Source organism: Rhipicephalus sanguineus, chromosome 5 (genome assembly GCF_013339695.2).
Source record: "Rhipicephalus sanguineus isolate Rsan-2018 chromosome 5, BIME_Rsan_1.4, whole genome shotgun sequence".
In the NCBI taxonomy this organism is placed as follows: Eukaryota; Metazoa; Arthropoda; class Arachnida; order Ixodida; family Ixodidae; genus Rhipicephalus; species Rhipicephalus sanguineus.
In genome coordinates this window covers 24,975,858-25,047,946 of record NC_051180.1, presented here as the reverse complement: position 1 = coordinate 25,047,946, position 72,089 = coordinate 24,975,858, and positions in this window count along the sequence as shown.

Here is a 72,089-nt window from a genome sequence, read left to right as displayed (position 1 = left end):
TCACCTTCCTACTTCTTTCTCTCTCTCTCTGTATACTTCTTTTTCTTTCCCGGTCTTTCTTTCTTTCTTTACCTATCTTTCCCTTTCTTTTCTTGATCGCTGTATCTCTCGCTTCCTCTATCTCTTTCTCTCGCTCTCTATATCTGTCTCTCTCCGTCTTGGATTCTCTCTCTTTCTCCCCGTCTTTTTCATTCTGCGTTTCGTTATCTCTGTTTCTCTCTTTCTCTTTCTTTCTATGGTATGTTTTACTCACTCCTCTCCTCCTTTCCCTCTTCCTCACCCTCACATCTGTCCTCTTCGTCGCGCAGTTTAAACTGGTCTGCTGAATCTATGAAGCAACTAGCCCAACAACAAGCCATACTTCTGCGCTTAGTGTGTGCGCATGTTTCTATATTTCTACGTGTTGTTTTCTTCGCGCAGTTTAAACTAATCTGCCGGATAATACTTCCCCTGCTTTAGCTCCGCTGTAAAACGCTGGTGTAAGGGAATACGGCCACTGCAGGGAGAGAAGCGGTTTTCGTGGAATCTGTTGTCTCAACGCGAAGCGGTGAGGGCACAGCACGTAGAAGGGTATACGAGCCGTTTGGTGGTGTCTGCCGAGATAGCGCGCGCTCCAGCGCTCGGGACCACGTCCTTAAGGCCAAAGCTCACACTTGTTGCTCGAGCGACTCCACCGAGCGACTCGTACATTACCGGTCTTCTCCGCACGCGACTAGGTCTCGGTCACGTGATATTTGCACTTTTTGAAGCCACGTTCTGGAGGAAACGAGGTATCATAGGCCAATATGAGACGCGAAAGGGAAACTGCATTGCTGCCGAAGCAGACACTATGTGCCACGTTGCAGCTTCTCTCGCGCTCTTCTCCTCCCGCGAATACGTCATGATAACCTGATATTTGTGGGTTTTAAGGGAAGCTTCTATAACTCACAAATTTCGGTGGAAGTTATTGGCAAACGGCGCGTACAAATACGCATGCGAACGGCACACCTTCGAGGACCTCATTTTCGTACCCCCACATTTCTTTACACTTGCGGGCGCTGGGTTTTTTTGCGGTCACGCCTACAACGTTAAAGGACACGTGTGAAGCAATACAAGCTTAGCTTGAGAAGAATTCTCAATTTTAAAGACGCTGATCTTACCTAGGCTTACATTAGTGGGCACTGCGGTTAATTTAAATTCAAGACGTCTCCCCCAAGAATTCATTCTAAAAAGACAGGGCGTGCAAACAAGCACACAAGAAAGAAGTCAGGACACCACAAACGCCGACTAACAACTGAAGAGACGCACAACGGCTGAAAGGAAAGAAGGCACGAAAACTTACCTGCGCATGCCCATGCAACAGGCGAACCTATCAGTCCTGCACGCGTGGCGGTCTACGTTGAAGATAACTGTTAAGGCATTTGATTTCATCTTTATGCAAGTTAATCGACGGTTGGCTCACGCATGCGCTACCACTATTCTCGATATGCCATGCTTCAATCATCAGGCGCGTTTCTTCATTTCTATGACGGTACAACACTGCGCATTCATCGAATTTTGGCGTGCACTTACAATCTCGACAATGTAAAGATAGATTAGAAGGTGAACCTCCTGTTAGCAATCTCTTATGTTCCAACAATCTCTGGTTAATGCATCGGCCCGTTTGTCCTACGTAGAAGCGACCGCAGCTGAAAGGGACCTTATACACCACACTCGTACGGCAATCAGTGAATTTGTTGGTGTGTTTTACGAAACAAATATCGGTCCGCTTCTTGTCTTTTACTCGCTCATTCTTCCTCTGCACAGCGGTACAAATCTTACCTAGCTTATTGGCAGCCGTGAAAACAACATTAACGCCGTATCTACTTCCTACTTTCTTTAGCCTGTGAGACACGCAATGAATGTACGGTATACCTACGACACGTTTCTTCCTATCGCTTTCTGCAACCATGCTCGGATTTAACACAATAGACTTCTTTAAACGTTCAGCGACCGTGGCCACTGCATCACGAGGATACTCTACATCTAAAAGACGCGTAACCTGTGCGTTAAAGCTATCACTCATTTTGTGCTCACACGCCTTGGTGAGGGCTGATTTAAGGCAAGACATGGCGATACCGTTTTTTACAACCTTCGAGTGCTTCGACGAAAAATTTAACAGCGGTTTCGAAGATCTAGGAGAATACTGCCAGCACACGTGGTTCTTCTGGAACGTTAAGGAAATGTCTAGAAATTGTATTCCATTATTTTGAGGCACCTCTTTAGTAAAGCTCAGCCCACCTCCATTAATTTCAAATTTTTCGTTCACGGAAGTTACCACCTTTTCAAAGTCCTCACCACTACAAAAGATCAAGTAATCGTCCACATAACGAAAAACCTTAATAACCGTATTACCTAAGGCGCCTTCCAAAAGATTGTCAATCTTGGTAAGGTATAAATCACTTAGATCCGGAGCAACCTTAGAACCAATACATATCCCTGATTTCTGCACATAAACGCCTTCCTTCCCACCTAAAAGCGTCGACTTTAAATACATGGAAAGGATTTCTAGAAACGCCCCGGTAGAAACACCACATTTATCGGTGAAAACCGTCTGGTGCACTTGTTCGTTAATAGATTCATTACCACAATTTAACAACTCCTCATGCGGCAAAGAATAATACAGGTCTTCAATATCCATACTAAAAGCTTTACAACAGCCGGGGTTCTCCTCTGAGAGGAACTGAACTAGCGCCTGAGAATTACGCATACGAAAAGGGTCTGAACAACTCAAAGAGGTTAAGCAGTTCTGCAAATAACTAGATACAGCGACTTGCCAGGTGCCTTGCTCTGAAACAATTGCTCGAAATGGGATCTCGTTCTTATGTGTTTTGGCTGAAAAAAACAATTCTCAAGTAAGTGATTTAGCCTTCTCGACATTACAAGCTATTCTCTCAAGATTATGTCTTAACAAAAGGTCCACAGCACGTTGCCTGACTACCGATGGCTTAAGTTTTACCGTCCTAAAATTCTTTTCTATGGCTGTTAATGCTTTTTCTGAGAACAAACTGTCCGGCATAATTACGAAATACCCTGCCTTATCTGAAATTACTGGCCTGAGTCTTTTTAGAATGAATACTTACCAACTAACTCAGCTCTCTGTTATTCTAAAAATCCTCCAACAACATCAACGGCAACAGAAGTGGAAGAGCACAGCACTGCTTCGTACCCCGTTGCAATTCGTTATTGGCCAATCGACACACAGGTGCACTATTGTTTTGCACTTCTGAGGCGGCACTGCAGTCTCTACTGTGAACCTTACGCCACGGACCGCACGAACAGCTGGTACTCGAGAGTGCAGAGGTAACGCACCAACTACCTGTGAAAGGACATCAGGTCACTTTTCAGTTGTTACCTAGTCACTGCAGTATCATCGGCAATGAACGAGCCGGTCAAGCTGCCCGCTCAGCCCATACAGAAGATCGCAAGCTACCCCTACCGCTTTCTAAGACCGACGCTGCACGGAGGCTGCAATTGCTTGCTCACCAACGCACCACGTCGCAATGAAATTAGCCGCCCTTCAAGAATGCCCGTTTGCACTTATTTGATCTACGCGTCTTCCGAGTTCAATCGATGCTTTGCCGACTAGATGCTACCCTTTTGTGTAGACTGTGGTTGGGCGTTGCACTCACCAACGGTTCCGCATTGGATGACCGACACCGTAGCGTGGGATCACTGCGGCAATGAAGAAACAATTGGAGATGTTTTTTGCGACTGCCCACAGTACAGTGCACAGCAACTATCCATTTGCAACGCGCTTAACAAGTTGGATGACCGACCTCTGTCGGAAGAGAGAAATCTACGCCATCGACAGGACACAACGTCGCAGAAGAAAGCCCTGCAAGCGCTACTGCACTTCTTGGGATCGACCGGCCGTTTTGAACGACTGTACTCAGAACGCCCTTATTGTGTGCGTCCTTTTTTTCATCTCTCTCTCTCTCTCTCTGTGCGTGTGTATGCGTGTGTGTATGTGCGCGCGTGCATGCGTTTTTTTTTCTTTTTTGTCTGTCTCCACACCCTCTTTCCGAACCCTATTTTCCTATCTGCAGTGTAGGGTAGGAAAGCGCAAGCCGGACACTAATACTTAGTTAACATCCAGACTTTCCTCTTCATCTCTCTTTCTCGCTGTCTACTTCAGTTCTGTTTCTCAAAAATTATTATTAAATATGTTTTGTCACCAGCAAATAAAATTTTAGTCGCGTCATATTCCCTTTTTACAATATGGGACAAATCTTTAGAAATACTTGACAACCATTAAGGATACGGTGGCGAGCTATCTGCAGCGAATGTGCATGCCTAGGCCGGATGCGCGAACGCATTTTCTCACGTTAATTTCCTCGGCAACGCACCCACGTGGCACGACAGGGACATTATAATCCATTTTGTGTAACTAAATGAGCTTGGCGCTTCTAATTACCCCGTGTTTCTCTTCCAGAAAGCCTGCCCAGCTCTGCGACAACAATGAGCTGTTTCCTATAGTACAGTGGTTCTCAAGTGGGTGTCCGCGGACCCCAGGGGGTCCGCGAAGCCTATCGCCGAAGAAAAAAAAAATATTGTTTATTCGAGGCACACTATGTCCCGTGAGGACGGCCCCTTCCGATTTTTTATGTAGTTCGCCGCATAACAAAGTTGCATGGTGGCGGAGCTGACTTGTGTTTCCCGTTCTTCATGAGATGGCTGTAAAGCTTTTCTTGTAGTTTTATACGAGACATGCACGTGACAATATTTTCCCAGGCTTGTATACTTGAAGAGCCAGCGTAGCTAGAAACAGGTTGAATGTGACTGCAGACCGCACAGCTCGTTTAGAAGCTGTTGAGATCGAATTGGCGTGGCACTTTCGTTTTACTATTTTTTTGCCAGGGAGAAATAAAGGGCACCAATTTCACGCTGCATGTTGTGTTAATTTATGAGCCCCTCCCCCCCCCCCTTTTTCACGTACTGTTAAGGGTTCCTCATCACTTCCACCGGTCCACAAGGGGTCCCCGAAACATCCATAGCTGAGAGCCACTGCTAAAGTACAAGGATGACGCACACGTTATGCCGTCCACACGCATCAGCAAGGACACCGAACGCTTTAAGCCTGCCTGGCACGCCTAGGCGCATCAAGCTGAGCAGGACAATGCGATCAGTTCGAATGATTTTACTACGCTGGCCATTTACTCACCCCGTATGCAGTAGATTCAGCGTATGCAGTACATTCAGTTCAGTACTCTGCACGTACTCAGTAGATAGAGTGGCGTTTATGCTTTTCTATAAACACATTTACCATACACACTTTTCAGCTCAGTGGCTGTGGGCTTGTGTCCTCATCCACCTGGCTATGCACGTTTGTCTTGTTTACTTGTCCATACAGGAATTGCGCACGGTGACTGACGTTAAGGAAATTTGCTGAAAAGGGGTGCCATATTATGGAAATAGCCCACAGATCTCGCAAAGCTAGATAGATCTGCAGTCAACATTATGGGCCTTAATGCAGCTAGCTCCAGCTAACTGCATTAAAACGTAGTTGTGGGTTAGGACATAGTGATGCTACTCACGTTCGCGTAACCATAGAATTTAGTGGATAACACTTATGGAAACACGCAGAAGGAAGAACGAAAAGTAACCTAATTTTTTCATGGCCGTACAAATTTAGCTTCAGCGCGAGAATAGTTTATTAATCTTCTGTCCGATACACAGTCGTCGATCAGGGATACTGTAACAAGTAACATATCCAATCTGTTCAACGCTATACCGTACGAGGTAGTCTCAAAAAGACGTGTAATTCAATATTAGCCTAAATAAACTAATAATAAGTGCATAAAGTGCAACCGACCAGACCTTGCAACGCTGTTTGTGTCGTTTGTGGCTGAGTAAACTGGAAAACATTCGCCATATATACAGCGCGCCAAAAAACAGAAAACGTAATATAATAAAAACGTAGGCTGTTCTTGGTCACAAGGCCTCATGTCCTTTTTGTCTCACAATAAGTCATCGCTATCTTCATTAGGAAACATACTTTTAATAGTTATTAGCTGATGTGTACCTAACTAATTTCACGGCTGTTATCAGTGATGCTTGTTAATCTGTTGCAAGTTCTCTTTGTGAATTACACCATATTTCGTTCCGAGGAAATAAGCATTTGTAGAGGGTACTGAATACAGCGGATATTTTATCTTTCGTCAAAGCAAGGCACACACTGTCCATGGACACAAAAGCGCACACCATTCCAGAAAGTGCCCTTCCGACTGCTCGAATATAATAGAGCCCGGGAAGAAGATTGGAACGCTCCAACGCGAAAAGGGTATGCTCTGTGTTTGCGCATCTAATACCAAGCGCTAATCTTCCAGCTACGTGCATCTGCTTGCGACTGGAGGCATTCTGTTTTTCAGTTCCAAAAGAGTGTTACGCGTGGCTTCATCGGTCCTTTTTCTTTTTCAATGTTTTTTCTAACAATGCTAGGGTGAGCACTCCTTTTTCTACCTCGATCCATGTTATGCTTGCACGGTTCACGGCTATAAGATTTCCAGCGCAAGTATTTACGTGCGAGGCCCACCATGCGTATGAATAGCGTGCCCTGGAATGGAGTAGAAGACCGCTTCTGAATGTCACTCGCAAAATGCTTATACTGTTGCATTCTCGCTTTTCGTGTCCTTTCTTCATTATTCTTTCTTTTTCTGGCGAACCTCGTCTTGGGCTTGACAGTATAGAATAAATAGACACGGGCAGACCCAGAACTAACCGGCTTGAGGCGTGCCTCTGCAGATTCTTAAAAAGAGTTGTTATTATGCCCAGACAGAGGGACACAAAAAATTCGTTTAGGATATCAAACAATATACATGTGCGAGGCATTAGCCTGAAAAAGGATACAAGAAAACAGTATATGGAAAAGCTTTTTCATGAACTGCACTGTGTTGAGCCTTCTGCAGCGTCATTTTCAACAAGGTTTTTCTTGGAAAGGAATAATATTCTTTCGCGTCATATTGGCTGTTCCACTGTAGTGTTGCGCTTAAACCCGCGTTGTTATTACATGAGTAATAATAAAGCTCACGACGCCGTCCGCGCGAAGCACAAGGGTTCGACACATTCTGCCTTAATATTATGGAGCTCCTAAAACCTCGAACAGCTTTATGCTTTTACATATTAAGGTACGTGTTACCTCCTCGCCCATCCAACGTTCGGGTAAATTTCGGTGCTGGTATTAATGTACGTTTGCTTTTTGGAGTAACGTTCACAGATACTCACGTTCGTGCCACATCTGTACAAGGCCAGAAATCACTCATTTGCCAGCGACGATTTAAAGTTATTGGACGATTTTTGTAGGTAACTTGCAACCGTTCCTTAATTTTTAGATGCCTGTCAGAAGTATACCTCCTTTTGTGACGACATTATTCCGCATAGTGTTCACAACATTGTACCGAAATTATTAGATTGCGTGAGAGAATATGCCACGCTGCGGAAAAGAAAGTCTGTCCAGTCCACTTCAGCGCGACCCGCCAGTCAGCCACGCAATCGTTTATTTATTGTGCCTATGACAAATTTCAAGTCCTCGCACAGGTTTATTAGGTACAGTGTCAAAATAAAACTTCATAAAACATGTAATAGACGATCTCAAACATTAATACAGTACAGTGATTAAGCGTGAATAATAATAGGAGAAAGAAGAGGAGGAACGGAAACTAGAAAACTGGGTTCAAAGATGAAATGCAATCGCATAGACATGTAATGAGTATCATGATCAGTAGTGCTAGAAAAACGAATGATTCAGCTTAATTCAAGCTTAATGACGCTGATCTTTTTTGGACTCGTCCAGTCTTTACAACGAAACGGCTGGTGGCAATTTTCATTTGCATCAAAACCTAAGTGTCAGGGCGTACACACAAACACGGATGCAAGGAGTTCACGGCGGGTGAATTCGTAACAGAGTGGAAGACAAGTGTGATTGTGCTAAAAAGCATCGAGTTTGTAAAGCATTCGTGCTTCTTGCTTTCTATAGTGGGGGACGCTACACAATGAGTGAAAGTGAGTGGATGTGTGATGCTCGTAAAATATTCAATATTCTACGAAAGAATTGTTACTTCTTACCGCGTTGCATCTGCAAATAAAGACCGCAGGTAAACAGCAGACAGATTGTATCAAATGACGGAAATTTGGGCGCCACTGCGCTTTTTCTTATCAATTTAGGGCCTCCCTGTACCTGCAGAGAATACTCGTTGACGTATAAGCAACACGCGTAATGCCAACTCAAGCGAAGGCACAGTTATGAAGTTTGCCGGAGCAGCAGGGAGACGGCCATACATGAATAAGTAAGAAAACTACAATGCCTGAACAACAAAGTTGGCACGTAGTGAAAGAGGAAACCACTGAAACAGCCTTTGTATTTTGTTTATTTCTGTGGCGTCTACGATGGCACATAACTTTATTATAAGTCACGTAGAGAGGCACACTTGTGGTTCCCTTCTTAAACGAAGAAATCTCAGCGCTTGTTCTCTCGTCGCGCTCATCACTTATTTCTTGTAATGTCGCCTTGCTTCGGTGCGTGTTTGCAAATTGTTAAGCTTCTTATTTCTCGTGAACAACCGATATCTCGTCTCTTTTTTCCCCGGTAGATTTAGAGTTTCATATTGCTTTATCTCTAACGACATCCGTATCAGTGCTGTGATAAAAATTGTTCAACTTAAGAACATTCCACTACTCGGTGGAAACCCAACTTCCAGATGGTAAACGTAGCCGATTAAATTCAGCTTCTCAAAGGAAAAAAGGCACCGCAAGAAACATGCGACCATTTTTGATATACTGCGCCAAGCGAAACTTCTCAAAACTGCACATTATAGGAATGCAAATATGGCACAAAGTGCAATATACATAGCTATCGATCTGCCTCGCAGTGCAATATTTTAAACATCGGTTACCATAAGCTTCACTTTAAACACTTTATTTTCCTTCATTGCCGTGCCCCACGTCTCTGTGCTGGCGTGATGCCATTAGGCCTTTAACTTCCTCAGACAGAAGCTAGTCTATTATTCAAGCTTTGTTTCAACCTGTGAAGCGTCAGCTTATACTGACTTGCCCAACACTGATTAATCACTCGAAAATGACTCGCCCCGTGAGATTTCCTTTTGTGAAAGAAAACAGACAGAAATCTAATAACGAAAGGGGTTTTCGCCTGTAGGATGCTAGGCAACGCAGTAATTTAGACGCTAGTGATCTTGATGATGATGCTGCCTTAGGCAGGTTTAGCCTGGCAGACCAGGACGGCAATCGTTCCATCTGAAGATCGTTTTGTCTTTGCTGCTTTATTGGCCCCATCCGAATCAACACAGAGTTTAGTGTTGTTTAATAAGAGAAAGAACAAAGCCTTCTCTTATATTTTTGCTTGGATGTTGCGCCTGGAAAATGTCGCGCACCAAGGGACTCTTGATTGCGGCCGCATCAGGTTGCACGAAGCAGCTGTCAGAGGTAATTGATCGTGTTTCGAAGCTTGTATTTTTGGCTTGATTACACTGGCTTTCATCTAACGCAGATGAAAAATTAAGAACGTACGCACCACAATCTGAACATCTCTAGCTGCAACGCGCAAAACGGTGCGCTCGCTATGTTAAGATTCCCTCTGCACAACAGTCAGTAAAAGTTATATTTCTACGCGCACGGAATGGTAGTGCTGCAAATGCTGGGACAGTATAAAAGTATAGTACTGATTGGTCTGTCTTGTGCGATGTTTGTGAGGTAAAACATTTGCAGGCTCAGTAAAGAATGTTGTTGCTGAGGGAACATTTACATGAACCAATGACCGGCTTGAAGGGACAGGCATTCTGTGTAGCAGCCATTTTGTCTTTCTTTGGGAGGAGAAGGGAGGGAGTCGTTATCCACACATTCGCGGTAAACTTTCTCCAGCTGTGCATAGAGGGTCAGCGACAGATGCCCATCAGTGGCTCGGCCTGATTGGTTGTCCCATCTGCCGAAACAATGACCCTTCTGTGTGTACGCTCGAGGATTATAAGGCGGCTGAGAATACCACATCCACTTACAGCGGCCCGCCTCTACTTTGAAAGCCAATTCCCACTGTAAATACTTGAAGTATGCACTGCTTCTCATGTCCCGGTACAATATGTCATCGCTTTCATGTACACGAAAGCGCATCTCTCCAGAGATCAAGGCAGCTCGCATATCGGCCCTATCGAAATGTACATCCATATGCCAATAAACGGGACGTACGCGAGTGGTGCCACGCAAGCAAAAGACAAGAAAGTCAGATAGGAGAGCGAATATAGGTCACGCCATTCTGTGCAGCTAACGCTCTAGATGGAAGGTCCGTGTCCCTACGTGAAGACATGGCGTTGTATGAGAAAGGCGTATCTCTGTTCTGTTCTGTTTGCTCGTATAGAAGGACACATACATTTGTCAGAGGGCCGGCTTCCTTAGTTTGGCTTGTAAGCGATCCTTGCGGTCAGTATTCGCCGACCGGAGAGCAATGCGTGACGTCTTGGGCAGACGATGTGATTCTTTTGTTACTGCGTTTTATTTAGCACCGCCTACGCAAGTTTCCATCTTATACCCATTGTGTCGGTAACGTAATACTTTGCCTGGTTGGAGACCTTTAGTTTTCGCTGCGGGAAAAGCTAAACTTTGCCACTTTCACTAACCTTAATGCACAGCTTCAGATAATACGCTTAGAATCCACTGCAGATTCACATCAAACAAAAGTATATCAGCGAAGAAGACGCTGAGGGTTATTTGCAGCTTATTGCTGGGCGTACGACCCAGCATTTTTAGACGTGGACATCAGTTGCACCGTTATACCACAAAGCATTCCATTGAATGCAGTATCAGTCCTTCGATCAATTGGCCTACGCTGAGTTGAAAAATCCTGAGGTTTTACGTGCCAAATTCGCCAGAGGGTAGTGGAATCAAGTTCTCTACAGGTCAACGCAAACGAGCTTTTTTTTAATGTCTCTGCCATCTAAATGGAGACGTAACACTCCAGAGCAAACCGGGACATTGAGTTCAGCAGCGCGATTTCACTATCATCGGGCTACCAATGTTGTCATATAATGAAGAAACATTGGGCACTGCTTCCTTTGACAGTAGAAGAGCCCTGAGAGAGTTTTAGTTCCACAAAATTACTAGGAACAAAAGTATTAGAAAAACACTTCGTACAGAATTGGTCATCCACAGAACGTATCCTATAAATACTGTATTGTGTACTAACAAGTCAGCACTATACCATATTCTTCGTATGCTAGAAGTTTGTATACGGCATGGTTACCCTCACATTGAACAGCTCCTAAATAACAACAGCTCCAGCCAGGATAACTATGCAAAATGTGAGTTATGCCTTTCACATATATGCATGTCTCCTATGATGTGTTTTTCTTCGCGAATATCGTAGACCTTAATGTGCCTCGAAAAAAGACATGTCGGAATGCATTACCCCGAGGCCTCCATTTCATTCAAAGCGTCTAAAGATCACTTTCTTGTAAAAAATTTGAGCGAACAAAGACAGAGCACTTGCGTTCACAAGTACAACGGTAGCGTAAAAACAATTTCAAGGCGAAATGCAAGGTAAGTGTAAGAAGCGAACGTGGAAACCTATTGCGCTTCTTTTGAGCAGTACGAGTGAGCGCAAATTTGACATTGAGAGCTGCAAGAATTAAAAGGAAGGCGCATCCTATACTTCTTCAAACGAAAGAGCGGCACATCGAAACACATTTGCGCGTGCCTGTTTGTGCATGTATCTAGGACACCATTGCTCACATCAGTTTTCTTTACGCGTCTACGGCACTTTTCTTCCTCAGGCACAACTATAAGGCCAACGCTTTATCAGTCTTGCAACGCTTGCTATGGCGTTGCTCAACTTTCGCGTGATGTGCGTTATTTATACTTTTGCGTGACAGAAACAAAAAAAAAGTTCTTTACTATGCAAATAAACTATCCGTGACCAGAAATACATCTTTTTACGAAGAAGAAAGAGCGCGTTATTTGGTGTTCTATATTTTCTGTAAAGATAGAGCGAGATGGTTGAGTTAGGTTAAAGACGTACAGGATGCGAGCAGTACAAAATACCTCCCCTAGGGACGCATGGGTTAGAGTTAAACTTCGGCGCAGTAGAAGCCGTAATGAACAGCCAGCAATGCTTCGAACCTGCAACTCTTGAATTGTTCTGTTTGGTAATAATTACTTGCGATGGCTTAGTAGTAACCCAGTTTTATTTCCACCATACTTTATTGCAAGTCCGTTAGATTGCGGACACTGTTAGCCCTGGGGAACAAATTCTTCTTTTCCACAAACAACGTTATGAGGTCCCTCTTCCAGAATGTGCGTAATAAATGCGGCAGTTTCCCGGAAGCAGACAACCAAGCTTCCGGATTACATTCCGCCTGAGACAGCGGCTGTACCGTAAGTGAAAGCGACATCCAATCATGTACGAAATGGGAAAACGAGTATCTTTCTTGGATCGACCGGCGTTTTGCTGCGAAATAATAACAATAACTATGTAAAAAGAATGTAACAACGAAATCTCTTTCTGGTTGTTGTCTGTTGGGCATCTCATTCAGCGGTTATTTTGCGCTGACTCAGTCCTATTTTCGCATCTTGCCCTTACTGTCACTCAGCTAAATTGGAAAATGTTTTCCTTGCTCCTCCTGTCAATCTCCTATATGAAAGGTAGTAAAACACAGGTTGGCGTGTCGGCTTGGTTTCAGATTCGAAATGGGGAGCTTCCATAAAAATTTTTGTTTCACGTTGTTTCAATGTAATGGATGGACACTTGTTCGGTGCTCATTTGTTTATGTTCTAGTTCATCTATAGGAATAAAAACCATTTCAGCTTTGCTAGAAAACGTGAACTAGTTGTTTTATTTCTGGCCATGAAAGTCCCATTCATATAGCGAGACACAATGCTGGGAAGGTTAGGCAATGATGTGTAGGTCAGTATGGTTAGCTGGGAAATTAGCTAGAGAACATTGTTACTCCGCGCTATACCATTTCTTCTCGTTTTCGTAGGCTAAGTCGCTAGGAGTGGCGAAAGAGTTTCTACTTGCGTTAAGTAATGTCAGCCAAAGCTCTGTAGACCTTCGCGGCGGCTCTTTTTGTAACGTAAAATAAATCGTTGTTAAATTAATATTGCCACATACGCTCCTTTCTTTTTACGTTTTCTGTTACCGGCCCATTGCACGTGTAGCTGCTGCCTTGCGCAAACCACGCCAGAATGTCTGAGAACATTTTAGATTACTTTAAGATCATCTCTTAAGCTTGAGCGCGCAAACGCGAACAGCTGAGTTCATTCTCGAACTAACGCGGCCACAAGCGATAAGGCTCGAATGCTCGAATGTTGCCGCATGTATAAATGCCGACGCGTCTTGCTGCGGTTCAGATTATCGACGGCCGACGCTCTGTTCACCGCTATCAGTATACAGCTTGCATCGCTTGCTTGCAGTTTGACTTTCCGTTTCCCGGCCACAAGTTCCGCCAAATAAAGAGTTACGTACTTTCGAGTTCGGCTGGAGTCTTCTTCGCCGTCACGACCACGTGACAATACACACAATTAACGTAGCTCAACAATATACATAAATTTATCTGAACTCGCTTTCCTTGCTTGCGTGAATATGATTTTGCATGAAATGTGAAAGGCTTTGTTTGAATATTATGTTTACTATTGATAAGTACAGTCATTCCTTTTGCATGTATTGTTTGGGTACAAGTTTATTTTTCAAATCGACAAGGAGAAATAGGCAACAAGATATAGCCACAAGTGCACAAACATATGATAGCTGGTTCCTATCAGCCACCGTCCGAATATGCATTATTTGTCTCGTTCGAAATGAATTTATTGCATTGAAGAATGCTCTGCAAAAAAAAAGGAACCAGTCACTTCTTGCCTAAGGCAGTTATATCAGAGGAGAAAGCGTTTCTGTTTCCCATGTAACTGGTAATTCTACCAACGAAAAAAAAAAAACTAGTTTAGCTTTCTCATATGTTTTTTTTTTCTTGTAGAGAAAATAAAGTATGAGCTCCATATCACATTTTATTAAATTAAATGAAATTTTGAAGATTTTACAGTGCAGGTGCCTTCAGAGCTGAAAGACATAACTGTAGTTATTGTTGTCTCTTATAATTTAAGGCACCATTGTTCATTTCTTCATTTATATATGTCTCCTTGCTATGGCTAGACAAAGCCTTGAGATTTATTTCATGGGCACAGCATGCAGGGTGCCTTATTATCCGATAGGTAACTTATTATGCGAGTAAGATAGTGCTATAGTATACTAGTTTAACAAAGCAAAAGAAATAGCATTTATATTTTGCGACACTTGCGCGAAATGCGATCTCACTGACGTCGCCATGCTAATTGCAGCCACTGCTTATATTACCCCCGCTTCAAATTTCGTATGAGCCCACGGTCATGATCTTCGGGCAAATCCAATTAGACGGCGGCTGCACGAGCGAGATCCCGGGACTGTTCTTTGCCCTTAATGCGACTTCCCGTCTCACGAGATGAGGGAAATGCAAGTCGTGCTCTTCTATCTCGGTTGCGATTTCCTATTACCCACAGCAACATTGAGGTGCACGTGAAAAAAAAAGCGCATAGACGCGTGACTTTTGCAACTAGCGTCGGCGCTTTTGCTTGTTTTCACTTTGTCGCTCGAAATATCTCGAGTACTCATGTTGTGTATTGTTTCTGAAATAAACATCTATTCTAGTCTATTGTGTACCCTTGAGTAATAGTGTCTTTAGTCTTATGATCCACTGACACGGCTTATCTTCAAAAGCTGATTCGTGGCCTTACTCTGGCGCGGCGCCTTTCTCGCGTCTACTAGAGTTTTTCTATGAATTTAAGCTTGAATATCGGTAAGCTGACAAATAATGGGCTAGATATTTTCTACAAGTAGGACTCATTGCTAATTGGATACTTCAATGTTAATTTGGTGCTAGTTTGGGTGGTTATGAAGTATAAGAACGTATACATGGGCTGAACAACGGCAGTTACAGATTGGCTGCGCTTAGGTTTACCAAGTGACAACCGATAAACATGTTCGGTACAGCATGTAAGCATGGTTGAAATTTGTATTTGAGTATATGAAATGTCGCAAGGAATATCGTGTGGACGCACATCTAGAAGTGGGAAGTGTGAGTAAATTGGATTTAAGTTTACTAGAAGCAATGTCTTCTAGCAGAGGCGCACCCTGCCTGGAAACAGCCTACCCTGAAAAACAGCTGGCGAGTTTTATTGGGCAGGTCTGGAAAAAAAAAACAAAAAAACAAAGGCTGACTGGAAAAAAAATTAGGTTCACTGAAAATCAGCTTGCTAAATTTAAACTGAACTTTCCACCATACACATCCCTTCATTCCTTGAAACGTAGTTATTTGTACTCTTTTAAATATATCTTCAGAGCACTCGCCTGCTGATATAACCCAGGGTAACAAACATCATGTTTGTTAATGTTTATTTTTGTTTGTTTCAATAAACACTGATGTAATTCTCCTCTCCGAATGTTTGAAATGAGTTGGAAAAGTGGTGTCAAGTTGGCTCAGTTTGAGTATTACATAGGAGAGTGGGGAACTTGTTCAGGATTCTACACAGACTCTCCCTGTTCAGAAAGGATGCTCTCGACAGAACTCTAATCAAGGATGGACGCCTGATGCAACACTGCTTACTAGACAACAGCGTCAGGTCGTGAAACACTACCAGCGCGGCTCCGGGACTTGAGTTTGTGACATTGTGTTTCTCAACTACTTATGATCAGTCTCGCAAACACCGACGATTGGCTGCCGGACAGTACGGCAAACAGTTCATAGCTTGCACCTCATCGTGGAACTACGCAGCTTCTTCTGCAGCATCGCGCAACAGCGACGACCCAATCACTGATGCAAATTACCAGCAACGCATTCTGTAGCGTAATTGCCTTGGTCTTCTAAACGAACAACTTCAGCTGTCGAAAGTTTGTAAGCCTACACGCGAAGAAATCAGAGAAACGACACGTGTTTACGCAGTGGTAAGTGTCGTAGCTAGGTTTTACTTAGCGGCCATTGGTATGACCTTCGCTACTGTGGTTGGAGTGTTTGAAAAGGGAATCGGTTAGTTTAGAGATAAATTATCACGACCAGGCGTTTCTTCTCAAGACACCACACAATAAATGTAGGATACATACATATTTTACGCGACAGTGCTGTTCAGATGCCCTATTTTTCACACTGTCATTTGGAACCCTGCACCGAAAAGAAATGAGTAGTTCTTTCTGTCCACGAAACACTGACCCAATACCAATCTACTTCAGAGGAACTGATGCAACCAAAATTAAACCATCACAAAGAGAGGTAAGTTTTACTCCTCAGATAAGAGGGTAATAAATTTCGTTTATTAGCAGTAAGATATCAGTGTTTTAATCTTCTACAGCATTGTGCAGGAGTTACGGTACCATTCATAATACCTAGCAATATTTATCGGTTTTGTGCAAACTTTAAATCCACTGTCGGGTTTTCACTCTCACATTTCCTTATGCTCACTTACATTTCACTTGGCTGAAGGTCCTATTACCAAGCGCACAATGGCGTAGTGAGGTCGGCGGCGTTTAGCATGAGAGCTACTGTTTAAAACACTAAGGAAATTTCTATTTGCTAATACATTGTAAATTGGGTTGGGTAGGGCTTTTGTGTGTAATTGAAATATCATACGTCTTTGATTTTTTTTTCTTGTTAGCACGACGCTATAAAACAAATGAACACAAAGGAGCAAAGAAGAAACGGGTGTTAAGGACATCTCAGTTGAAATCAAGAAGAAATGGACATGGGCAGGGCATGTAGCGCGGAGGCAAGATAACCGCTGGTCATTAGGAGCAACTCACTGGATTTCAAGAGAGAAGGCAAGCGCGCGAGGGGAGACAGTAAGTTAGGTAGGCAGATGAGATCAAGAAGATTGAGGAGATAACCTGGCTGCATCAAGCGCAGGACCGGGTTGATTGGCGAAACATGGGAGAGGTCTTTGTCCTGCAGTGGGCGTCGTCAGGCTGATGATGATCATGATGAAAGAAAATGCGTACGGCACTTTTTCTTTAACAAGGAACACAGAAATGATCAATGTTTGCCACCGCAAGGGACGCGCATGACATAAACGAACAACATATACACTCAGAGCTGTGTGTGTTGTATATGTCGTGCGTATGTTGCTTGCGCTGAAAAGCATCGAATTACGCCCAACGCTCAACCTTAGTGAACAGAAAAATTTCAGTTGACTTCTGTAATTTCTTCTATCAACTTTCAGGACAATTGAAGGAACTTACTTTCATAAACCAGTATCCCTCATTCTATCCTTTCGGATTTCTGGAGAACCGATTTGCCGGATACATCGATCCTGTGTGTCAAGTATTCAGTTAATTTGGTGTTGATCTGCGACCGGCTAGCTTAGTTGAAATGAATGAGACCCAGGAGAAGAGAGCCCCAAAGAAGGCTTGATTAATGGTCACGTTACGGCGGATCTCATCACCCCCCCCCCCCCCCCCCAAGACTAGATTTTACTCTGGCGCTTCACTTGTACAAATACAGGCACGCGATCCCCGACTGTTTGCCTGTGACCTGTTCGGTAACGCTGCCCCCAGACGGGAAGAAAAAAAGTCTTAATTGCGCGCAATAGTGAATGCATGGCCAGGAATACGGGACATTGACGTAGTTGAGGAATTTGCCACCAGATGCCACCACGGAGGCTAAAATAGTAAACCTGCACGCGCGATGTGTTGCCCGCGCCAATGGCGAGGGGGACTCATTGGGGCATTGTATTCCCCTTCGCTCTCGCTCTCCCGCACAAGCTCCCGACCATTGTATCCCCCTTGGCTCTCGCACACGCTCCCCAGCCTTGTATCCCCCTTTGCTCGACACACGGCACGGAAGGCGTCGTGGGTTGCAGAAATATGTGCCTTTTTCTTCTTCCTTCGCAACTACTAAAAACAACAAGGCGTCGTCTTTCCCCGTCAGTAGTTAGGGGGGCAGCCACGCTCCCCAAGAGCCTGTTTTTACAGACCACGCTGCAGCGCACTCGTACTGCGATTGAAGGTAATTCAGGGGCACTTATGAAACTTAGTAGCCTCTGAATTTCGTCATTTGTTGATGTACTGCTGCTATTTATCAAAATATTAAGGCACAGTTACAGTGCAAAACTGCTGAAAAGTTATTTGGTTCTACCGCACTGGTTGTCAAACCGCCAATTTACACGCTTGACCCCATGTTTTCATACGATCGCCTCTATAAGCTTTGGTGCCTCATAGTGAAGAAATGAAGAAAAAGTATGTCTCTGATGCCAGACCACGGGAACGCCAGACACCTGAGAAATTAAGAAACACAGCTTCGTTCACGCGGGAGTGAGTTGCTGCCACTGCATTCATTTTCTTGATACCGGCACGCCGCCTCATTACGGGCATTGTCAGGCTGAGTTAATGTTCACAGTCAGTCAGTCACCGCTTTCTGTGCAAGAAAGGTTAAGCCGCTTTTTACAGCGGGAATGTTATGCATTTCGATAGGCCACTAAGCTTTTCGTTAGGCCGTTACGCGTTTGCATGAACTATCACCATCATGAATGACCTCTACCTTTCAAGCGCGTGCAACGCGATAGCACGCCAGGCGCGCGCTTTCTTTATCCTTGTCTTCATCTTCTGCCTCGCTCCCCGAACATGTGCTCCCGGTCGGTGCGCGCTCTCCCGCTGCACCGGTTTGTGCGGTGCGGGACGCAATAACACGGATGGGCGGGAGAACGTGTTCAGAGAAAGAGAAAGAGGCAGAAAGAACAAGAAAGAACAAAGGAAGAAAAATAATCCTGGCGAAAAAAAATTTCTTGATGAAGCTGGATTCGAACCCGCGTGTCCACTATCCGCTGGCGATCATCGTAACCAGTCGGTTATCCAGGCACGCTAGCAGAACAAAACGTAGCCTTGTATATCGTATAGTATAGCAAGGGGGTGGGAAGGGAAAGCGATTAGGAGAGATGTGAGGGTGAGCAGGATAGAAAGGAGGAGGGGAGAGAGTAAAGCATAGCACAGAAAGAAAGAGAAAGCGAGAAATGGGGGAAGAAAGGAAAAAAAGAGAAAGAAAGATGGAAAGAGCGAGAAAGAGAAATATATAGAGAGAGAAATAAAGAAACAGCAATTGACACAGACAAAAAAGACAGGAAATAGCGAGGAGAGAGAAAAGGAAAGAAAGAGGCCAAGAAAGAAAAAAATAAAGAGGAACAAAGCAGGCCACCCAGCTCCGCACTTTCTTCAGGCTTGTCACTGGTTCGAAGCTGCCTTCGTATTTTCTTAATGCAACGGTATTTTTTAAATTTAATTCTGACCTTAGTTAGCAAAAATAATGCCTTCTTGTAATCCAGTTTTCTCTCGCTTACCAAGTCCACGCGTAAATAACTGTTATAGTAATTACGACGCCGTTGCACATTTTATAACACCGAATCTACAGCCATCTTTGCTTAAGACATGCAGATGCCTTATCGTAGTTTCGTTACAGCATTCCTTATCTCCTATTGTTGGTCTGTGCATATACGTATCTTGCCAAACAACATGAACACCTTCAGGTCAATGGGTATTGCTCTCTTTCCACACAATAACAAATGGCCGGGATCAGAGGTGCCACGGAGGGCTCCGGATATTCTTTTTATTCCTGAAGTTGTGCAATGATTCGGACCACGCGTGTTGCGCAAGTTATCCGCTCACAACCAATGGTGATTTCGCAAGCAATGTCGTTTTATAGCCGCTCATAAATATCACTTTGATGACAGACAAGGTGGTGCGAACCTCTCTCTAAAGGCGAGACACAAAGGGGAGCAGTGAAGCACCTTCTGAAAGAAAGCGCGACGTCAGCCCAAGAGCACCTAACTCATTGACGTAAGCCTCGTATTCCCGGTTGCAACGTTGCAGCGACAATGCATCTTGCAGCCCGACGTTTCATTTAGGTGCGAGCTGCATGGAGCAAGAAAGGAGGGTTGCCGAAAATAAGAAAGCGAGGTAAGACAGATTTTTAGCAAACCCTCCTTCCTTGCTCCATGCAGCAAGGAAGGAGGGTTTTTTAAATATCCGTGTCTTACTTCGCTTTCTTATTTTCGACCATACACTGTAGCTGATAGTGAACGACAAGCCCTTTATAATTTTGTTTTTAAAGACGATAGTCTTTCTTGGGGAACTTAAACGCAGAAATTTTGGTCTGTCTTTCTGTCTGTCTGTCTTTCTGTTTGTCGGCACGTCCCTCGATTCAGCCACTCGGCCAAAGTTGAACCACTTGCCCAAGGGCCAGCCGTCTTGAACTGGTACGGCTGTTCATACTTGTGAACGTTGTCGATCAAAAAGTAAATATCATGCATATCTGAGGTGCAACATCACTAGGTAAGTATTAGGTGGCGTGTTCCTTTAATAGAAAATGCATACATACGTAATTTTAAGGACCCTAGTTTCTTAAGCTGCGCTGAAAATGCATAAGAATGAAAGCTTGAGCGAGTTGGTATGCGTTCATCTTTATTGAAACAGCGCTCACTAGACGACGACGAAGTAAAAGAAGGCACAGGCCTGTCGTGTGCCTTCTTCTACTTCGTCGTCGTCTAGTGAGCGCTGTTTCAACAAAGCTGAAAATGCGACTGCGCTGAAATTTGCCTTCCTCCGTGCCATTCGCACGAGCTCATTGTTGTGTTTCGGTTTCGGTTCTGTATTGCACTGTACGAATGCCATGGGTTTGTGTTGAAAAACTTTAGTTTTGAGAAGGCCAATAAGGTGAAAAAAATATTTAAAAAATGAAAAAGCAGCGTTGTGGGCGGCCTTCAGGCTGCCGGTTGTGGGCGCCGCTCTGGCGTTCCTGTTTTACCCAGGCGACGTGTAAATAAAAGAGTGTGTGGAGAGTACTCGTTGAGTGCGGACGTTTCTCTGCTTCAGCGCTTCGCGCCAAACCGCGCTTTCGGGCTGGCTGGCGTCCCCGCCGGTCGCGTTGGTCACCGCCGGTCTTCGCCTGCTGCTGCGCCGGGACTACCAGCACGCAACACAGCACTCATGTTTCCCGACGTATTGCCAGATGGCGTCCATATCTCACACAGCGCCTCTTCTATCGTCTTTACACGACATTTGCAGCGAAGCACGCAGATACGCGGCCAATTTTTCTACTGTGTATATGTTGTCCATGCTGACAGCAATGCAATACGTGCGGTGTGAATGCCCTTTCGTGGCAACGACCGCTGCGATTCAGGATGGCTTTCTCTGCATACTTGCGCCAATTCCACGATGAAAACGCGTGGGTTTACTGTGGGCGTATACAACGCTAGCGGATAAGATAGCCCGTTTTCGCAATTCACCACTCTATTTTATTTCTTAGAGTGCGTAGAAATGCCTTCGTATAGCCGTTGGCATAGCAAGATGTACCGCGAGCAGGGTATAGGAACGAAATCCGGGCAGTAGTTCGTGCTCTCTACCTAGTCACTGTGAAGCCGCGAACCCCTGTTGTCCAAGCTTAGACACCACATAGTAAAGCGAACCTTCCTTTTAATTTGTGGATGCTGTAGTGTAGTAAATATTGCATGAAATCAAACTTGTGACCTCTTAACTCGTTTAATATTTTTAGAATATAGGTTGGAAGAATATGGGAATCTTGAAAATCATCGGTATTCATTTGGTGGTATATAGCATTTATTTATTCTAGCGCCTCACAAAAGTGTCGGTTCGCATGTATTCACATACACAAACATGTGTGTGAGCGCGCGCGTGTGTGTGTATGTCTGCGTGTGTGTGTTCCTGACCTTCTTCATGGAAAACCACGTAATTTCCGTGGGGAAAATTTCATCAGGAAGACCAGGTGATCCTCACGAAAAACTAGATCATGAGACGACGACGGCGACGACTCTGCCGGTCGTTTCGCCTGTGCCAACACGAGCTTAGGAGGAGAGACGTTTATCACGAGCTAGCTGGTGGAGGGAGGGGGTATGTAAAATGCCTAGTGAAAACTTTGAAGAAACCTAAGGCGGGAAGGTAATGTGTGACGAAAGGGGCGACATCTTCGTTGTCCGACGGTTTGCACTGCGTGGAACTGGTTGGATTTTAAATGCGAAGCATTTCTTAGCGAACTTCTGCGACTTTGAGCGTATCTATCTATGTAGTCGCCTACGACTTTGTGCTCTCCTGGCCGTTTCGTTAATTGGGTGTATACTAAAATTGGTGTGTCATAACATGGCCTTATTACGAACATAAATGACAGGTCACATCATGAAAATCATGACACGATTGTCATGAACAGCATGGTTTACATTGCACGGCCCTTGGGCTCTTGCGGCCGTTCCGTTAATTTCATATATAACAAAACTGATACGGCGTGACAAGAGTTCATGACCAACATAATGACAGGTCCTAACATGCAAATCGTGACGCGCAAGTCATGTGCAGCATGATTTACATGACATGGTCTCGGAGCGCTCGCGGCCGTTTAAATGGAGGGATATTGTCTCGTGGTCGTGACGTCGACGAACACAGCAGTCGGCGTGTTCAAAAACTGGTATGACAAAAACTGGTATGACGAGACATTTCTGTATGACGAACATAACTGACAAGTGGTAACATGAAAATAATTACATGCATGACATGTACGACATGATATACATGCCACGCTCATGGCGCACTCGCGGTCGTTTCGCTAGATTGATATACCCCAAAAATGGTATTGCGCGATGTCACTGTATGAAGAACATGAATAACAGGTGGTAGCATGAAAACCATGAAATCCATGACATGTATGTCATGATTTACATGCCACGCTCATGGGGCATTCGCGGCCGTTTCACTTGCATTATATACACCAAAATTGGTATTGCGCGACACGACTGTATGACGAACGTAAATGAGAGGTGGTAACATGGAAATCATGACATGCAGGTCATGTATGACATGATTTACAAGCCGCGCTCATGGTGCATTCGCGGCCGTTTCGCTAGCTTGATATACACCAAAATTGGTATGAAGCGTGGAAACTTGGGCAAGTTGGTAGGACATAATTGAATATACGAACAGCGCAACTGACAAGGACAAAGGAGGGTAACAACACACAGCGCTGACTTTCAACAATGATTTAATAGTGGAGCGAAGTACATATATAGTGAAAAAATGAGCATGCGTAGAAGGATGCAGTTAACAGCCACTGCGATACAAGGCCAGCAAAGCTCTTGTCACTTACTGATTGAGCTGGAAACCAGTACACATCTTAAATATGATCGAGATACGCAATCTTTTTTTGCAATAGCGCAACTGATGGGGAACTTGCGAGGTAATGGGCAAGCACCACCCGCAGGCCACGCGTGAGATAATTGAGGCCTATCACATAAGTAAATTTGACGGTACATGTGTACTTTCCCTCGTCAGATCCTCGTCAAAGACGATACCAAAGTTCCCCCAAGCTCATCGACGGCCGTGCCAGTTTACTGCGCCGGTCTCTGCGACACCATTGCACTCCTTTCGCCATCTGACCGCGTTTGCACTAGGAAAGGGTTGCTGGTACCTTTCGCGACCGTGCAAGTCACTCAGGGTAGCACCGCTATTTTTGTTACCAACCCATCTCCGCACAATGTTACGTTGGTGCGAGGGGAATGTCTCGGCAGAGTGGAGCCCCTTGAAGACGCACAAGTTCTGGACGCACCCGATGACTCGCACTGCACCAGTTCCCCTACCATCAGTGCCGTTTCCACGTCTGATTCATCACCCGCGGATGTATTTGGTCCCACCATTGCTGACAACCTTACGTCGGTCCAGCGTTCCCAGCTTCTGTGCCTGTTGGAAGAATTTCGTTCTTCTTTCGATGTCGGGCAAACTTCTCTCGGCCGCACGTCCGCTGTTACGCATCGCATCGACACTGGCGCCCAACCACCACTGCGGCAACGTCCATATCGCGTGTCTCCCACATAACGACGGGTAATTAATGAGCATGTCGACGATATGCTTCGACGCGACGTTATTCCACCCTCGGACAGCCCATGGGCGTCTCCTGTTGTTCTCGTTGCCAAGAAGGACGGTCCTGTGCGGTTCTGTGTGGACTACCGAAGGCTCAACAAGATCACTCGGAAGGATGTTTATCCGCTGCCGCGCATCGACGACGCGATTGACAGGCTCCAAGGAGCAGAATACTTTTCATCTCTCGATTTGCGCTCGGGGTACTGGCAAGTACCCATGGCTGATGATGCTCGACCGAAGACTGCCTTTGTCACGCCCGACGGCTTGTACGAGTTCAACGTCATGCCGTTTGGTCTGTGCAATGCGCCCGCGACCTTCGAGCGCATGATGGACACCGTTCTGCGCAACTTGAAATGGCACACGTGCTTGTGTTACCTGGACGACGTCGTCGTTTTCGCTCCGGACTTCTCCACGCATCTTCAACGTCTGCGGCATGTTCTGACGCGTTTGAGCAACGCCGGCCTCCAACTGAATCCGAAGAAGTGCCGATTTGCAGCACGGCAGCTGACAATCCTAGGCTACGTCGTGTCCAAGGACGGAATCCTTCCCGATCCGGCCAAGCTTCGGGCTGTGACCGAATTTCCCAAACCCACGTCCGTCAAAGAACTGCGCAGTTTCGTCGGACTGTGCTCATATTTTCGACGTTTCATACGCAACTTTGCCACCATCATATCGCCGCTGACGAAGCTCCTTGGGAGTAACGGGCCCCTACATTCGTGGTCGTCCGAATGCGACGACGCGTTCGCCAAGCTCCGTCGTTTGTTGACGTCTCCTCCCATACTTCGTCACTACGACCCTACGGCCCCAACGGAGGTACACACGGACGCGAGCGGTGTAGGCCTCGGCGCTGTTCTTGCGCAGCGCAAACCAGGGTTCCCCGAATATGTCGTAGCATACGCAAGTCGTACGCTTACTAGAGTCGAGACCAATTACACCGTCACGGAAAAAGACTGCCTGGCGATAATCTGGGCTCTCACAAAATTCCGACCTTATTTGTATGGTCGCCCATTTGATGTGGTCACCGATCATCATGCACTATGCTGGCTGTCGTCATTGAAGGATCCCTCGGGCCGTCTCGCCCGGTGGGCACTTCGCCTGCAAGACTACGACATCCGTGTGCTGTACCGCAACGGACGCCAGCATGCTGACGCCGACACCCTCTCGCGCTCCCCCTTGCCTGACGACAATGCCTCCTGCTCAGTATGTCACAGTATTGCTGTTTCTTCTATCGATGTTCACACCATCGCTACCGAGCAGCGCAAGGATAAGTGGATCGCCTCGCTGATAAAGTTGCTCACTGCTCCGTCGGCAACACCAACCACTCGCGCGTTGCGTCGTCAAGCCCACCATTTCGCCATTCGTGACGACCTACTGCACCGACGCAATTACAACGCCGACGGCCGCCAGTGGCTACTTGTGATACCTCGAAGTCTGCGTGCTGAAATATATTCGAGTCCTTCCACTCTGATCCGCAATGCGCGCACTCTGGGGTATCCAAAACTTACCAGCGCATTCGACAACGATACTTCTGGCCAGGGATGTACCGCTACGTGCAGAAATTCGTCCGCTCCTGCCTCGATTGCCAACGCCGAAAACCTTCAACGCACGTGTCACCAGTCGGTCTACAACCATTGCCTTGCCCTAACCGTCCGTTTGGGCGCGTGGGCATCGATTTATATGGACCACTTCCTCTGACGTCGGCTGGTAACAGTTGGGCCATCGTCGCCGTCGACCATCTAACGCGATACGCCGAAACCGCTGCCCTCCCAGCGGCTACAGCGCGCGATGTTGCCTCCTTCCTGCTACACCGATTCGTGCTGCGTCACGGTCCACCCCAGGAGCTTCTCAGCGATCGAGGCCGTGTTTTCTTGTCGGAGGTCATCGAAGCCATTCTCAAAGAGTGCCATGCTGTTCACCGCAAAACTACTGCTTACCACCCGCAGACGAAGGTCCTAACCGAACGCTTTAACCGCACGCTCGGCGACATGCTCTCAATGTACGTACGTCGCCGCCGATCACACAAATTGGGATGCCATTTTGCCCTTCGTCACCTACGCCTATAATACCGCCCCTCAAAGCACTACTGGTTTTTCACCCTTTTTCCTGTTGTACGGAAGGCACCCGTCGCACACCATTGACACGATACTACCCTACAAGCAGGATCCATCTGATTGTGCGCCTATTTCTGACACAGCCAGGCTTGCTGAAGAGTGTCGCGAGCTTGCAAAGTCCTTTACAACGCACGAACAAGAGCGGCAGAAGAGCCTTCGCGGTGGCACCACCACTTCTGAGTCCACGTTCCTCCCCGGAGCGCTCGTATGGCTCTCGGTCCCTACCACTGCAACTGGTCTCTCATCAAAACTACTGCCGAAATACGAAGGCCCCTACCGGGCCCCTACCGGGTCATCGAACCAGCTTCGGACATGTGCCGTCGAGGGCGCGACACAGTCAACGTGGAGCGCCTCAAGGCCTACTATGACCCACTCATAGTGACGAGCTGTTAGGTCGCCGGACGGCTCCCTTTTCGTACCCGGGGTGATTGTGGCGAAGCAATTGGTATTGTTTAACCGTAGCGCTCTCCAGTGGCTCTTAGTGGGTCGTCCTCTTCTAAACGCCGCTCGCGCTCGGAGCACGTGCCTTTGCCTTAACTGTCGCCATAGCTCATTGTCGCCGAGTGCTGTCCAATAAACAGCTTAACACAGCCAAGAACCTGTGCTTGAATAAAGGCAGAACGCTTACGAGGATGAATGTACGTACACATTTTTTGCTTTCATTACTCATTCGACTGAGCGGTCCCAAAAGTAGCTGAAATGTTTTCCACGTGGGCAATATTCAGTAATACATCAAGTTAGGCCCAGTATAGCTGTTGTTCCCTGTGTATCTTGCGAGCTTATTGCCGACGCAGTTATCGCTGACACAAGAAGAAACGTTATGAAGGAAAGAAAAGTAACACCGACCAAATAAAAGACTAAAAGAAACGATGTTTTGGCTTCCATACGGAAGCCTTGTTCACAATGAGGCTAAACGACTACAATTGTAGATTAAGGGGGTAACAGCGCGAACTAGAGCCCTGCACGGGCTCGGGCCGACCCGAAAACCTGGGCCTGGCCCGGCCCGTGGGCCGGGCCGGGCCGGGTAAAGTAGTTTTCACGGCGGGCCCGGGCCGGGCTCGGGTCTGAAGCTCCGGGCTTAGGGCCGGGCCCGGGTTTGAGGTGGCGGGCTCGGGTCGGGCCGGGCTCGGACTTTGCTCAGTTCTTAAAGGGACACTAAAGTGATGCAATGAATCGGTTTAAACTGATAAAGTGTACTCTGTGAACTCGAACGTAATTAGTTTCACCATCATAACGAGAAAATCAAGGGCAATGTTCCATTTCTCAATTTCGCGCCGAAATCACCGTGCGTGACGTCACGGATTTCAAACTGTATTTGTCGTATTTTGGGGACATTGGTTCAGCGAAACTTCATGAAACTTGGAACGTTAAGTTTATGGCTTTCTCAGAGGTCAATGTACTTAACTTTTACCGATTAGGAACTACATAGATTTAAGTAGACGCCGTCAGAATCTATGACGTCACGGTGTTTGTTGCACAATTTTCAAGGTGGCGTCGGCAATCCCATTTTTTTTTTTTTTGCGTGTGTTTCTCGCTTGCCAAGACTCTTGTCGCAGCGAGCGTGGCATATGGAATTTTACGAGTAATTTACTTATAATAGAAGAATTGTTTTTTTTTTTTAGTGTCTGTCCCTTTCAAGTGTGTTCCTCATACGTTGCGCGTACATATACGTTTCACATTTTATCTCGATAAAATGATTCTTTTTTTTTTATGTGCGGCAAGCTATTTGAAGAAGTTTTATGAGCGACAAGTACTGATCTTCTTTCGCTTCTTGCACATAGAGCTGCTTGATTTATCTGAAACGGGCGAGCTGAAAGTAAATAGACCAGGCGCTTATACAGCTAACATCCCGGCATTCCGTGCTTTATTTGCATTCTTTATTATTTCATATTCCAAATATTATTCTGTAATCGCAGTAATAAATGTAACAAAATAAAATTATACCTATAACTTATCATCGCAAGTGCGAACACGGAGCCCCAGGGGCGTAGCCAGGGGGGGGGGGGGGCACACCGGGCCCATGCCCCCTTCCCCGAAATTTTTTTACCATGACATACAGAGCTCAAAATGACACTCGATCGCGTCTGCCTGCCCGGCCCCCACTTCAGATCAAGGAGGTGCCGCCCCCGAAAAAGATTTCTGGCTACGACCCGCAGGAGAGTAGCTAGAAACGTTCTTGCAAGTTCCAGCTCTCCACTAAAACGAAAAGACTGCGCGCAGTGTCGTTGCATAAAACCCCTATAAAGACATTTTTTTCCGTGGCTCCGTTTAGTCTCCCAGTGGTCATGTGACGCGAGATGGTCATGCGCAGCCTGCTTTGTTTGCCCACATTGTTAACATCTGAACGTTCGTCTCGTTCCGCTATACCAGGGGTCTCAAGCTCGCCTCAGCTAACGGGCCGCATTCACGAAAATTTACTTCCGCAAAGGCCAGGACAGTGACGAAGGTAGGAGTAAAGGGAGGGGGGGATAGGTTCTCCCAGATGTAAGCTAACGTTGCTATTTTAATGGGTCATTTCTGAAGGGTATTTGGCGGCAAGTTTCCACCAGTATATCGATACCTATTTCCAGAAGGACTAAAATCTGGACGCCAATTCTGCAATATACAGTTTTTAGGGGTGTGCGAATATTCGAAAGTTTCGAATATTCGTCGAATATTACATTGGAAATATTCGTATTCGATTCGAAAATCGTGTATTCGAATAGTTTCGAATCATGCATAAAATAACTCGTCTTCCACATTTCTGCTGCGTTCGTATAGCTAAAAACGTTGCCGAGAGGAGCGATAAACATCGTAAGTACACGAAGGCACGATATCTGCCTGCGAAGAGCGCCCCAATACGTATGATTTACTGCTGGTGCATCTCCGACGTGCAGCGCTGTTGGCGATCATGTAACCATACATTTTCAATATTATGCGGCCGTAACGTGGCGCACTACCACTCGTTCACTATGTGGGACCACTTCTGAAGAACGACAGTGACCCACGTGACTGGTGGCGGACTGTTCAGATACCCCAGTCTGGCAAAGTTTTGCCCCATGCACGTCCCTATACCAGCCACTTCTGTTCCAAGCGAGCGTGCCTTTTCAGTTGGCGGGGGGGGGGGGGGGGTCTCTGTTAGAAGGGAGCGCCTGCTGCCTGATCATGTGGAGAAACTCATATTTCTTCATGATGACATCTAGTCATTACTTTCACTGTGCCGCGATATTTGCTTGTGTTGTGATGTGCATTGTGCTAGCCTGGACATTGTCTTCTGGAGATAGCAGTGTATGTTGCCTTGCCAGTCAGGCTATTTTTTTTAAAATAGCTACATGTTAAATAAAGTATTGTTACTGTGGAGGCATTTTTCCTTTGATATTCGATATTCGATTCGATATTCGAAGGTGGATATTCGTATTCGATTCGTATTCGAAAAATTTGATATTCGCACACCCCTAACAGCTTTGTTTCACGGTTGCGTATCAACACGTGGTGGCTGCAGGCGGTGCCTCCCGAAAAAAAACGTTTTAGACCTGTCATGCCTGTATAGCTCAAGAACGTACTTATGAATAAAAAAAAAACGGGACAAAGACCGTTATGTGCGGGCTGCAGGCCGCTAGTGAGAGGTCCACGGGCCGTGTGTTTAAGACCCCGGCACTATATATTGCGAGAGCTACATGATACTGCCACAACAGCGTTGGAATGTGCAGGAATAGCATAAGTCCATTAAACATGTATGGTCATGTTTAAAGGAAAGTATATTAGCGTGACGAAATATCTGGCTTGAAATAAGAATCACGAAGTCTATGCCGGGGGATGTCCCCTTACCTCGAATCATATGCATCCAATGAGTAAGCGTCGGTAAGCTTATTCGCACCTTTCCTCGCCACGGTGGTCTAGTGGTTATGGCACTCGACTGCTGACCCGAAGGTCGCGGGATCAAATCCCGGCCGCGGCGGCTGCATTTTCTATGGAGGCGAAAATGTTTGAGGCCCGTGTACTTAGATCTAAGTGCACTTTAAAGAACCCCAGGTGGTCGAAATTTCCGGAGTCCTCGACTACGGCGTCTCTCATAATCATATCGCGGTTTTGGGACGTTAAACCCCACATATTATTATTATTAGTAGTATTATTCGCACCTTTATTACCAAACTGGAATGAACCCCGAAAATAGGTCGCAATCACTTCGTCCACCTATTGGCAGTCCTACCAGCGTAGTCTTACCAGCGTAGGCCACCTTCTACCTGTACAACATCGATAGGAAGGCAGCCACCATTATAATATGGACAGAAAAGAGCCCTGTGCAAGCCGTGCATAACAAACACTGCTGAAAATTGCAAGGAGAAGCCCTCAGAAGCATTTATAGATTATATTGAAGAGTGGCACAACGTTCGGGAACGAGAGAAATGAAGGGATTAGCTGGACAGCTATTTTCATTCTGCAAAGGTCCAACAAAAAGACATCCTAAATTATCTCCAGTGGTAGAAGTTAAGAACTGTACGACTGCCGACGCCTTCACATTTCTCAAGGCAGATGTGCGCCTTTGCGGCTAGCGCAAGCAGTGCAAGAAACTTTAGCACGGTAGGACATGTGATGGAACGGCGCATGGTGTGCTTATAGTGGAATCTATTTATAATTTGATTTTTTGTACAATAACATGCGAACAAATAAGCTATAAACTATGCCACAAAAGCTTATAGACTGTATATAATAGCAGTGGTGTGATATATGAAAAGACTGCTATGACAAATGGTTGCTTTTTTTCCATTCGGCTTCTTGTACGTATTTCCAAAGTGCACGTGGTGTGCGCTGTTCGTTATAATTTTTATCTAGGTTAGTGTCTTTAGAACAAATGTAATAAAGTTGACCTTTTCCCTCTATTTCTCTTGATGTGGCAAGGTGCTACTATGATGAAGATAGGTGCCACATGTCCAGAAGGCTGCATGGTTGGCTTTCTCGTTACAACATGCTTTAAAGAGACACTAAAGGGAAAAACGATTTTTGACGTATCAGTAAATTACTCTTCCATAATTCCAAAATCACCGCGGCTGCCTCGATAAGACGCATGGGAAGCGCGAAAACGCGCAAACAGATATTACGGCTGGCGACGCCACTTTGAAATTTCCGCATCAAACTCATCATAGATATTGTTGGTGTCTGCTCGGTCCTACGCAGTTCCTAATCGGTAAAAATGAAGTACATTGTCTTCCGAGGGGGCCATAGACTTGAGATACGAAGCTTTAGGAAACTTCGACAAGACAAAATCGCCAAAATACGAAAAATATTCTTTGAAATCCTTATTGTCACGCGTGGAGATTTTGGCGCGAAATTTACAAATCAAACCCTGACCTTGATTTTCTCCTTTATTAATGCATCTGTGTTTGCGAAACTAACGACATTAGATTTCCCAGAGTACAATTTATCAATGTAAGCCGATTTATTGTTTCACTTTCTTGTCCATTGAAATTTCAATAGAGAGCGCAATAAAAACAAAGAGAAGAGAGCGTTCTGTTTTCTGTCCCCTCTGTTTTTATTGCGCTGCTTATCAAAACCGGGCTCATCCTGCAAATCACTTTTATTCCTAGAATATCTGCTACAAAACGCTATTGATGATCCCGCTTGTATTCTTCGAAAATTAGGTACAGTATACCACTGCCGAACAAATGTTAATCGTACCCAGTATGTCCGCTCAACTGTTACCATGGTGAACCAGCCCCCTTTTACAAGAAAATACCGTAGAATAAATTATACCACTAGCGAAGCATGCGTCAAGCATGCGTAGATATTTGTCACTTAAAACTCACTTGCGGTCGATTCTATCTTCGGGCAACACCACCTAGATTATTGGCTCGGGCCGCTGTCGGGCAGATCTGTGGTCGGGCCGGGCCGGGCCGGGTAGGCGAAATTTTTTCTCGGGTTCGGGCCGGGCCCGGGTCTCGCTTTGAGTCACCGGGCCGGGCTCGGGCGGGTAAATTTCAACGAGTCCCGGGCCCGGGCCGGGCCCGGGCCGAGAATCACGACCCGTGCAGTGCTCTAGCGCGAACACACACCCACAAGAGAGACGACACGGACACAAAACTCTTGTGGGTGTGTGTTCTTGTGGGACTCTTGTGGGTGTGTGTTCGCGCTGTTACCCCCTTAATCTACAATATGAACCAACTCGCCCAAGAAGAAGTATTGATGAAACGACTACAAGTGTCTCCTACATAGGTTTCATCACGTGACACAAGGACCGCGCGTAGGACGAGGGAGGTTTGCATCATTGCTATTCAGTGTTTGACTTGTAGATTGTGTCTCGAGCGACTCGAGATACAAGCGTGATTTCCCTCGTCTTACGCGCGGTGCTTGCGTCACGTGCGGATACCTATATAGGAGACACTTCTAGTTGTTTGGCCTCATTGTGAACAAGGCCTCTGTGTGGAAGCCGAAACGTCGTTTCTTTTAGTCTTTTATTTAGTCAGTGTACTTGCTTTCCTCCATCATATTTCATCCCGATCACACGGGTTTCCGTCGAACTCTCGATTTCAAAAATAAACGTTGCAAGGACGCAAAACTGGCCCCACCGGCGTAAACGGTAGCATGCGATCGGTCAAGGCCGATACCTATGCACACGGTTAACTTCATACTAAAACACCAAGGGTTGTGGTATGCGTTCCGTATCAAACGTTAAGAGCATCAGCTGTGTTTTACCGAGCACACGCGCATCGGTGATTGTCGCCTGTTCACAGCGTAGATGCGTTTTGATATGGTGAGTGTTTAGTCCGGGTCTTATCTGCCTACTGCGCTGCTTACTGCGTGTGCCTGAAGGCCTGATGTGTCTACGTCAAGTGCGTGCGGACTACTGCTAACTGTTGCGACCGAAGGTGACAGTGAGCAAAGTTACTTGCTCAGTGTCCGTACTTTTCGTTAAGTGCAACATGCTACCTGACCAGACGAGCTTTCATCGAACTCTTGACTTTGAAAGTTAGCGAAAATGGCACTTGTCGCGAACAGTGGTCCTTATGCAGTTAATGGCTGTGCCAAATCGGAGCGTGGCCATTTCTGCACAAAAAAGATGAAGTGCGTTGTACTATGACGTCTGTGAGAGCCTGCTTCTGAATATCTGTCACGTACACTTTGTGTAGCGGCGTGATAGAAACGGTATAGCGGGGCCGACTCACCCGTTCGACGTGCCGACTTTTCGTTGACACGTTGTGTCCTTAGTAGACGCCGTTTCTCTGCCCCCCGTCTTCACGAGGGTCGGCATTTCTTGAAGAAGATCTCACTGAATGTGCCTTTTAGACGATTCCGATGGCAGTGCAGACTAGGGCGCAGCCATGATCTCGTTGCCGTCAAATAAAGTTAAAAAGTCACTGCGTTTCGAATGAAGGATCCTGCATTCTCTAGCCTTGTCACAGTAGGCATCTTGAGCGCCGGAGTCAGAAGCGCTGCTCGCAGCACCTTCACCAGGCGTTGTCCAGCCGGTGTCGCCGGTAGCCGTGCCTGCTAGGCTTGCCGGAAGCGTCACACTAGGCTGAAGGCGGTCCGGTTCACAAAATAGAAAGAACAAAGATAAAACTTGCCCAAAATAGACCGGCTTTACGAAGTATGCGCACCGTGCAGATGATATTCGCTGACTCAGCAGGAAACAGGAACTGCTAAGCATAAAAAATTGCTCAAGTTTGACGGAAAAAAAAAACCATGGGTAGGGGCGAAGCATGTAGGGAAGGGTGTTTCAGCTCCAGTAACGTTGAATCTGGGGAAAGGCGAAGCAAGCAGTGCGCGCCGGTGTTTCCCACAGCGAAATCGTTGCTAATGGTTAATGAGAGACAGAAGAAGAAAGGCCTGAGCGAGGTAAATCGCCACGTTAATTGAGAGAGATTTCTTTGATGAGGCACTAGTGGTGCCAAGCCTTAAACTGGCATATAGGGAATGGTTTTTCAGCTCCACTAACGTCGTCGGAAAACTGCATTGGAATGCAGCTTACCCTACGGTGCAGTATTTGTGCAGTGGTTGTGTTCACATTGTGGGCTTGCCAGACACGTCGACTACACTGCCGTTTAAAGGATAGCTTATGGTTGCACGTAACGTCAGCACTCACATAAGAGCATAGACGTCTGTTTTATCGAAACGAACTACACGCTACGGTGGGATGATGCGAATATCGTGTGTGAGCGTATTCCCCGCTTGAATATGGCTTGCTGAATCACAGGAATACATATGTAATGTATGTTAGACTGCTTTAAAAGCGGAGCCAACAGTTGAGAAACAACTGACGTTAATCGGACATTACGCCTGTATCATAGGAGTACATATTTAATCTTTATGGCCTTGTTATAAAATTAGATTGCCAGCACCGCAACAACAATCGACGTTGCAGGGACATTACGCCTGCATAAGGTCGTTTTCCAGAGCAGTTTCAAGACGTGACGTGGCTATGTGGTAGAATACCTGACTGCCACGCAGAATGCTTGGGTTCGATTCCTGATGCAATCCTGGATTTTTATTCTTTGTATTGGTCGGGTCAAAGCTACCGATGTCGGTTTTTCTTAACGCTCTCGCATTTCTACTACCAATGTCTGTTCTCGCCGTTCCTGGGTAGATATAAACTGTCAATTACCTGTGGGCAAACCCGCACATCGGGGCCTGTGGTATACGGGTATGTGCCACACGTGTCTGGACGAAAGGGTTCGACGATGTACCCGACATGATTTTCATGTTATTCAGGTCATGACCAGACAGTTATATACGTCAAAGCATGTTACCCTTCCATACCAATTTTGGTCTACACCATGTTAAGGAGGCGATCATGAGAGCCCCCAAACATAGGCCGCTAGATAGATAGATAGATAGATAGATAGAAACGCTCAAAATCCCCGTGGTTCCCTAAGAAATGCTTCGCATTTAAAAGTGACCAGCTAAATGAAAAAGCATGAAAAGTTAGGGTGAGCGCATGCACCACTATATTTCAGGCAGAAGAATCGAGAGGATTCTAAAGATGAACAGTGTTATAAGGTGTTGACCTAATGGTATTCAAACACAGAGAATATGCTAAAAGGCGACCAAGACCTGCGTCACACGGACACATTTTACCGCGATCGGGCCCGATCGCGTCTGATCCGGATCGAATTTCTTGATCGTGATTGGCTCTCTTACGCAAGCGGCCGAAGAGAGCCAATTACTGTCGAGAAATTTGGTCCCGAGCGGGCTTCATCGCGATCAGCAGTGTACCTTGTGACACCGTTACAGAGTTAAATAGCACATACCCTTCAAAAGAGAAATGTGGTAACATTGTACACCGGAAAACCATGAAGCAATCAGAGTTGAGAATTTATTTGAAACATCTTATGTCAACGAAGACACAACGGCGTCAGAAACTTTATAAGGAAGATGGAAACGCAAAAGCTATATTATCCGCCCGACTATTGGCCAATCCCCCTGAGTGGGCAGGTACCAATCATTTCAGGACCATCATCATCATCATCATCATTTAGCGCGCGATGTTCGGCGAGCTTGGACAATCGATAAATATTAAAGGTACAAGGTGTAGCCCACTCTTTTCGTTCAAGTTCGACCCTTGCGTCTTACACATTGAATGTTAGAGTCAATTTGGAGCCTTCTCTTTTGAACATTGATGGTTCGTTCACGAAGGTATTCTAGCTTCGCACTGGATACTGGATAGCAAACGCGCAAGGTGTGCAAGAAAGCCCACAAACGCAATACAGCTTGTCTTTGTTTGCTTGAAAGTACCGGTCTTGGGCCGTGGACGAAACGAAGGTACGCCCATCGACTGGAGCCTATTCCAATAGCTCCCAGGCACTGCATGCTACATACGCCCCTTACTGCTTTTTTAGGGGTGAAGCTCCTTAAGGCGGCACCCGTTCGTCCCTCGTAGTCGTCGTCGTCGTAGTAGTAGCAGTAGTAGTAGTCGTAGTCCGTAACAAGTCTTACGCTTTGACCTCCAAGGTGGTGCCGGTGGGAGATTTTTCCTGTGCGTTGTTGAACAATAAAAAATCGCAGCGTGCGCGTTAACTAAAAGCCGAATTCTTCTGTCTCTCATTCCCCATTAGCAGCCATTGGCATGTTCCAGTAGGAAACGTTAGTAGAAGTAGAAGTGTAAGTGTTAGCTAAAAGCCGACTTCTTTTGTCTCTCATTCCCATTAGCAGCCATTGTTTACCTCCAAGGTAGTGCCTGGTGAGACTTCTCCTGTGCGTGATTAAACAATAAAAATTTTGTTCAAAACGCCGTTGATTGATGAAATAAACCAACGAAAGACGCCAGATGTTTTGTAAAAGCAAAACGAAAGAACGCCAGATGTTTCTAAAGCAAAACGAAAAGACGCCAGCTGCTTAACGAAAGACGCCAGATTTTTCTAAAGCAATGGTTTTCTAAACAATGAAAATTCGCAGCTTACATGTAAAATTAAAGTGAGCTGCAAGTCGTCATAACTCATCGAACCTTTAGTATAAACGCGCCCGATCTCACGTCGGTTGGGCAGAATTCACGGAAGATTCACGGTTTACCGATGAACCTCCGCAGCTTCGCCCACTCATCATCATTCACTCCGTGGATATGCTGTGATTTTTTTTTTCCGTAGGTGGAGATCTAATTAAAGGAAAACAAGCTAATTAGGTTTCGTGCAGGGTCAGTAAGTGGCAAGTTAATTGACTGAGACTTCACCTGTGAGCCCAGGACTAGCAAGATCACAGGCGAAAGTTTCTGGGGCGGATCGAACATTGTGGGTCACAATCTGGTTAACACTGTGTCTAAATACGTTGTAATTAGCTGAAGCCTACTTATACGACGATACGCTGAAGACATGGTTGGTGGGCGCACAGGCAGATGTAAAGTCGTTTCAATAGGAGCTTTCTTCTTTCCTCCTCCCGTCCTGCTCACGCCATTCTTAGAGGCCAAGGAAACTTTGTCTAATGCAGCTTTTTTTCGTGGGGTGAATTCCAAACATACTGCACCAAAAGAAACTGTGGGCACTCAACTGACTGCTGCGGCAAAAAACGGAATATTCCTAAGCAAGCACCACCGAGCAGCAGTCAAGCTTTTGGGGTCCAGCACCTTAGACATATGTCCACTGCATGCGCAAGCTGAACTTGCATGAAGAGAGCGAGAGAGAAAGAGAAATTGGAAAAGGATGTAGGTAGTATTTGTGTCCGCAAAATTAAGGCGCCTGCCGCTGAAAAGCTTCCTGCTGCAACAGCTTCTCATGATGCTCGTGTCCAATATTCAAACACGTCGGTAACTGGAATGTACAGCTTCGTGCTGAAGTATGGTACATTTGTAAATGTGTACCTTTCCAAGCTTTCGAAAAATCTCAAAAGGTTCACATTATCAATGCATTTTTATATGCTTGCGCACGCATGCATACACAGTTTTTTTTTTTCTTATTCGTAACTACGTTTCTTTGTGCAACTCTTGCATCTTTGAAGAAGGAAACGTAAAAAAATGGAACGGAGAGATTTGCGGAAATAAGACGCAGAAAGGTGACGGAAATAAGCCTCGCCCTTCGGAGCCGGACTTTCCTAATGCACTTGAAATTCAACGAGACTCTAAAGGCTCGGGGGTCCTTGGAGTGAGCTCATGAAAGGCCTGGCACCTTGCTTTAGGCGACTTCTAAGGCTCTTCGTAAGAAGTTCGGAAAAATATTACTTTCTAGAAAAAAAAAAGAGCACTCGCATAGAGAGTGCCAACTGCGCAGAACCTTGCTCTTGTAAGCTTCCCGCAGGAGGTAAAAAAATGTTTCGTGTTCAGAGGATGCTCTGTACCGCTCGTATCTTTTATTCATTTGTAAAAGCACATGTCTCAGTGAATAAGGGAGCTCTAGAAGAGAAAAAAAGTGTCAAGAAGACACTAGGAGAACTCTTAAGAAGATTGAGATTTCTTGCCTAAAATTATAAGACATATGCATTTGCCTCGCGTGTGAAAGGAAGCAGCGCTCTTGGGGGTTGAACAATGCTTTTATATCTAAAGAGAAAACACAAAAATATTAAATAAAGGAAAGCTGGAAGTTTTTAACTTCCATCTGCGCGAAGAGCAGCGTGAGCCAGTGGCGTAAATGCTATCCTAATATTAAATTGCACGTCGCTGAATAAGTACACTTATGGCCTTCCCCTACGAGGCATTTCAATTACTCTTTTTATCTCATTATACAATGGCACCTACTCACCAATATTTTTCTTGTGTTTTGCTGGAAACATGCCATCTCGAGGCAACGCTACATAATCATCCATCACGCTGAGTTTACAACTCCATGTGGATGTCTTTTTGGATTAGTTACTACGTTGCGAATTGCTTGGTTTTAATAGTATTGTAGCGAAGCGTTCGAACTCAGTAATGGGTCATCCTCTCGAGCACCTTCTAGTGGGTCGCCCTCTTCGGCTCTTTTCGGAGAGACCGCAGCTCGTGCTGAGAGTCGGCGCCGCCTTGACTGTCGCTGTCGTGTAACGTCGCTGAGTGCCTGCTAATAAACGTCTGTATATTTTGGTGGAGGTGCTTTATAGTTTTATTTTTCCTGGGCCCTCTGCGTGGCCGCCCAGTATTCTAACACAGAGTCATGCCGGTGCTTGAAACGCATGTGCAAGAAGACCCTATGTAGGCTTCATGTCAGGAAGGAACCACATTGACATATGTAATATAGCGTGGTAGAAGAGTAAAATAACAACCAGACGCCACCCTACGCGAATTTTGTAACCAGGCGTCACATATTGCGAAGTGCGCACCGAGCGGGTTGTTGAATGGTTGAAACCCATTACAAGGGGTTTTTCCATAATTCTTCATCGTCCTCAGGAACAGCATCAACAAAGTGCACATAATGCCTCACAGGTGTTGAGCGGGTACCACGGTTCTCCACAGAATGACAAAAAATGGCACAGTTGCTGCTTCCCTACTTCACAAAAATTATGATGATATATAGTGTAGTGGGTTCCTCGCAAGTGCACTTTTATTGGTTGCGAAGGAAGCCCCTAAGGCCCCCATGATCCATTTCCTCAGGATCTCAATAAAGCTGTTTCCCTCCCTCTCTCTCTTTCTCACGCTAACATATGTTGTAGAGCGTGGTGGGAGAGTGAAATAGCGACCGGGCGTTACACAATGCGAATTACATAATTAGTAGGTCGTTTAAAGCTTCCAGCCCATTACATAGGGCTCAGCCAATGTTTTCATCGTCATCAGCCGCCGCATCAACAAAGTGCACATAAGCGTTGCAGATGTCTAGCGGGTATCTCGCTTCTCCACAGAATAGCCAATGGCGTAGTGGGTGCTTCCTAACTTCACAAAAATTATGATTTATGGCTAGTGGGTACCTTGAAGGTATACTTGTATAAGTAGCCCCAAGAGGGTTTATAGCGGCCTCTAGAAATGCCGCTCTTCGAGCTTTCGCTGTGACTGCGCTGCGCTTTCCCCGCAGGCCTGGCGTTTCTTTTTACAGTGAAAGCTGTTATGAGATCATTTCGCCGGCCGTTTTTGGCGCCGTAGTTGTCCGCCGCCGCCGCCGGTGTCCGTAATCAGTATCGCTCTAAATACGAAAAAAAAAAAACAAAATAAGAAAAAAATTCCAGGATGGAACGAGGTTCGAACCTGGGTCCTCTGCGTGGGAGCCCAGTATTCAACCTCTGAGCCATGCCAGTACTTGAAACTGCTTCGCAAAGAGGACCTATACAGTCTTCGTCTCGGGAAGGAACCAAATTAGCATATGGAATATAGCGTGGTAGAAGAGTAAAATAAGCACCAAGCGTCGCACAACGCGAATTCTGCAACCAGGCGTCACACAATGCGAATTGCGCAACGAGTAGGTTGTTGAATGCTTCCAACCCATTACAAAGGGCTCTGCCATAATTCTTCGTCGTCATCAGGCACAGCATCAACAAAGTGCGCATAATGCCTTAAATGCGTTTAGCAGGTACCACGGCTCTCCGTAGAATGACGAAAAATGGCACAGTGCCTGCTGACCTACTTCTCAAAAATTACAATGATTTATAGCGTAGTGAGTTCCTCGCAAGCACGTTAAAGAACCCCAGGTGGTCGAAATTTCCGGAGCCCTCCACTACGGCGTCTCTCATAATCATATGGTGGTTTTGGGACGTTAAACCCCACATATTATTATTATTATGAGTTCCTCGCAAGTGCACTTGTATTGGTTGCCAAGGAAGCCCATAAGCGCATGATCCATTTCCTCGGGGTCTCAGTAAAATTACAATGATTTATAGCGTAGTGGGTTCCTCGCAAGTGCACTTGTATTGGTTGCCAAGGAAGCCCATAAGCGCATGATCCATTTCCTCGGGGTCTCAGTAAAGTTCTTCGCCCCCCCCCCCTTCTCTCTTCCACGTCAATGCATGTTATACAGCATTGCGGGAGAGGGAAATAGCAACCGGGCCTCACCCAATGCAAATTACATAACTGGTGGGCAATTTAAAGCTTCCAACTCATTACAAAGGACTGAGCCATAATTCTTCATCGTCATCAGTCGTCGCGTCAACAAAGTGCACATAATGCCTTACAGACGTGTAGCTGGTGCCTCGCTTCTCCGCAGAATGACGAATAATGGCTCAGTAGGCGCTTCCCAACTTCACAAAAATTGTGATTTATGGCGTAGTGGGTACCTTTCTAGCGTACTTGTATTGTAGCCCCAAGAGAGCTTACAACGGGTTCTAGAAACGCCGCTCTTCCAGCTTTCGCTGTGACTGTGCTGCGGTTTCAGCGCAGGCCTGGCGTTTTTTAATCTGACGGTAAATGCCGTTCATGCTGGTGATAGTTTTTTGTTGAGGAGCTAACTGTTCGCTGTGTTATCAATGGTCTTTTTATATACAGCTGCGATTTAAAAGAGAGAGAGACAGATCGCAGGTGATGATGTCAAAGTACATTGAAACATACACAAAGAGTCTATGACAAAATGTTCATTGGGCATAGTCCAACTTTACGGTGGCGCTATTGATGTTAAGACAGCAGCACAATGTGAATATGGAAATCATCGTGTAGTTTAGAGGCATCACCACTAAGAGACAGTGTAAAAGCCTGCGTATAAATTCTATACGCAGTGCCGAGCCCGACGACTATAACCGGAATTGAAACGCACGGAAGTGGGACCTAGTGTATGCGATGAGAGCGAAAGTCCATGTTACTCACCGACCATGTCCTTTTATTTTTTGCTTTTTTTTGGAGGGGGGGGGGGAGCGGGAAGAGTCGGCCTAGTGGAAGGATGAGGCTGAGTAATACAGTATATCAATTCCCTTAGTTTCTGCAAAAAACATTCGCTAGTGAACTGTTCGCGCTCTGTGCTCACTATACCTGAGTGATGAGTACACATACTTCATATTTTCCTGATTGTCTTACTTCCCATTTCCTCTAAGAATTTTATGCTGTCTGTCGGTAGGTGGCAGGTTCGAATCCAGCTGAGGGATGTTGTTATGCACCTAGTGATCTCTATCTTACCGCGCTCTCGCTTGGCTCACCAGTCCTCTTCATAACGCTTGTCTAGATCGAGACTTTCTTTCAGCTGCTATGCAATTGGAAACTCAATAACAACTCTTATAATAATAATAATAATAATAATAATAATAATAATAATAATAATAATAATAATAATAATAATAATAATAATAATAATAATAATAATAATAATAATAATAATAATAATAATAATCAATCAAACGTTTATTTAACGTGCCCAGGAACAACCATAAGGTCTTTGTACTGGCGCACGAAAAAAACAAACAAACAAACAAAGGCCAACATTCATAATAAAATATCAGGGATAAAAAACGTTATATTATAATAATAATAATAATAATAATAATAATAATAATAAGAGCCCCTTCGAACATCTGTACATGCAAATGTCAGGAATAAACGAAAAAACAAAAATAAATTTCTTCAGCTTCTTCATTTCGCGGTTTATTTAATTTGAAGCAGTGCCCACACCACGAACACGCACAGAGAAATGAAGCAGAAACACTGGTGCATGAATTCGTTCGTACAATACGTGTGCGATCCATACACCCGCTAAGCTCTGAACTGAGAGTGGCGGAACGCATATTAAACCTACAAGAATGAACCGAAAAGAATGATTCTTTATCGCCGTTATTTCCCCACAGACAATACTGTCCAATCCTCAATTACAAATTCTAAATTCTTCCTATTCTCGCTTCTTCTCCATCGAAAATGCGTATTATATTAGAAGGCACACGCAACATGACGCATTTTGCAGGTGGCATATGTATGCCGTCTACTTTTCTCGCACTTTCCAGAGAGTCGGATTTATAAATATCCCGGAAAAAACTCCAGCAAGATCGACGGTCTTACAAGAGGTCAACCAGGCAGCCCATTCACGTTCGGTGAAATGGTCGTATCATTACTCATCCTGGTCCGTAACCCCAAGTGGTGGGTATAACTGCTGTCTCTATAATCGTTCAGAACCTAATAATAATTATAAGCTTCGCTCAAGGAATCCGGCGCCTCTGTAAGAGTCGTAGACGAGCTGGCATGTCTCTTACAGAGAAACAAGACGAATGTCACGGGGATTTGCAGAAGCAGCACCGGGCCAAGATCAAGACTACAGATTGCAGAAGGGTTGATAGATGGGCTAGTTGGTATATATACATTGTGCAATTTTGGCAGCGCAAGCAAACGGGACACACAATCCTTCGCTTGTTTGTGTCCCGCTCTTTCTTTGTCCTGTTTGTTTGCGCTGCCGAAATTTCACAATGAAACTGCAGATTGCGCTAGGCCAAGAAGGTCATCCAAGGCGTCCCTGAGGTCTGAATGGGGCGTTAGCGTCAGCATGACGCCTCAGGTGCCATTGATGGAATTATTTCAGCCGGAGCCGATGGCGCAGGAGGCCAATCCTTCGGCATCGCCTCTCTCCTGTCACCACATGTGGAACTACCACATGGATGAGGAAGTTATTGATCAGGGAAGTTGTCCCTAATCCGTCGCCCCACAACTTACACGACAGAACATGGTTCAAGAGGGGCATTTCATAAGTGATCTTCTTTCTTATATTAAGGCGAACGTCTTAGATGCCGCATCAAACGCGAAAATTGACCGTATGTGTCGGCGTCCTGCGGTGTCGGCAACAACACGAGTGATGCAAAAATTCATCATCACGTGATGACGTCACCATATGACGTCACAATAACGCAATCACAATAATGACATCACAATTTGTGATGTCATTATGGCGTCATCGTGACGTCACTGTGATGTAACAGTCAGATTATGACGTCATCATACGACATAGTAGCTTGGTCAAAGGTGGGCCGATCGCGGAGGCACTGCAAAACAGGCTGAAGTGACTTCAATCCTAGAGGCACTGCAAATCCACGTTAGGGGCAGAAAGCTTTCGGAGGGTGGCGGGTCAAGAGCAATAAATCGACTGAGAAGAAAAAGAAGATGGCTTTCGCCTTTGATTTGTCTTAGGAGAATGCATAAGGGACCTTATGAGCTTTCTGTATAGTGAACTGACGGGTCAGACAAACAATTGAGTAGCATTAAAATCTCTTTCGGAGAAGTCACTAGGTCAACAGTGCTGCCCTGCCTTTGGGATTTACCAAAACACGCCGCTCCTCAATGCGATGAATGCTCCGAAGACAAAACGTTTCGCGTTGTTTTTGAGAGCTTACATGTGAAAACAACTGGAAGGAAATTGGAAACAAAGTTCGGCAGGTGTTGCATTCTTGCAACACAAGAAGACGAAAGCCTCGTTGTACTTATGTAAGAGAAAATTAGCTGCAGTGAGGCGTGCTTTTTTTTTTTTTTTTTGGCATCAAAGCCAACCCTCTCAGCACCTTATGCGCACATTTTTTCGTGTTGTGCATGTATTTACGTCTTCAGCTCGTCGCACCCGCCGTTCTTCCGCTTCGCTTCCACAGCTCGGGATCCGGTTGTCTTTGGCATCGTGTTCGCACAGACGCGGAAGCACGAGCAGTGACACAAGCTACTTCCGCAGTGGCGTACTTGCATAGCCATCCCCGCCAGCCGCAAGGGCGTGCACGCGCCATCGCTCGCGTCTTCGCGGCCGTCTAGCGCCGTCGCACACAGCCGACGATGCAGCAACTGTGCCTAGTTTGGCGTAAAGGTGCAGTGCACGTGCATCCTCTATTTTGCACAATAACACCCGCTACTGTGTAGAGTAAAGCCGAGAGGTGGCGTCGGCTCCGCCCACATACGCTTCTTTCACTCGCTCAAAGTTGCTTGCGCACGCTTTCGCGGAGGGATTTTTTCGTCACGGTGCGTTTCAACTCAAAATCACCGGCTCTCCGAGGGGACCTCCGACATGGAGCACTAAGGCTTTCGCCTTAATAAGTTGAAATACAGTGATTTTAAGTTGCTTCAACGAAAAGAATACATTAATTATGGTGTTCTCCCTCTTTATTATTTTCTTTTTATTTTTCGAGCCTGAACAGCTCTTCCCAAGTGAATCGAGTTGCTCGGAGGGCGACGGAATATGAAAACGATTTGACACGAGTTGGAATGTGACTAATGTGCATCTCGGCGCTGTTAGTTTGACTCGGTGAAAATATTTTTGAGTTCACAGGAAATGCTCTTGGGAACCATTTGGAGCCATTTTTTATACAGCAAACGCCTTCGCTTTCTCCGCATTTTTTCTTTGTTTCCTGTTCTACTATGCGCTAGTTTAAGCGAAACCTCTCTGACTAATACGAATAGTGTCGCTGAATTTGTAAACTGCTGTTGATATCGCGTCTTATACGAGCATAACAATAAATAACCATCAAAAACAGTAAATTGGATTCGAGTGTGCCTTGCCTGTCGTTCGCCCCATCACTCAGCTTTTACTTTTTAAAAAAAGTTCACAATACGCAGTGAAGCGAGGACGAAGCATTTATTCTGTGTCATAAATACTGAACCTATAAGAGAACTTGAACACGAGTGGCTCACCTAGATAACAAGTCGATTCAAAGGTTTCCTGGTTATACTCGTGGCTGTATTGCGTGTTCTTGCTTAGTTGCGACATAGATGAGTATTCTGTGCCATTTTTTTATTGTGTCTGTACTCGTGGGCTTGGGAGGGACGTATACATTCTACAGATGCGCTTGAACCGAATTGTTACCTTCTTTTCTATGCGTCGTTCGATAAATTCGAGATATTCCGATGAACCTTGAAATTTTCACATTGTCGTTCGCACTGTAGTACTTGGTACGAATATTCACATGTGAAAAACTCGTTTAAAAACAAAACTTTTAACCGTCGGCGAAGTTGAAACTTCATGATTAATCGATTGTTTATGTTGCCTCGACTTACAACTTAGTTCCGCCTTCCATCTGAGAACTTCCCGGAGGGCTGTGTTGGGTCTCGGCAAGGCACGGCTAATAGGAAACTCAAACACTCTGCGCGGCATTCGTCTACACATAAGTTAAGCCTTCCAGTGCGCACGAAAGTCGCTATGTAAACGAAGCCTTTTTCGATTGTTGGAAACACTGGCACAAACATCGTCTTAACTCAATGACAAGTTGTTGCGAAGTTCATCAACATGCGCTCTGGTGCTCTGTATGTAGGGTACATTGCAAAAGAGTACTTTAACGAAACGCATTCAGAATCCTCTTTCAAGAAAACTGCCTTTTGTATATGAGAGCCAAATTAGCCTTTTTTTACACTTACAATTGATTCTTATTCGACCCAAGGAGAATTCAGGTGAAAACTTCTCGCGGTGCCTATTATTTCGGCTTCCTCGCATGGTGAGTAGCGCTGGCTAGCTTGCAGAGAGAGCCGTGAGCTTTCTGTTTGCAAAGATTATCGAGTCCATACAATCACTCGTATACGTTTTTAACGTGTTTCCATCAATCAGCCCCGAGGGATACCTTACAGCACACGTGTAGTATGTACCATGCTTTATGCCTAACATCAAGTCGTTATCAAGAAAAAGTCATTGTAGCTAAAAGAATCGTATAGGCGTCCAAGCAACTATGTGTTCAATTAAAGCACAAGATAATCTATGTTGCACTTAAACACACAACTGAAATGGTTCGAACATATTGCTATTTTATTTCTTGGTATACCACGTCAAGGACGAAAACGTCGGCTCAGTAAGTTGGTGGCCTTCGTAATTGCAACGCCTGTCACTGGCTCCTAAGTATTAGTGACCCATTGGAAAAACTGAGTAGGCTCTTTAGTAGCGCTGAAGCTAAGCTTAGTATAGGCAGTGTGGCGCTTCTCGCATCCCACATGCTTCGTCGCAAATGGCCTTGGACAAAATGTGCGCGGAAATGTGCTTGGTGAAGCTCGGGTCCTGGAAGGTTGTTTATTGTACACGCTGCAGAAGCGCTGGCGTCGTAATGGCACCAGGCCACCACGCGCACGTGCTGTGTTGTGCGCGGCCGTCATTAAATGGAATGGAGATGAAGCGAAGGTAGGCAGTCCTGGCTTTATGGGCGCGCACGGCCACGAGCTACAGGCGTCTCGTTTACGAATGGTGCGCTAAGAGCCCGTTACTGATTTTTTTCGGACACCATATGGTTAAACGCAGCCCACACCCAGACGATTTCAATGGGCATCGTTACAAGAGTGTTTGATTTATATGGACAATGTACTTAAGCGCGTGCTTACCGTAAAAAAAAAATATTGCTTAAGATGGTGAGGCTTATCCGGTTAGGAAGTATTACAGAAACGGCTTGATTTTTTAAAATTACATTACAAATAACTGCTACTTTAGTTGCCGCAGTTAACAGTTCACTGAAAACTATGTCTAAGTAAAAATATACCGTAAGAATTCATGCAATGTGTCATTATCTTGAATATGAAGAGCGATATATTGCTTTGCTTTGTGTCGTTAGCAACCTGAATCTCTCAATAAGTGTCACAACTTGAATGAAAACCAGCACTGCTGGTTTTCAACCTTGATGAAAATCAAGTGCTGGTTTTCATTAAGGTTGTGTGAACCAAACAAAGAAACGAGCCCGTAAAAATTCCTTTCATTCGTTCAAGGCGTGTCAATAGTACATTTGCCTTTGAACTGCGCATCGCTGCGCACACTTAAGGTAGCTTCAGCGAATCGAGAGTCAATGAAACGTATTCCAGCATTCCTAACCTCTACCTTTATTAATATCGCATTGTCTGCAAATCTGTATGATGTGCAGTTTAGAGTACAAGCTGTAACACCTTGCAAGATCAATAACTTTTTTCACTTATTAGAAAAAAAAAGTTAAGGAGAGTCGCGGACAAAATGCACAATTAAAGGCTCGTTAAGAACGACGCAGTATGGTTCCGTCGCGATAGCATAGTTCCGCAATCGCTCCAGACTCGCTCTGCATAGCTATGAAGTGGGTTTAATGGTTGAACTAAATCTTCAATTACGAACGAACACCGTCAATTAAGCAATGCCTGCACGAATTTTCCTCGTCAAAGTCTGCAAAGAAAAAGAGGAGAAATTCGTCAGCAAGCGTGGTTGCACTGTTTCTTAATAACGCACAGGCCAACTAGAAATAGCGAAACACATCTATCCGGGTGTGAGATATGCCCCAAAACAAAGATCGGTTCGAAAGATCAGTTAACAAAGCATTCGTTAGTATTACTCAATATTACTAATACGCTTCAGTTCGTGAGCGTGACACGAATAGCATAAACTTGTACGTCTATGACGCAATGCCAATGAATAAACACTTACCGGAACGACACAACGGATACACCAAGCGACGATGGTTTAATGGCGAAGCAGCAGCAGCAGCTGACAGAATGGGACGCTTGCGGCACCGTTGTGAGCACAAATAGGAACGGGTATTTGATTCTGACGCGTCAGTGAATACGCAAGAACGTTCGGCGTATTTCAACAAAAACAGCTAGGCGTAAAAAAAAGATTTGCTCAGGACGCAAGAACGGCCTTCGGACCGCTGACGTTAGCCGAAATAATTGATTCGTTGGCGCAGGGAGAACAGCCAGCATCCTCGCAGCGTGTACCGCAGCGTCAGCACCTAGCGATCAGAGATCGCGAATTTGTGTTTTCTTTACTTCCCATGCACATGTGCTGTTATAGACGTGAATATGTGCGAGGGCTGAGTAGGCACCGCCTTGTCCTGTCTATGCTTCACTCATCAACAATTCATTCTAGTTGTTCAAGGCCCTCCAGAATGGAATACGCCTTCTCAGACTCAAACGTTCATATAAGGCAAGCGCTCGGGTTATTCACATTTAAAATGTTTCAGGGGCTTTTTCCTCAAATTTATGTTGCACCGTTGCTTTCAGGCACTGCCCCATTTGTGAAGACAAGTCTCTTTGGACAGACGCAAAGAGAGTATGAAATATTGGTTCTGCATCTAGAAGCAGTATTCACGCACACGTACGAAGAACCAACAAGCAATATATTGACAAGGTTGAAAGCGAAGAAAGTAGCTCACAGGTAATACTGAGGAAACTCATAGACGTCCTAATGTTGACGTTCGGCCTCATTGGTATGGCATAGTGACTGCAAAGCGCTTGCAAATACAAGGACAACAGGAAGGCTTTCCACGCCAACAACCCGATAATTACGGCTGCGTCGCTGTCAATATCAACCGATAAAGCCACACTGGCTCCATCTATTCTAGCCGGTGCTGTGCTAGACATCATTGTTTTTTTTTGTACGTCATCGCCTGTGCTAGACATTATCAGGTACGCGCTAGCGATATTGTATTTCAAAAATAAATGTTTTTGGTAATGTTGCCGCTAGTTCCACTCGTCTTTATTTCTTTATGTAGCAATCATCCGTGGTGAAGAAGGGCAAATATACAACTTTGTTCTTTCCAACGTTCTTATCGCTTCTTAAGCTGCCTTCATGTATATTATTTCGCCTCGGAGTTGGCTTACGGACAAGCTGCAAATCGTGACGTCATACCAATAACTTTAATATTAAAGAGCCAGTCATGTTAACATGGACACAAGAACGAAAAGGACTGTGCCTTGCAGCCAGAATAGTGTTGAAGGCGAAAAAACGCCAGGCCTGCGCTGAAACCGCAGCACAGTCACAGCGAAAGCTGGAAGAGCGGCGTTTCTAGAGCCCGTTAAGCTCTCCTGGGGCTACAATACAAGTACATTAGAAAGGTACCCACTACGCCATTAATCACAATTTTTGTGAAGTTGGGAAGCACCTACTAAGCCATCATTCGTCATTCTGCGGGGAAGCGAGGCACCAGCTAGACGTCTCTAAGGCATTATATGCACTTCGTTGACGCGACGAGTGATGACGATGAAGAATTATGGCTCATCCCTTTGTAATGGGTTGGAATCTTTAAACGGCCCACCAGTAATGTAATTTGCATTGGGTGACGCCCGGTCGCTATTTCCCTCTCCCGTCATGCTGTATAACATACGTTGACGTGGAAGAGAGACGGAGGGGGGGGGGGGGACGAAGAACTTTACTGAGACCCCGAGGAAGTGGATCATGCGCTTATGGGCTTCCTTGGCAACCAATACAAGTGCACTTGCGAGGAACCCACTACGCTATAAATCGTAATTTTACTGAGACCCCGAGGAAGTGGATCATGTGCTTATGGGCTTCCTTGGCAACCAATACAAGTGCACTTGCGAGGAACCCACTACGCTATAAACTACGCTACGCTATCTCCTATCTACCACGCTATCATTGTAATTTTTGAGAAGTAGGGCAGCAGGCACTGTGCCATTTTTCGTCATTCTACGGAGAGCGTTGGTACCTGCTAAACGCATGTAAGGCATTATGCGCACTTTGTTGATGCTGTGCCTGATGACGATGAAGAATTATGGCAGAGCCCTTTGTAATGGGTTGGAAGCATTCAACAACCTACTCGTTGCGCAATTCGCATTGTGTGACGGCTGGTTACAGAATTGTCGTTGTGCGACGCTTGGTGCTTATTTTACTCTTCTGCCACGCTATATTGCATATGCTATTGTGGTTCCTTCCCGACAGGTAGCCTGTATAGGACCTTTTTGCAAAGCAGTTTCAAGCACCGGGATGGCTCAGAGGTTGAATACTGGGCTCCCACGCCAGAGGGCCCAGGATCGAACCTCGTTCCATCTTGGAATTTGTTTATTTTGTTTTTTTTTTTATTTCGAGCGATACTGGTTACGGACACCGGCGGCGGTGGCGGCGGACAACTACGGCGCTAAAAACGGCCGGTGAAATGATCTCATAACAGCTTTCGCTGTAAAAAAATCTAACACACAATGTATTTAGAAATAGAGGACGTAGGGTTGTCCGGTAGCGATGTTTTTTAGTGTGTGTGCTTTTGTGTTCCATTTAGAAAGGGCAGGGTAGTTATTCATTACTTTAAACACAGATTTACATATGTTGTCGAACACCTAAAAATTGAATGTTGAATCTCTTTGGAACAAACTTTGAAAAAGTTTCAAGTGAGCGCTTCGCTGCAGACATGGGAATGCACCATTCAATTCAATGACATTTTCTACCACTAAAGGCAAAGAATAGTCTAATTTTTTTTGTTATTTAGCATGCTCAAGCCGTTCTTTTCCTCACTTTGGTCCTCCCCTCAACGTGCTTAAAAAAACTTGAGGAAATGGCACCAGTATTGTCACAGGAGCAAACAACACAGTCTATTATTGGTCAGTTTTTTATAGGCGTCATCCCTAGCCATACCACTCTGAAGAAGCCTGTTGTGTTTACCGGTGAAGAAAATTCCTCGCTACTCGACGATCACCCTCTGTCATGACAAAAAACCAATCTGTCACTGTCTCGTTCATGCTGCCTCTTGAAAACGTTATTGCAGGAATTGAGGCACCGACGTGACAGGCATCGGTGGAGCCAGCTATTCGAGAATTTCACTGGGCATTGCCCATTCAAACCGCTTTCCAACGGCGCCCCTCTGAGGGTCATCCTACCGGTTTTCGCAAAAAGCGGAAGAAAAAAAAAATTAGTTTACACGTTCCATGAAAATAAGGCGTAGAGCATCTTGAAATGCACATGTCTGGACAAACGTGTTGTGCGTACATTTCCTATCAGCCATTTCTTTCAGTATGTTATACCACAATGGCGACACATACGATATATGAAAATATTGCTTGCCGCACTTTCTTTGTCATGCAGATTTAAATGGAATGAGAAATTGCCTTCATAGTTGTCTGTGAGAAACATATTTTCACATTGCCTTCGAAGTTGTGTTTTTGAAATATATATATTATTATGAAGACTTCTAGTTGGAAAGCACGAATGAAAAGTATTTTATATAAAAACTTTTTTCGTACACAACAAAGTTTTGTGCAAATCTGCAGAATTTCCGCGCCGAGAAAGTATGTATTGCTAACTTTGTTTTCTTTTCTTTTAGTTCATGTAGTATTCCGGATATTATTAGCCATGGAAATCTCTGCATAACAATTGCTTTAGTGTTTCGCCCAAACATGACAAAATTTAGAGTAAGAATGCTGAACTTCCGAAAGTTTCTGATTTTCGCGCAAAAATATCTTACGAAGCACGCAAAAATTTTTAAGCTACAACATGCACGATTACAAGTGTACTTCAAAATCGAAGCACAGGTCCCAAAAATTACAATGCTCATATAACTGTAAACAGTCGATTAGCTCTGCACACATTGCTTCAGAGAATAAACTGGGTTTTATTTTTTTCTTCTTTTGTTTACACAGTCATTTCTAAAGGAAAGATAGTTTGAAGGAAGAAGGTGACAAAAGCGGCGTAAAATTTCGTCGTGGCGTTAGAGTCAGACGCCCACAAAGCTCAAAGCTGCCAGAAAAGAAATAATTTCCACCAGTTCCTCCATTCTTACCGCTGACTGAAAAGACGCGAGCCCTTGTTTTGATGCTACTTTATAGAGGCCACATTGGCGCAGCGTTTCAAGCTTGCTGCTTGCTTGCAGCAGCTCTATTACAATAAATCTTTCCATTTCACAGCCTATGGTACTTTCGACCTTTTTTTTTTCTTTGCCAAGGCTTCGCACACCGGTTCTTCAATCGGTCATGCAACCACTTCCTTGTCGCAGTGGTAGCGGATGAAGGAAAAGACTGTGAAATGGACAAGGCTTCTTTTGCCAACTCCTAATTCTTCGGGATTCGAGAGTGTCCTATGAGAGCTAGCTTCAATCATTTTCGAACCTGCTTCGACGCGTCTCCAAGCGCGCTATGTTTAGAAGGCAGCCACATAGATTTTCTGGTAGCTCCGTTCTGCTTCGGCTATCGGTATATTTTCCGCCTCTGTGCCATTCGTTGTAACTACTTTCGGAAAAAGAAGAAGTGTGGAGGTCGGTGAGACGGGGAACACTCCTTCGTTCTTTATTTCCATGAATTCAACGTCACCACGCCAGCGCCCCACTTGTCGAACTTCTTTATCTCTTTCAGAACAAACCTGCTGACATTTTTGCATTTTTTATGAGGTTAAGAAGGTTTCAAGAAAAAAAAATAATAAGGCAGCTTCGCATTAGTGGTGCCAAGCCCGAAAGAAAAGCGGAGCTCGGTGGCCTTGTTTGTTTTTCTCTCTTCATTAAATGCGAAGCATTTCTTAGCGACCCAAATGCACTCTGACAGTTTCTATCTATCTATCTATCTATCTATCTATCTATCTATCTATCTATCTATCTATCTATCTATCTATCTATCTATCTATCTATCTATCTATCTATCTATCTATCTATCTATCTATCTATCTATCTATCTATCTATCTATCTATCTATCTATCTATCTATCTATCTATCTATCTATCTATCTATCTATCTATCTATCTATCTATCTATCTATCTATCTATCTATCTATCTATCTATCTATCTATCTATCTATCTATCTATCTATCTATCTATCTATCTATCTATCTATCTATCTATCTATCTATCTATCTATCCATCCGAACAGGAATAGCAGGTAATGCCATTAATGGTTGTATCGGACGTCATAAAACCCAGTCACTTGTGGCGCATGCCCACATACCACGGCCCGTGGTACGCGGTTATGCGCCACAGATGATTCACAGTTTATATCAGCACAGGTTGGAAATCTTTACGCGATAACGCGATGGAGAGTGTCCTGTCGTGGGAATTTCGGTGCCGGCGTTGGAGGAGTTGTCGACGAGCGAAAAACGGCGATGGAAGCAAAGTATAAAAACCGCGGCTGGAGGGGGAATGAAACCCCGCCGTTCTGCATGACAGTCAAGTATTCTACCGCAAAGCCAAGCCAATGCTTGAAAATGGCTCGGAAAAATATCCTATACGAAAGCCCTGTCCGTACAAGGCCTATTGTGGTTGCAGTATTAGCTATCCTCTTTTATATAATAAACATTAGATATCCCCCCCTACGGCTCCACAAGCTGTAAACAAGCTTTGTTCGAATACGCCGACGGCCGCTACTTAGGATATGGATATCATCGCGCCGTAGCGTGCACTTCGTCGCCATAAAAGTACCTCTTCTCTAATCTGAGTGCCGACGTTACGCCGGACCATGACCTAACCTTCACACGGCAGTGTAGTGGACTTGCTTGGCAAACCCACGTTATGCACTCTACTCGATTTACACAAAGACGACGATGCGCCTTGTAACGCTTGGCTCAAAGCTAAAACGCCGGCATCTCCGTCCTCTTCTTCATCTTCCGCTTCACTCCCAGAACACGTGCGCCGATTTGTCCGGCATGGGATGCAATAACTCTGATGGGCGAGAGAATGAGTACAGAGAGAGAGAGAAAGCAAGATAAAAAGAGAGAAATTCTCGGCGAACAAAAAGTTCTTGACGAGGCGGGATTCGAACCCGCGTACCCACGATCCGAAGGCGAGCATCGTAAACACTTGGCTATCCAGGCACGCTAACAGAGCATAACATGGCCTTGTATAGTACAGTATACCAACGACGTGCGGAAGGGAAGTGAGAGCGAGGAGGAGATATGTAAGGGTGAGGAGTAGGGAAAGGAGGAGGAGATACAGTTAAGCATAGCATAGAAACGCAGAGAGCAAAAAAGGGAAGAAAAACCGAAAGACGAAGAATCAAAGAAAGACAGAGAAAGATATAGACATAAAGAGAAAAGGATATAAAGGTAGAGGAAACGAGAAATAGAGAGAGAGACGGAAAGGCAGGAAAGAGATAGAAAAACAGAGAGACCACGCGGAAGAGAAAGAAATAGAAATACACAGAGACAAAGATGACGTCGAACGAATAGAGAGAAGAGAGAAAAGGAAATAAACAGATGAGGACAGAAAAATAACAACAAAGAGAAACAGAGAAGGCCGCCCAGCTTTGCACTTCCTTCAGGCTTGGCCCCACTATTGCGAAGCTGACGTAATTTTTTCTGGCAAACAGTGTTTTCCTTAGCCAGGATGTCGCTCTGTTTTAAGCTTTTGCTACTTTCTCCTCGAAAGTAGTTTACGCATATTATAATTCAGGTTCGTTAAGCAATTTGTCTACTTCTAGTAGTTTTATTTTACTATCGATACCTTGCCCTTAGGTGACGTTTTTTGCACGTAGATATTTGAAAAACCAGATGACAGCTGTGAAGCTGGTCCTTATTTTATTTATACTACCGCATAGAATACGTAGACATTTTTGCTAAAAAGCTCGACGGGTTATGCTGAAAGCACCTGAAGCTACAAATACTAATGATGCACGTGAAGTAGCTCCTAAAGTTATTAAGGATATTCCTACATTCACTCTCTCCGATAGTTACGATGCACGTGGTGTGTTTTCAGGTTGGCTGTTTCAAAGAACGTCCGCACCGGCGCGTTCTACCACTCTGACTAATGCACTCAGGTGAGCGTATGCCGACTCGCATCTATAGATAATGAAGAAATAAAGAACAGTGATCGGGTTTTGCTTTCCTTCTCTTCATATTTCCCATTTTCGCACGAGTCAATGGCAAGTGAACTCTCGCCTTGGCCCAGTGTATTAGGCAGCCAGATAGGCTTCCGTGATTTAGCGTGCACCCGGGCGATGGCGGGAAAGTGGATGCCGACGATGCCCAAAGCGTCCGCGCGTTACCAATCATAAAAAGGTGGTGATTGAGTTTGTGAGCGCGAGCAACCCCTCCAAAAGAGGACGGCTGGTCGGCCTAGCTTAATGAAGCGGCGGCGCGTCGGCGCATCCTGCCCACTCGCTCGAAAGCCGCTGCTCGCACTGGCAGTGAAGCATGTGCCGTTCAATGCACCACGCGGTGCCTACGTACTCGAGGATTGTTGGAAGAGACTACCGCGATGCAGAGCGGCCATCCGGGCTCCAAGTTAAATTCGTTTCTTGGAGCCTATTACTTAAAGAGAACTGCTAACTGTCCACTGATGTTGCCTCTGTTGTTCCGTTTCAAGCAGACTAAGCTATAAGAAACGCGAAGCGACGTGTGTGCATCCTTACAAAAATGGGCTTAGGCAATCTATAGGGCGTCTGTAGACTCCTTGCAGACGAGATTCCCTTTGTGTATATTTAGTATTTTGTGTAAATAAAATCTATTAATGAATAGATAAATGTCTAGAAATTGCATGTTACCTTTTGTCTAATTGTATTCTATAAATTGTCTATGCACAAAATTAAAAGAAAACTTGTTTATTTTTTTCTATTTTCAGTCTATAGAAAAAAAAACAATTCGGCCTATTTTTTTATTCTAATTCCAGACTATAAATTTTTATAAACAAAAATCATTAAGATGCCTAATTTTATTTGCCCAAGCTTAGTCTACAGAAGGCTATAAGCAAAAGACAATAAGTTTTTACTTCTATTTCTCTAATCCCAGCTTGTCCATAAAGAATATCTGATAACTTGTTTGTTTTAATACGTAATCTGCAGCCTGTGTAAGACCGAAGTTAAGGTGGGTTTATTTCATTTTCTTGTCATTTATAAGGTTATTCGCTGAAATTTTACCACACATGTATGTGTGTGTCTTGCGCAGTTTTGCTACTTTTTCGTTTAACTTTACTATGCACCCCTTACTCAATGTCCCATCGGGGCCTCTGCGCTGAACGTCAAACAAATTAAGGGGGCTAATTTGATTGACTGAACCCCCATACCTCACGTTTGGCGGCGAGGTGCGGTTTGAAACTTCGCGAGAAGTCTGTATGGTGTGCACGTCGTTCTGCCCCATCGTTATGTGCACTGAACTCGTATTTAAACTTATGAGGACATTATTTTGTATGTATTTGTATGTACGGGAAGCGGCCACCCCCTCTAATCACTTAAGATAGAGGGCGCGGGGGTCGAAGTCTGCCTCATATTTTCACTCATTCGTACCTGTTACGTCATTGTCCAGAGCAAGGTTTTGGTCACGCAGGATTTTGACGACAGTGGCGGCTGAAGGCCCTTGATTCTGCATTCCAAGAACTGTTTACTTCCTATTTTTTCTCCACGAAAGCTAGGAACCAGTGGTAGGCCAATGTGACAGAGCTTGGTGGTGTAGCGGTTACGGTGCTCGAGTGCTGACCCGAAGGTCACCGGTTTGATCCCGGCCGCGACGGTCGTATTTCGATGCTGACGAGATGCTAGAGTCCCGTGTACTGTGCGGTTTCAGTGCACGTTCAACAACACCAGCTGGTTGAAATTTCCAGAGCCCTCCACTACGGCATCTGTCATAATCATATCGTGGTTTCGCGCCGCTAAACCCATGATATTATTATTATTCATTTTTATTTTTCCACCCATTGTGAAGTATATATGCTGTCTTTTGAACCCTGTGCACGCCTATGTGCGCGGGTTTCTTACTTCTGACTCTCCAGGGAGCAACCATGCTATAAAAACGCTTCTGAATCTCGTGAGTTTATGTCTTGTAAAAGGCGGGACGTTTAACGAACACAGTAATTCGTAAAAGAAACTAAAATCACTGCAAGGACTATGTGTTTTTTTTTCCGCATGCGTTGCTACAATGCAAAGGACAACGTATTTCGTGGAATACTGGAAAGCACAGCTTTGAAACGGGACAATGGGCACACAGTAAACACTGGACAACAGCTCTTTTTTAAGACATAAATAGCAAGTCATCTTAATACGAAGTGACTGGCAGCGCAAGCAGTTTGTGGTTTAGCCGCTTTTTTTTTCAGTCTACCACTTCTACACAGCGCACGAACCAAGCATGTTTAAATCGTGGGCTGCATGATGAAAGAACAAGATGCAACATCTGCCAAACACCAAGCATTTAGCAGTTCTTGTTCAACTCCAAGAGCCGTACTTGTAGACAGATCCGCATTTGGACTGAATGTGGAGAAATAAAACATTTATGCTTAGGAGGAGCTATCTAAGCCACACACATTCACTTCCTCGGGGCATGTGCCGAATGCTCTGCTATCATGCCATTACTAGCCGACGTGTCGCAGCCGAGCATGAGTGGCGCGCTCTTTTGCGTCGCACTCAGATGTGGGTCACCCATTTACGCTACCCTGTTCAAATAGCAGATCAAGCCAGTTATTTTCGGAAAAGTGCCATTGAAAAACATATGACTGTACAATAGAAGAAGAGAAGTGCCAGCTACCACAAAGCGTCGCCTAGCGTATTAATCTAATCCGTCTGATATTCTTTATAGAGAAAGCGGTATGTTTCTGCTGCTATGTGTAAAAATTCACGCAAGAATTCACCGCACATTCGACGATTTCATGCTCCAGAAACATGCGTTATTCCCAAGAAGTTTCATGCGGTTCTACAAGCATATATTATGTGTAGTACTTGAAAATGTTAAAAAGATATATATTGCTACGTATCAGTGGTATCGCGATCAAGAGGACGAAGAGGAGGACGAAAAAAGATAGACTGGCACGAGCTGTTCATGTCGGCAGCGCTGCTCGCTTAACCAGTTGTAAGTGCATCTGTACATGTTCCTTCGAGTCTGTGTCTTTCCCGTAACAATATTTTTTTTTTTATTCTTACCAGCTGCTGCTGTAGTAATAGTAGCTAAGAACATAGGCGGTAGTAAATTGGGTTCACCTTGACAGGTTAATGGGTTTCATTAGGTGGAGCAACGCTGTTTCATCCTCCCTCTTCACCTTCCTCTCCCCCTTCTGGAAAGATCGCTGACTCAGAAGATAACCTAGTGATAACTACCTTATTATCCAGAAAACGACGAACTCATAGACACCTGACAAACTTCTGCCATGTGAATCGATTCACAGCTAGAAGCGCCGTGTGGACGCTCTATTTGCACGGTAGATTAATCAGGGTTAACGAGGTCTGCTCTCGCGAGAGCAAGCTTTTGGTAGCTGTAAGTGTTTTCCCCTACCAAAGAAAAATGGAAAACATAGTGGCAGGAACGAGCCACAGTGAGACAAATCGTTCTGCTTGTTATGAGCTATGTTATGAGCCATGTTATGAGCTATACATAGACAAAGCAGCGGCTGTTTCGGCACTTTCTAAGCAGCTACCTCACGGGACAAGAAAAGGTAATTTAGGTTACGTGAGGCATGCTAGAAGAAGTGAACTTGTTCCTGATGTTCTTGGTTTCCTGGCAGACATTCTACACCAACTTGCCCAAAGGCGGAAGGAAGGCATGCACAGATGGACGCACAGAAATCATGGGGATGCCATAGAAGCTGTGAATGAGCATTAAACTGTGAGTATGTGTCTTAAACATTTTGCTGATGCCTTTTATTTTGGCAGAACATTCTTATCGATGCTTTGTATTCCTTGATTTGTAATACAGAATTGTTACACCCTAATGTTACACCCTGTTGCTTTCACAGCTGCATTGCACAGCAGAGCACTTCAGTCTGGTGCAAGGCCCAAAAAGTTCGACCTCGATGACCAAATCGCGGCAGTCATTGCTTCCGCAATCAATGCATTATTGTAAAAAAACCGCAATAGACGGAGCACAAGAAAAAGGACGACACAAACAGTGCTGTGCTCGTTTTTCTAGGGAAGGCAGCATCGGCAGTGGCCATAAATTTCATGACAGTAATGGTGTGGTAGCATGACTTTCATATTTACTGCCGTTTTCACTCACCGGAAGGAGTCGTTTAAATTATTTGAAACCACATTTATTGAATATGTGCGACTACCCTCTGTGCTTTAAGGAATACCCAGCGCTTGAAGAGCATCCAGACCGCCTCAAGTGGATTCTTCGAGTTGTCTCCACCAAGAAAACCCCCAGGGGGCACTGAATTCAGAGCCTGGATGAATAAAGGCCACGGCGATTCAGTTGGGCCTGTTGCGTAAGCGCAGGTGGCACCGAGTGAAATGTAGTCAAATTCGATGACATAAACACAGCGAACACTTCGAGGCACGGGCCGAACTTTCACCGTGTTCGCGTTTCAATCTGAAGAGATCCTTAATGAAGCAATTCACCTTCTACGACTGGCGATGTCCAAGCAACCTTTCATTCCCAGAAAATATTTCAGACAAATGTTTAGTGGTCTTAATGAGGCAGAGACGTTCGCATTATGCTTGTCACGCTTGAGAGAACCCGAGAGTGTCAGAAAGCGTGCTTTCTGGTTACGCAAGAAGCCCAGTTTTCACTACTACACCTTGGAAGCCACCCTCTAAGCTACACCCAAATTAAACCGACAACCTCATTGAAAGCATAATTGCACATCTAGCCTGCACGACAGAACGGTCCTTATGCAACGCGAAAAGTGAATCAGCGCTACAGAAAATACAACTGATTGTGGCAGCATGGCAATTTCGAACTTTGTCACACGCTTACATCTCAATTAATTATGCTCAGAAGGCCTCGAGCGGCATGTTGTTTCCAAGTGGCGGAACATTACGGTCGGCGTCGAGAACAGCAAATAAGCGAATACAAGCAAGATGGGACACAGTTATGTAGAGAATGCGAACGTAATGATCGCAGGGATACGCCTTCGTCGTCCACTAAACCTAAACAAGATGATGCTGGCGATGACAATTATGAAATAAAACTTAAACGCAAGAGAAACGAGGTGGTAAAGAGATGACTCTTTGGTTGTATATTAATGCCGCTTCTACGATAGATGCTCTCGCAGGTAGACGACGAATAGAAACAGCGCTAGACACGGGACGAGAAGAGGACACATACACGGCGCTGAACTAACAACCAATGTTTATTGCAAAAACGAGTGCAATATATAGGACACAGGTGTCTGCGCAGAAACACGGAACATACACCAAAGTGCACATCCATGTGATAAGGCCTAACTGCAAACATTATCAAGAGCCTGTCAAATCAGTGGACCTCAGATATCTAATTTCACAGCCATGAAGCGAAATTGAGGGTACGCTAACACAAGAAACATCATGCTGTTGAATGTGAAAGGCTTCGCTAATCTCGCGTTCGCGCTGCTTGCTATAGCGCCCCATGACCACATACTTATCGAGAATCGGCCGACAACCACAATCTTTACAGTGGTCAGCCAAGTGGCTAGGAACAGAGCCTTTCAGAGCATAAGAGTGCTCCCTCAGCCGATCATTTACGCATCGGCCTGTTTGGCCGATGTAACAGCGCCCACAAGTGAGTGGTATTTTATAGACAACAGCTGAAACACATTCCACATAGCGCGTAGCGTGTTTCTTAGTGCATGCTTGTTTCTTAGGTCCATCACTGTTAACCCTGCGGCACAGCCCAGCCAGCTTGCCGCGTGCGCAGAAAACAACTCTTACACCAATTTTGCCTGCCACTTTCTTTAGCCTGTGCGAAACCTCATGTACGTAGGGAATAACCGCCGTGCTAGAGTGAGGCGTGATACGTTCCGTGTCTAGCGCTGTTTCTATTCGTCGTCTACCATGCAGAACCAACCAGCCCAATCAAGCACATTGTTAAAGTTTATCTCGCGCAGGTCTTTTCGAAATTTCTATTTTCTTTCCTAACTAGCCTTCAAATCATAACCACTAAGCAACCCAGCTATGTGGTCTGAAATGTGGGATAGGGCTAGTTAGTATTCCATTGGTAAACTGCTCAGCGCAAAAATTTAGACACAGTACACATAGAAAAGACGAGGACCAGCGCAGTCGTCGTCCTTGTCTTTTCTATGTGTACTGTGTCTAAATTTTTGCGTTGAGCAGTTTAATAAACTATTTGGCCTAGTTGGAATCAGTTCATGTTTAAGAGGCGCGAAAAAACACGGGGACGAAGCAGAGAATACACACAGGACAGGCGCTTGTATTCTCTGCTTCGTCCCCGTGTTTTTTCGCCCCCCCCCCCTTCTTAAACAGAGCTACTAAGCAAAAAATTATTCAACGGTGCACAAAAAACCCCTTTCAGGGTTTTTGTGCAACCCCTACACAATACTCCGCATCACAACAGCGCGGAATACACAGCAGTGCACAATAGTAAAAATTAAAATGTGGGAACCATTTGTTTTATTTTGTTAGACACAATCATAACAAGCCACTGGATATTGAAGTCAAGGAAAGTGTGGAAGCTGTAACTAGAAGTTGTAATCGAAGGAAGTAATTGTGCGATAAAGAATAAATTAACGAAGGTGGAACAAAACAGAACTCGTCGCCGGTGGGGCGCGAACCCACAACATTCGCATTACTGTGCTACGCTGGCTGTCTCTACCCCGTCTACGTTTTTGGTAGTTTCTGTATGTAGAACCTTGGGACTTTTAGCCAGAGCCGCACGTGGACATGGTGTTGAATGTGGAACATTCGTTTTGAGAGATGGCATCACGAAGCACGTGGTCTTTTTCACGCACTGGTATTCAAGTTTACGAAGCCTCAAATAAACAGTCCACTATTTTTTTTCTGTCTTTGTAAAATACATTTTCACCGGATGCTTTATGCATAAATGGTGTTTTATGCTCCCGCAAGCTTTGTCATTGTTTATACTGCTCAGCGGAGCTTTCATAATTGATGCGTGTTATGGCAGCGTAGACACCTATGAAACCTCGAAAGCATTTTCATTTTCACTGCGGGAAAAGAGGAAGACGAAGGACGAATTTGTGAACTGAGGGTAGGAGAGGACGACAGCGCACGATTAGCGGGAGCTGTGTAAAGTGTAAAAAAAAATCATATGTGTTGCTCTTTGTGGTGAGTCCTGACTGTCCATATGTATGACTCTCTTTGTAGAGACACGTTAACTCGCTTTTGCGTCCCACGACTCTCCGACGAGAGTATACTGATCTCCAAAGAGGGTTCATATTCATACACAAAAAAGTCAAATGACTCTTTTCTTTTTTTCCTTAGAGCGTATACTGTCGCAAGAAAGTACTGCACGCGTTCCTAACAGCTTTTGCATTTTAATCACTACAGCTATATGCTACAAAATATTTCATTGTGGTTTTGCTTTTGTGTCATCGTTCTCTTCATCTTACAAAACAATATAGAAGAGCGCTTGAATAGAGGCTAGTGTGAGCTAGCCAAGGGCTACAAGTAATTATTTGGAGAGAACGGCCTTTGTTTATCGAGCGTGCAACACACTGAGTAAGCATTAGCGCTCCGGTCACGCTTGTCACTTTTTTCATTGCTTTTGTTAATAATAAAGTTGAAACATGTACACTCGTTTCTAATATGTATAGAGCTAGGTGTTCTGTGCATTATAGAACAGTGGCGGTAGTAGCCTCAATTTGATATATTTAGTCGTGGCGACTTAGCGACGCGTTTAGGAGCGACCGTAACGACTCCATTCATTCTATTTTCAGTAGGTTGGAATAAATGTCTGAGCGTGCATAGAGCGTAGTTCGCATGCCGTACGCTTGAGTGGTCAAAGTGGGCTTCCAAGCGAGGACGATTAATGCTTCCTCTGTGTTATTAGTGTTATTACACTGTGGCACTGATGCTCTGCTTGTCGTGCATGGCACCGGCTTGTGCAACGTTAATGTGCTGTGCTGGATTCGTGGCACCGCTTTTATTAAATCACGCAGCATTTTGCACACGAACACATAAGATAAAATATATCAAGATCTACAAGTACTTGCTTTTTTTGATACCGCAGCCATTCAGGCATCGCAGCAATTTAATAATTAGTCGACATTTGACATCGAAAATACAAACAACCGTTGGGTTCGCCGCGTGTTTAACGAGGGATCAGTTATTAGATAGTGAAACATGAACTGCATCAAAGAAAAAACGTAAAAACTTCAGGCTTGTACGGAACACGCAGCAGTCACAGCGTCAGCTGGTGGAGCACATTGCCTATCTTTAACACAAAGTCCACTGGAAATCAACTGGGCACACGCGTAACTTCACGTTGTTGGTGCTGTGGCTTATGGTGATAATTATCGATCATGGCTAAGCCTTTGGTTTGTGGGATGATTATGCTACTTTGATGTACACACCTATTACGCAAATCACATGGAACGGGGCATAGCTCTGTACTACGCATCTGTCACACAACGTTTAATAGCTTCACACGTGAGTCCTCACTTGAAGGACGCCTCTGTACTCTCTTTTACTGAATCAGTAGTTCACGGCGAGTGCTCGGGTTCGATTTCGGCTTGAACTCGGATTTTTCTTCTCTAAAGTGGCCACCAGCCACTTCAGCCAATCAGTCCAAATATCGTCGTATATAGATTTTAGTGTTCATAAAAATGAAGTTCGATGATTGATTGATTGATTGATTGATTGATTGATTGATTGATTGATTGATTGATTGATTGATTGATTGATTGATTGATTGATTGATTGATTGCGCACGATAGCTGCGATGGACACCTGTGGTGGCGGACGACATCACCACCGAAATCGGCAAGTGGAATGAGTCCTCAACAGCTTACGCTCTGAAGAAACTCAACGAAGTATGTGCAATCGACACTCTCAAGATGCATCATGAAATCCAAGTGTTTTTACACATTTCATTAACCGTGCGTGCACGGTTGTTTGTGCCTTTGCAGATGCGGAAGCTCCCGTCGCATGGTTTACTCATGAGACAGGTTCAGCTACTTCCAGCTCCACGCCTTTGATTTGATGACCTGGCTAATTGAACGTGAATTTTGCGTTGCGCCAGAGCAGCCGCGAGTCCAAGGACACCGCAGTTATGGTAATTTGCCAAAGTGCGAGGTTACGGCTCCAGAGACGGCGTCCGCTCACCTCTGCAAAGGTGCGCACCTAATTTTCTCCTGATCTCAACCCCGTCAGAACAAGGTCCGAAAGCACCTACCTCATCAGGTCTGTTTGGATTGGTAGTGGGGCTTCCTGTACGCAGAGGTAACGCGCGCGTCCGAAAGTTTTTTTAGCCGTGAGAGACATGTGGGAGTTTCTTCCTTCAAGCTTATGTAAAAGACAGCTAATAAGTTAACAGGACGCGCAGTAGTTGTAACTTCAGGGCAATTAATCTACTATAAAAGAATTATAAAACGCTAGCATCTCAAAAGAATTTATGCGCGCCTAAGTCCGGGCACAATGTTTTAATCAAATCATTCATATTTTGCTGGACTGAAGGGTTCTTGTCGAACTGAAATTTCCATTGCCTAAGTTACGTGTGCGTCATATAGAAGCAATGTGCCCAAGAAAGACGCAGTCGTGGAAGGCTGCGAATGAAATTTGACTGATTTGATGTTTTCAACGGGTAGCTGCATGTTTAGGTACGGGGCCCCTTATTGCATGCAGTTATGTTGCCTAAGTTTGAAGCCATGACATTCTGCTCTTGTGACTAAACAAGCGTTATTTTATTTTCAATCTTCAAGTTCTATATTATTAAGCCATCAACATCTATTGCCTCTTAAACCTTTTCTCCCTTCCAAATGACACTTAGTGTTTCTATAGCCTCGTGCTTAATGAAACATTGAAGAAAGGTCATTTGCTAAACATTGCTCTAGTTCTTTGGGAACGTTCTACAGGCTTATTGCTGGATTCTATAAAATAATTTGGCATTAAACACGTTTCCCACGGTACGTCGAGGAGAATGTTCTTACAAGACTAATAAGGAAAGCCTTAGCACCATTACGGGCAACTTTCTGATCAGGCTCTATGCCGAAGTTAAGCTCGGAACCTTTCTCAGCGAGGCTCCAATACTGTAATGAAATATACCACTTAATTTGGCCCGCACATCTCTCGCCGATGCCGACAGGGAATGGGAGAAGTGGATGCGGCTCGTCAAGAGCGACGAACTCGAAGATGAGTTAAGGGCTGTCCAGAAGGTCCACGACGCAGCCACCCGTCTTGGACTGGTGGTGCTGACGTGGACGCGGCCCGCCCTGGCCTAAAAAACCGAGCTTCAGGACTGTTTTCAATAAAGTTATCCAATCAGTCAATCATAGTAACTAATGAGACCGCACACGGCCTGATTATTTTATCTGACGCAATGCACGAGCAATAGGCTGGATCAATATATGCAAAGTTGAACGTGCATATTGTGGTCTATAGAGCTCCTCTCGCACCACAAGCCCCTCTTCTCATAATATTTACTCAAAGCTACGGTTTTCCGCCGACAATTCTGTCCAAACAGTCTCAGCGCAGTATCCCCTGAACCCATACCAGTGCCGCCTACATTATCTCCTATACTTCTCTCTCACGACGATATATCATTCCGTTCTCTTTTTGTTTATTTATCTCCTTCGCTACATAGTTAATATAAGCTTCACGGCTCTACAGAAACATCTGAGGAGATTCCCGGGGCCTACTAAAAGTGGCCACGTATTTAGCGGCCCGAGAACACCCCGGCAATCTTATTGGCGTCCGCAGGGGAGCTCGTCTTATCAGGATGGCGTTAGAATAACCTTATCAAGTGCCCGCTCTTGAGCGTAAGTTTCATGAACAACGGACGTTTCGTTATTCTTATTTATTCAAATATTTCTTCTTTCCTTTTACGCAATCGCAACTGCAAGAAAGCAATGCATGCTCAGAATCCAACACGCTTTCTGGTCGACTACTCGGTAAAGAAACGTTCTTGCCGAAGTGGGAAGTAAGCTCAAGCCGATCTCTTGACTACAATTGCTGGAAATATGGTATACAACTTCTGCACCAAATATGCCTATTAGACATCTCTGGAGGGAACAAACAAGTTAGGTTAAGGCAGTTTTCTATCACAAACTTTAATGCCGATCTTACTAACAGCTAGCGCCGTATGTCTGCCGTGATACTTATGCGAGTCTTTCCTTACTGGCTGTGTAACTATGCATGGCACTGCACTTATTCGTGTAGTTCAAACGAAAAATACCTTGTTACTTCCGAAATATCTATAGTCTGACTAGATTTATTAAAGTCTTAGGAGCACACCAGTTGTTCAGTTTGCGCTCATCTCCAAATATAGAGTGAGTTAGGAGTAAGAAATTCGCGTGCCGTCTGTCACCGTCGCAAAACGATCGCAAGTCTGCGTGGTCACATCTTTTCTGTAGTATAAGTTAAAGTATAAGTACACGCAAATTCAAATTAGGCAAATTGCAGGTTCACTGAGCGACAGCGTACAGTGTTTAACCACATTGCACACTTCTTTTCCCGTCTAGTTATGTGGCTTAGTGGAAGCGGAACAAGAAAACAAACGGCATATGTCGCTAGCCCGGTATCGATAGCCTGTAGTGTAAAAGCTCGCGCAGACTGCAAGCGAGCCTGCGTCACTGCAGACAGATAGAAACTACTAGAACCCAGAACATCGGAAGGAATGACCTCAATCGAAATGAATGATGAGCTGGCCGCTCTCGTGAATTGTAACGAGAAGTCCCACAAGACTGGGCGTTTCAGCTCAGCCCTAGGCTGTAAGATCCGGACGTACGATGCTCATACATTGCAGCTGGCAGTGCACAGAGAAGATTCATTTATTTTTCCGTATTCTGCACTGATCCTAACAAGCGTAACGCTACCGCTTTGTCTTCTCTCTTATTCACCAACGCACCACCGGAGCTTGTAATCTGAAGTCCGGCCTGGAATTTCTATGTATATCCCACTCGCGCATGAACTAATCCTACTTAGCCTTTCACAGAAAAGCTTTGTAGTGGTGAAAATAGGAACAGTAAATAAATCAAGCAATAAACGGCCTCAGCAGATAACTTAGCAGGAACTGCATTCAGTGAGCTTAGTAATTAACGTTGTGACGCCATGAGAAAATGGGGCTCCAGTCTGGATGCTCCACTCTGGATGCGGATGCAAGGGCGGAGGTTCAGATCGTGCGCGATCGATCCCCCGCGTAGTCATAGCGCGTGCCCCCAGTGGATGTCGGTAGTGCATACTCCCCTATCGTTGCTTATAGCTGGAAGAGGGTATGCAAATAAGGGGTTAGGGGTTGCCGCCACAAAAAGTAGAGGGTGTGGAATACCGGGCAAAGAATGGCACTCTTCCGGAGTTCTAGACCACGGGGTCGCCAGTGTATTAGAGGGGTAGCAACCCATGGGTTGTACACGTCGGCGTTCAAATGGAAATGGGAGGGCGCGAGCTGCACCCGCTCCCTTAACAGAGAATGAACTGTAGAGTTAAGTACCGAGGTTGTAAAACGACGTATTTCGGTCTTTTCGACTTGTGGAGGCCGAACGCAGTTGTGCAGTTGTTTCAAACTATCAGTAATAATGAAACATGCTAAACAGACCCATGCAATACAGAATATTAATTGAAGTACGAGCGAATAGGTAGGCACAGCCTACTCCGGTTGAGTCACTAAAGAAACTCACGGGAACTCACTCGTAATCATATCGTGTCCTGACATTATTGATCAACACGTAGATCGAGATATCGTTGGATCGTATATGAAACGAGCATTACGAGCCTTCTCCATTAAATGGTTTATGTGAGCTCGCTCAAATACAGCCTCCCAGATATACACTTCAGAACATGGTGGACACCTTCTGCAGTAGCACAACGTACACTCTATGCATTTATGCTTGCATATGTCAATGTGCGTGTGTTTCTTAGCATTTGGGTTCCTTCGCTTTTAAAAGATGATATAGCCCTGTTCTGCATGCTATTCGAACGCAAGTTACCTTCGTACTAAAATGCCTTCTCTTTAAAGGAAAAAAAAGTACTCAAAGTACGTTTTATGGTGGCAAGCGTATAGGCATATTCAGTGTTTGTGAAACATCACGGGGACCAGTACCAAAAAAAAACTGAAGCTCAACTCTATATGAAAACACCTTCTCAAAACGGTAATTGATGCTCACCCCTCTTCGATGCTAGGTTCATTCAAAAGGAGGCCCCTAATACTCACTTAAATGAGCGAAACTGACGTTAAGGTTGTCCAAGAACACTTGACTATCATGCAGAACCAAAAACTGAATTTTTCCCTAACGCTGCGAACTTCACGATATCAGAGATCTGTAATATATCCAATAAAATAAAATAATAATAATAAACGACAGGCAAGATGAGGAGAGCAATCTGCATAAGTGCTGTTGCGCATTGCTGTGAGCACCACAGGACGCAGTTTATCCAACGTATCTTAGTAATTTAATTTAATTGGAATTTCCGTGTAAATATTTCGTGTAAGTTTCTTCACAAAGCACTGCTTTCGCAGGTCTGTTTGTGCATGCTTCTACGAGTACTCCCTCCCCCCCCCCTCCTTTTTTTTTCTTTCTGTATCGTCGACCACTGAATACGTTTTTGCGGTAGGTGGTTTTAACGCGACTCATTGGCTTGTACGTTCCTTAAGATCCCTGTGCACCCAGGCAAGCATTGCAGTTAGTGGTGATCGAGCGTACGTACGAAAAGTGTCCCAAGCGCAAGCAAGGCACATGGATGACGGCGTTAGCCTAGCGTGCCAGCTCACTAGCAAGGTGAAAAAAGAATAAAAAATCGCCGATGATTACGATACTTCCTAATGCGAATTCTGAGCGCAGCTTCGCGTTGGGCCAAGGCCAACAGTGTTTGCTGTTTTGGCTTTCCGCAAGGTATCGACTACGCAATAAATCATAATTTTTTTCAATTAGGGCAGCATCCACTACGCCATTATTTGTCTTTCTGCAGATAAGCGAAGTACCCGCTACACACCTCTAAGTTATGTGCACTTTGTTGGTGTTGCATGTGGCTTATGACGATGTAGAGTTATGGCTGAGCACTTTTCAGTGGGTGGGAAGCTGTAAACCACACACTCATTGAGCAAATAGCATTGTGTGGTAACTGGTTGTTCTTCTGCCACGCTATATTACATAGGTTAACACGATTCCCTCCCGTCATCACGCCTGTATAGAGCCTTTTTGCAAGTGAGTTTCAAGCATATTCGATGGCCACACACAGGGCCCGGCTTCAAATTCCATTCGATCCTGGGTATTTTTTCTCATTTTATTTTTTTCACTCTACCGGTTACTTTTTCATGTCTATTGGTTACTCCACCGATGGCGACGGTGACGGCGGCGGCGACGCCGCTCAACGCAGGAATGGACGCCTAAGAGCTGCGCTCTAAGAAAGTGCTTATTCCATTTTTGTCCTCCAGCCATTTGACGCCAAAGTTGCAGGCGTGCCAGCTAGATTAATGAGCGTTGCGCCGCTGTGCAGTGTTCGTCTCGGTTGAGGGCCGTTAGTTCGCACTGGCTGCTGAGTGCATGCCGTCGACACTGATTGCGGCGCGCCGCTGTCGACAAGGAGATTATTAGAAACGAATTATGCAAGAAACGAGAAAGAGGTGCTGAAGTTGAATTCGTTTGCGGAACCCTATTATTTTGAGTGGAGGAACGCAGATTTCTCGTGGATACTGTCTCTCATTCTCTCCCGCCTCACAACACCCTTTTTCATGACGTAACGACGCCGACCATCTCGAGAAAGGGGTCACAGACTAGGCATACTTTTGCCGTGAACAATTTTTATGGCCTATACACTGGGCCGTAATAACTGTGGCTTTTTCACGTAAGTACCTGGAAAAGTAGGCACGCGTTTTTACCGAAAGCAGGTGCAATTTTATGGTTTAAAGAGAAATAGTGTTATGACGAAGTGAAAAACATTTGAAAAATTTGAGCGTGCAGGCTGCAATAGTGCATATTCAAGAGCCCATTTATGTATTTCCGCAGGTAATGGCGAAGGCTTAAATTTAAAAGCAGGAGGAATATGAAAAAGAAGAAATCAAGAGTTTAGAAAACTAGTAGAATTTTCAAACTAGGGTAAATTTTTATGCTCAACGAAACACAGGAGCACATAAAGAGCACAGTAAATTAATGTTCGCTTCTCGACAGTTGCCTACTGGAAAATATATGACGAGTTTCAGTAGGTTGGTTATTAGCACGTCGTCAAACATACCTTGGAATACGGCAAAGGAAGTGAACAAACAAAATATATGGAGGTTTAAAGGAAATCAACAGCGGCCGCTCCACTACCGCTGAATAAACACACTGCTTCTATTTTACTCCTGTGAACAAAGTGCGAAGTGAAGCTGTGAACCATGCAACAAAATACAAATGGTGCCTTCTCATCTTGACACCCAGCTTCCCATTGAAAGAGGCGCAGAAGAGACGTGAGTCGACTACGCAGCGTCTGGAACAGTATATACTATATATGTTCTATACTGAAACAAATGTGGCGAGGACGGGACACGAATGGCGGTAGACCTGGAACGAACCGCAAGCAAACAAAAACCACAGGAAAACGAACCTGAGCTGCATGATGATTGCGTGGAAGAATGTATTGACGGAGCGACAAACAACTTCGCTTTTACCGAAGAAACGTGGATTGGAGTGAAATGATTCTCTCGAAAAACACTCTCGGCCACGATGCCACCGGAAGCTTCGTTGTGGTTTGGATGTTTTGGCGCCCTTTTTCTGCCAAAGAATATACTGTCAATAGCACAACTGATGGCAACCCAGCTGCCGTTCATTGTCAAGTCACCCGCCCATGTTCCGTTCAAAACATGTATGCGAGTTTATCTTCCGTATTTTACCCATCATATGGTCTTCTGCGCACCATCTGCAGCACCGTGTAGAGTGAATCACATTTACCACAGCTCTCGGTCGTGTCGTATACCTCCGAAGGCTCCGATGACAATCAGTGCGAGAGAACCAGAGACAACCTCGACATCACTTTCGATATTACCGCGATCCGCTACTGCGATCAGCTCGTAACGCAACTAGGTCAACTTTTTTATCATGCAGTAATAACTTGAAGTGTATTCAGCAGTGGAGGACTATCACAATCAGTGCGCTATTCTTTTTCTCTCTCTCTCTCTTTCGGTGCGTGATAATTCAGCAAAATAAAAATTATTACAGACTCTCTCTGTCAAATAGAGCTGGTAATGAGTGTTTGGGCGAAGCAAGTTTCTTTTCAAGACCAGACTAATAACAACATTTCTCTTTCGGTGACGTACAATACTTTATCATTACTCTCGCAATAATGTATTATCGAGAATTGACTAATTCGTTCAATTTGATGTGCGTGCGTGCGCTCGCGCTGAATGCTGTCGAACTTCTCAGGTACGAATGATACGTAACCTTTATGATCATGCAATATCAACAGTCGCAACAAGAATATAAACACGCATTATCAACAAACTCAAGCCATGCCCTCCCAGCTGTCGTGCCACACTGCTATATGAACGGGCCTAATAAACGTTCGATCGAAGCCACAGTGTCTTCAGATACGCATATACTGCAAGCAGCGAAATTTTTGTGGGAGCCTAATTTTGTTGCTCATTCGATGAAACTTGCTACGTAGTAGAGCAAACGAAAGAAATGAGCGATAACAAAAGCGTTCTAGTCACGCGTACGTAGTAATGAAGCTCAGGAAGCGTTTCACAAAGCATCAATGTGTGGACAGTGCTTCAGTGTAAAGAGGTTCTCGTAAATTAAATAAGCCAAGAAATGACAGGTCATGATATTGCTATGACTTGTGACAGCACCGCTACCTATACAGCCGCGGCATTGTTCCCACATAAAGCAAGAGAGTAGTCTATGAGAGTAAGTAGCTAAGAATGCACACGGGAACTACAACACGTATTGTTGCCCAGCAAAATCTACCATATTCTTCACTTCCCCCAAAAAATATGCGCGAGAAGAGTATCGAAAGAAAAGACACATGCATGCGCATCTTTTACCGCTGCAGTGAGCAGTTCTTGGATGGCACCACAATCTATACAGAAGCTGGTGAACAGGAGGCAAGAGCTCTTGCCCGCACTAGTTTCTGGGGATCGCCGAATTCATTTACACGTCCGAACGTGATCATGAACTCGCAACCAGAAATCCGGGGAGCCGTCTTTATCTGCCGCAAGCACGCGCGCACGAATCAAGAGGGCGCTCTTCAACTACTCCGCACTTTGGGAGCGAATGCCTGAGCTTTAACTATTTGTGTGCTTGTTTACTGAAGGCGTTATCACTGAAGGAGACGGTATTCGGCCTAATCCAATGCTTCTCACGTCGTCGAACGGGCCGGAAGTCTGAAAGTGTAAGAGACAGAAAATTCGAGGGGAGACAGCGGCTCGGCGGATTGCGTTTGCCCGCGGAAATGAAGGA